Consider the following 72,089-nt stretch of genomic DNA (forward strand, 5'->3'; position numbering starts at 1 on the left):
ATTCATGTAATCTTTTAACTGAAATTAGGTAAACTGTAAAGATGTGCAATTATACTACATTTATTTAGAGCAACTTTTATTAAGAGCAACTCAATAGCAAATGTAATATAGACATGAAGCAAAACATTATGATTTACTATACAGTATGTGATGAATTTGTATTTGAAGCTTGGTGTGTTTTGTCTAAATATATTTTATATCATAAAAATATCGAAATGCAATCCAATCAGCTATATCTCGCATCTTTAAATGTTAGTTCACTGGCAACAGACACAGAATCTATCATATCAGCAAACTTTTAGTTGCCCCAATTAGTAATTTCCTGTGATCCAGAAAATGTAACATCCTGTATTCCTATTTAGTGTTTTTATTCCTATAGCTTGTAATGAGTCAGTATTTAAAACAGTATTTAAAATAAGGTTGAAGAAAATACATAAACATTTTCCAGTTTTTTTCAAAATCAATATTGTTGTTAATCATGAACATACAGGTTTGTAAATAGAATGTAATATTAAAGGGGTTGTCCAGTGTCAAAGATTTACTTTACTATAACTTATCTCCCCAGAGTCCCCACGCTTATTACTTCACTAATTCAATGTCATTGAAACTTCTACCATGTCTTCGTGAAATCAAAGTAAATTATGTGCATTGCCAGCTACTTATCAACTCTGGTCTCCAGTTGCGAATGCGCAATGTCAAATGCCCGCTGTGTGTGCAGCTTCTCATTTTTCCATCTTAAAGTAAGAAAGCATCTACAGATTATAGGAGAAGTAATATTTTGGAGGGACATCTTGGGAGGAGCTGTAAAGAAAAAAGAGAATGCAAATAAAACACAAAGCCAAGAGGGGGTGAGGCAACAGTGTGTAACTACTGTATAATATGTCCAGCAAAACTTAATTGTCCAGATATAAAAATGATAAGGAAGCTGGAAAACCGCCAATACACTCTTCTCTCAGACACTCCAAATTATTTGAGCATGCGTGCACGTTTTTTAGTAAGAAAAGACAGAAGACTCAGGTTCCGTTTAGTCTTAGCTCATGCTCTTAACTCGCCATGCAGAAAAGAGAACTGAACTGAACTTTATTTCCTGATACACAACTTTTTATATTCATACAAAAAGGCATGGTTACATACATTAGAATCATTACAATTGGTGATAGCTAAGCATATATGTCTGGCCCTCGACCCCTGCTGATTGGTCCTCAAACCTATGTTTGGGTTGCTATGCCAGGGGAATTTCCAGTCACCGTTGTCTACAGTAAATCGACCGCTAGTCTGGATGCTGATGCTATTCTTAACAAACATCTGCTTTTTGATCATAAGACTTGAGTTTCGCTGACAGTTGCATGTCTGGTTAAAAGCTAGTTTAAGGGAAAAGCTCTGTATTTCATAACAAACAGAGTACAAAAATATAGGGCAAAGGGCACATGTATACAATCATAAAGTATATAATTATTATGGACATATAATCATTATCTTGACCCTCACAAAAACAATCATAGTTTATTTACCTCTTGTCCATAGCTATTGATTCACAAAATACCTCTTACTGTAATGAGCCTTAAAATTCACCACATTTATCACAGTTTTTGGATTACAATCTTACACACTTCTTGTTCTTTTCGAGACCTCACAGTGGACTACAATCTTGGTAAAGACTTGGCTTATTGACTCTTGTTCTCCTTCTCCCTTACTCTTTACATTATGAGTTGTCTTGCAAAATAATTAAATAATTGTTTGCAAATTATTGATGAAAACATTTTACATGTAAAATGTAAATAATATGTCCTCTTACATGAGTTTTCACCCTCTTTGTAGCTTAGCTGTCATGGTAGGAAATCCTCTTTCTCAGTTCTTTATCAAATGACAGTTTCCTGCCAGTACTCATTGCTCCAGAAACCTATACAGTCATGGCCATAAGTTTTGAGAATGACACAAATATGATTATATCTTCACATGATCTGTTGCCCTCTGGTTTTTATGTGTGTTTGTCAGATGTTTTTTTCACATACGAAAATACAAGTGCAATCATATTACGAGTAACAAAAGCTTGTATTGACAGAATGAGTTAATGCAGCAAGCCAATAGTTGCATAGTTGACTCTTCTTCTTCAGGACCTCTGCAATTCTCCCTGGCATGCTCTCAATCAACTTCGGGACCAAATCCTGACTGATAGCAGTCCATTCTTACACAATCAATGCTTGCATTTTGTCCCAATTTGTTGGTTTTTGTTTGTCCACCCGTCTCTTGATGATTGACCACAAGTTCTCAATGGGATTAAGATCTGGGGAGTTTCCAGGCCATGGACCCAAAATCTCTACGTTTTGTTCCCATTTAGTTATCACCTTTGCTTTATGGCAAGGTGCTCCATCATGCTGGAAAAGGCATTGTTGATCACCAAACTGCTCTTGGACGGTTTGGAGAAGTAGCTCTTGGAGGACATTCTGGTACCATTCTTTATTCATTGATGTGTTTTTAGGCAAGACTGTGAGAGAGCTGATTCCCTTGGCTGAGAAGCAACCCCACACATGAATGGTTGCAGGATGCTTTACAGTTGGCATGAGACAAGACTGGCGGTATCGCTCACCCTGTCTTCTCCAAACAAGCTGTTTTCCAGATGTTCCAAACAATCGAACAGGGGATTCATCAGAGAAAATGACTTTACCCCAGTCCTCAGCAGTCCAGTCCCTGTACCTTTTGAAGAATATCTGTCCCTGATGTTTTTTCTGGAGAGAAGGGGCTTCTTTGCTGCCCTCCTTGACACCAGGCCTTGCTCCTAGAGTCTCCGCCTCACAGTGTGATTCACTCACACCTGCCTGCTGCCATTCCTGAGCAAGCTCTTCACTGCTGGTAGCCCATTCCCAAAGTTGAAACACTTTTAAGAGACGGTCCTGGCACTTGCTAGTCCTTCTTGGGTGCCCTGGAGCTTTTTTGGCAACAATGAAAACTCTCTCCTTGAATTCCTTGATGATGCGATAGATTGTTGAATGAGGTGCAATCTTTCTAGCTGCAATACTCTTCCCTGTTAGGCCAGTTTTGTGCAGAGAAATGATTACTGCACATGTTAATTTAGAGATAACCATGGTTAACAGAAGAGAAACAATGATGCCAAGCACCAGCCTCCTTTTAAAGTGTCCAGTGGTGTGATTCTTACTTAATCTTGACAGATTGATCTCCAGCCCATTCCTCATCAACACCCACACCTGTGTTAATGGAGCAATCACTGAAATGATGTTAGCTGCTCCTTTTAAGGCAGGCCTGCAATGAAGTTGAAATGTGTTTTGGGGAAAAAGTTCATTTTCTAGGCAAATATTGACTGTGCAATTAATTGATGTTAAGTTGATCAATCTTTATAACATTCTGGAGTATATACAAATTTCCATTATAAAATGTGATGCAGTAGACTTTGTAAAAATTAACATTTGTATCATTCTCAAAACTTATGGCCATGACTTTATAATGCCTTGCTGCTGATACCCTTTTTCCTTTTTGCATTTCCATTTTTCCATTTACAAAGGTATTGTCAGGCTCAGGGGTTGTGGATCCTCTGGACCAATGCACACAATGACACAAGCCACTACATGGGACCAGAGTCTAAGTGGTACCCGGTTTTTATCGCAAAGTGGGTTGGACTAGCGTGGTACCACCAGGTCGTTCCACAGGTGGGATTTGTCTGCAGTGGCGGACAAGGTCAAGATAAAGAAACGGCAGACAATCTAGTGGTCAGGCCAGGCGGCAGAGATGCAATGTCGGGGTCAGCAACTGGAGGTCCAAGCAGAAGGGTACAGGAAGCAGGCACACAGGAGACAGCAGCACGGAGGAACACTGGTAATACAGGAACACAGAGGGACTCAGGTAGCACAGGAACACAGGAGATATAGGAACGCAGGAGACCCAGGAACGCAGGAGACACAGGACAGCAGGAGACACAGGAACGCAGGGTAATCGATATGGAGCTTTCTCTGAGGCTGTGAGGCACATATATACGGCAAAGCAGGAAGGAAGGTGCTGGACTTTTAAAGGGAAAGTGTTCAACCAACGCACCAATCAGTGGTTCGCTGGCCCTTTAAATCTCCTGAAGATGCTGCACGCGCCCTAGGAGACGGGGACGCACAGAGCTGGGCCAAGGATTCGGAATGGGGAGAGGTGAATGGCGCTGGCGCCGTGCCTGCAAGGAGAGCCCGTGACAGGTATATTTTGTTTTCTAGAATAAAGTATTCTTTCCATTGTCAGTATTTAATGCCCATGCAATGTCAAGGGAAACTGGAAACAATTCAAAATCCAGTTAAATTGATGAAAAAGCACAATTTTATTTAGTGTTCTGTTTTTATAGCTTTCACTGTATGCTCCAAAGTAGACATCCTCTTTATTGTTTGAGTCATTACAATTGTGGAGATACCACATTTATGTGGGTTTTATGAAAAAAATGCTAATCTTTGGAACAAATTGTTTTTTTAAGGCTTACAATTTTTTTATAATTTAGTGTATGGTCCTGTTTTTTGTGGGACTTTTTGGGGACTGTACAATCTTTTGATAACTTTTATTAATTTTTTTTATGATACCTATGTTTAAGTTTATTTATATTTATCTCCATTCTAGAGAAATGGAGTACTTATAACCTTTTTTAATTTTTTTTTTAACTATTTTGTCATGATTGGATTACTTAAGGGCACCATAATATACTATTCCATCAAATGTCATTAAAATGTTAAACATCTCTATTATATTCAAATAGCTTATTCTAAGTCTTACATCACAATAAGGGAGATTAACCAAGCTATCTGCACCAGAATTCTGGAATAATTTACACCAAACGACTGGCTGAAAGGTCTTGTGCCACACTTATCAAGAGACCATTTTTAGACCATTTTAGGTCATTTTCTGACTGGAAAAATTATGCAACTATGTGAATATTTGGAACAGTTTGCAGGGGTAAACTAGACCAATTAATACTCACATAGCCAACTTATATCAGATTTATTATTCAGCATGTTAAATCTGTACGCATAAGACAAGACCGGTGGTATGCCGCATCAAGACCATCCTGCTTTGCGCCAGGCTCTGGTGAAGACCAGGTGCCACTTAGATTCTGGTCCCAGGTGTCGGCTTGTATCATCGTCCGCGGTGGTCCAGGGGGTTCACTGACCCCGAGCCCTGACAATCCTGAAAGGGAATTTTTCTGCCTGCCATAGTTTATGTAGTGATTTTGCTACTGAATTTTATTTTATTGAGTCTTTTATTTTATATTTATTTGTTCACAGCCATTTTGCCTCCCGTTGACAAAAAAACCCACTATCAAAATGTGAGAAAATTTTCCCTTCTTGGCCCAAATGGCATCGACCTTGCAAGCTTTTTGCCGCCTTATTTTCAGTGTGGTATAATTTATAGGCCGGGCTTGATGGACTGATGTCTTTTTTAACCATATTTACTATGATACTATGAAACTGTGGAGATGCTAGTTCAGCTAGCCCATGTGGTATGTTACAAACAGAGCAAACAAGTAGGCTAAATAAACACTAAATAAACTGTTACAATACACAACAAAGAGAAACTCTAAAAACTATAAAACTATAAAATATTTGAAAAGAGTGTTCTTATGAGTCTAGTTACAATGATCAATTTCAGAGCCTCATGATTTTTCTGCATTAATGAGTTTTACAGTCAGAACAAATTAGTTCCACTAAATACCACAGATCACTCTCTATAGCTACAAGTTGCATACACTGAAAGCTGATAAAGATATACAAGTTGTCTTGCACACAGAATTCATTTTATGTTATTTTCACAAGAAAGTCTGACATTTTTAAATAAAAATAGTAAATTATGTGAATTTTAGTGAATAAGATGTGAGAAAATATTAAATGTTTGTACTTTACCAGTATGGCTCCAATATCTCGCTACCAAGGCTCACCCCAGAGGTTAACAATCAATTAAAGGGGGAAGTCACTTTAGAGGAGCTGGTGAAAACACTGGCGGACCTTGCCAATGACAAGGCACCAGGGTGTGATGGGCTACCGGCAGAACTTTATAAATTATTATAATTTATTAAATGGGTGTGTCTTTTGTATTCACAACCAAGTGCTATGGTTAGGGCAAATGGTTGTCTCTCAGAAGCTTTTGGGTTGGGGAGGGGTACAAGGCAGGGTTGTCCCCAGCCCCTCCAATAGCTATGATATCCCCCAGACCCCAGGGATTATATCAAGGATAATCTAATGCCCAGCAGTTGAAACAGGGAAAACAAGAACAACTAGTGGATTAAGGTGCTTGACTCTGGCTCTATTATCTAAGGCCTGGTCCAAGATTAAAAGTATGTTGGGGTCCAGGGTCACAGTGAATATTTCCCTATTTGGCATAACCCACAGCTCCCTGAGATGTTCAGATTAGAAGGGTTCTCATCGTGGGAGGGTAAAGGACCATGGTTTCTTCATCAATTACTGGATGGAGATGTTTTTAAATCCTTTGAACAGCTACAGGAAACCTTTAACCTATCGCATACACAGTTTTATAAATTTCTCCAATTAAGACATACATATGAACAGACAATCAGAGATGGAGTTATCCAAACCTCAAGTCACTACGTATTAAAACCAGCAGTGAAAGGGGGTCCAAATGAAAGGATCTGAAAGGACATCCCCTCACTAAAAGGGAAATTGAAAGCAGCTCTAGGGGAAATCTTGGACTCCCAATGGAAAGAGGTCCTAGAGGATATACCATTATTGTCTCCATCAGAGGCCCAGCGATTATCCCAGATTAATTTCCTGCATATGGTGTATAAGATACCAAACTTACTCCAGTGGATCTGGAGCTGAACCCGAGGATTTGCCTGCTTGGTTTAATCGACAATTATAGAGAGAGTTACCCTACTATGTATACAAAAACTACTGGCATGCAAATCTATAGCAGCTCGTTGGATTCAGACCTCTGCACCTACAATGCTGGAATTTATAAACAAAGTCAACAACATAATAAGGTTGGAATGGGGAGTATACTTAAAAAGGAAATGCCCCCCAAAAATTTGATAACCTATGGGGAAGGTGGTTAGACACGGCGGGACTTCTGAATAGATCATTAGTGGATCTATTCAGGTAGTTCTTGTTACCAATTGATAATACTGAGAGCATAAAGATAGGCATATCGTCATTCTGGGTTTCCTTAAGGGGAGGTTGCCCTGGTGACCGTGAGTTGGTATGCTTCAAAATTACTTACTCTCTAGATAGGCCCTGGGTGGTCCGGATAATTGGTCCTTAATTAGTGACAAAATCTAGGTTCCTATCTGTCTGCTGCAGGGAAGTAGGTGGGGGAGGGGAAGTGGGATGTTTTACTGTTTTGTTCTTTATGTGTAATAGTGTGTCTGTAAAAATGTTAAAAATGTTTTGATTAAAAAAATATGTTTCCACTTACCATCTTACATTATTTTTTGTGTATATTGTAGGCACTTCAGTCTAGATTTGTGTTAAAAAATGTTTTGCACCTGAAATAGGCTTTTGCATGTACAACGAATAAACTTCAGGTCAAAATAATAAACAAAGTTTAGTGATAATCTGGCAGCTGTAAAGCAGTAACTTTCCTTAGCCATAGTACATCTGTTGGAGTAAAATAAATTACCACAAAGTTTTCAAAGGCATCAAACAGCAACAGAATTTTTCAGTAGGTTCATAATATGTCCTTGAACATTTTATCAAGATATAAATAAGTTTATTATAAATGACCATTTGATATATGTGTATCAGTGGAGTAATTAGAATGGCCAAATAAGCTCACCAAAAAAGATAAAAATACAGAAGATTCAGTTATTAAATTATCAGTAATATTACCTTGGGATTTACATGCAAACATGATATAGCTAATGACTTTTTTTTAATCAAATATCAATCACTATATATTACATGTTAATATCCTTTTACATAGCACACCTAATAGCAGAGTCAAGTTAATGTCAGAACAAGTTAACTGTCCTTCCTATAACTCTGAAAAAAAAGTTTTGGTATTTCTAAGCCAAAAACAGATGGAATGTCTCAGACTCACTTCTGGTTTTGAGTACTCTAGTTTTGCATATTGTTAAAGGTGAAATTAACACATAGGGGCACATTTACTTACCCAGTACAGTCGCGATCCCGCAGTGCGTTGTTTGAGGCTGATTCGGGTTTGCTGGCATTCACTAAGGTCCGTGCACCCGATATCCAGCAGGTGTTGCTGCTGCGCTGAGGTCCGCCGGAGTTCACCTTCTTCGTCCTGGTGCATGTAAGTGCTGATCTTGCCCACAAATTCTTTTTTAAATTCCGCACTTTTTCCGAATCCATCAGGTTTTTATATGGTCACGCCCCACGCGATTTGGCGCAAATCGGAAATATTCGGGAAACCCAAAGAAAGTGTGGCGTTCAGACCCTTGGTAAATGAGCCCCATAGCATTCATGCAGCAACTTTGCAACCTTTGCAACCTGAGGACATGCATTTTTACCTAATGACTTTACCTAATGATTTTTACCTAAGTTTCTAGAGCCTTTTTAATACTTATTCTGAATTTACTTTTAGAGTTAATTGGCACCTACCACCACAATTCTACCTATAAAGGTAGATCGGGTGGTAGATGGATGTAAGGGATGTGAGGAGAGCTCTTTTTAGAGCTAATCCTCATGTCCCCGCTAACTTTTAATAAACTTTATTCCCCTAATATGTAAATTTACTTATGCGGCTAATGGGCTCCAGTAGCCACGTTACTCCTCCTACCCTGTGTGTTCGGCGCGCAGCTACGAGGAGCCCTTGCCCGACATGCTGGCGTTCTGCGCATGCGCAGAACACAGGTCCGAGACTGAGCAGCCACAGCTCCGAAGCCGGAGCTACTACGCATGCGCAGAACTCCGGCTTATTGGATGCTGCGCGCCGCACACACAGGGTAGGAGGAGTAACGTGGCTACTGGGGCGTGGAGTAGCCGCGCTGTGTAGCCTCGTGCCCGGCTACTCCACGCCCCAGTAGCCGGTTTAGTAAATGTACATATTATGCGAATAAAGTTTATTAAAAATTAGCGGGGACGTGAGGATTAGCCCCCAAAAAATGCTCTTCTCAAGTCCCTTACATCCACCTACCACCCGATCTACCTTTATAGGTAGAATTGTGGTGGTAGGTTCCCTTTAATGTATCCGCTCATAGTATATAAACTCTTCCTACCAGAAGACCTGGGGTGTCTGTTACAAGCTGTAATCATTAAGATTATCTGTTGTTTGCTCTTCCTCTCCTCCTCTCCCTTCCGTATATAGCCATATGCTGACCCTGTGCTCTGAGTAAATCTCTGTCAGCTCTGGTCTGCATTAGGGAGGAAGAAGAAAAATCTAGAAGAGCAGATGATGATGATGATGATAAAAAGGGACTCCAACACTCCCATTAATCAATAAAGTTTGCTGGCAAGGAGTCAGGTAAACTTGAACAACTTTTACAAGTGAGTGAGGCCAATAATGAAAAGCTAAAAAGTTGTACTTTTTTGGAACCATCAATGTTATTTTTAAGATTGGGAAAATGTGTCACCTGATGACAGGTACCCTTTTAGCTTAGCAAAATATTGTTGAGCGTGTTTATTTCCAGTGGGTTCCCCACTTTGTTCCCCGCTTCCACAGATTTCTAGTGGTCAAAGCACCCCCTTTCTCCTGTATACCTGCTTCAATCTGTGCTTAATGAATGTCTAAATTGTTTAAGATCTAAATGTTGCATTAATTTTGTGGATTACTATATAATATGTCCTAATAAAAAATCATCATTGAAAAAGCTATCATCTTGGATTGCCAAGTTATCTTATTATGCCAAAATAATGTTGACATTGTTTCCTAATATTATTTTTAAAGTAACATCTTGTAACATCCAGTTGTTTACCTCAGCATATGTTCAGAACTGCAGACTTACTATCAGAAGTGGACTATAATATCCACTTCCATATATCAGCTCTTAATTTATGTATGAGTATTACCCATTACTCCTGTCCTGTGTAAATGGGCAAAGTACTGCTACTCAGACATCAATGGGTACCACACAGAATTACTAATATTAACATGTGTGTGTAACATAGGACTGCTATTCTCACAATATTTATACGGTCAGTACTACTACTAAATTACCACTACTCCTATTCTGCATATGAACCATGTACAGATGTACAGAACTGCTGCACATATTGGGGGTCATTTACTAACGGCTCGATTTGCGGTTTCCCGACCTGTGTTACCCGAATATTTCCGATTTGCGACGATTGTACCTGAATTGCCCCGGGATTTTGGCGCACGCGATCGGATTGTGGCGCATCGGCGCCGGCATGCGCGCGACGGAAACCCGACGGATTCGGAGAAACCCCACATTTTTAAAAAAAGTTGTGTCGCGGAAATTTCACTCACCTTCATCCAGGATAGGCCGGTGTATTTCGAGGCATTCCAGCGGACTTCCAGCGCAGCCACCTGGTGGATGGCGGAGGAACTACCATCATAAATCCGGGTAAGTAAATCTGCCCCATTGTGTATATATGGGAAGTGCACACTTTATTTCTCCTAAGGTGTTTTCAGATCTATTGTTATCATTTCCCAGATGATCATAACAATAAACAACATCAGTTTTTTTTCTATGTGCCAAAAGGTGAAATACCTAAGAATATTAGATTAATGGCAGGCCTATGAATTTCATACAACTCAGGAAGCATGCCACCTTATTGGTTTACTTTTGAGTTAAGCCCAAGGATGTTATCAAATATCCCCATTGCTTTTCATCCTTTAACTTATATAAAAAGATCTCATTTTTATTGCAACACAGGCATATGGTTGCTACCACTCAGAGAAGTCCTGGTGTAGAGCTGGCCCAAGGCTGTCAGATTCCACTGATATAATAGTACCAGGGGTCAAATAGGAAATTTTTATAGATTGCCATAGTTCAAGGCAGATGGCAGTCAGAAAGAAACCAGAATGCAAACAGTGGCAAGCAACAAAGATATAGAACCCAAATGACAGGCAGGTGGCTGGGGCTAAAAGATACAGATCACAGTCAGGTCATCTGGGTCATCAACAAAGTGGAGTCAGAATAGTTGTCTAAAATGGAGCCTGGGTGCACAACACAGAAACACAAATAACCTTTATACTGGGTGCAGGGTCTAGGAGACTATACACTGGGGGGCAGGAGCTGGCAGGCTATATACTACAGGGGCTGGTGTCTATATATTATAGGGGGCTGGCTCCAAGGGCGTAACTAGCAGAGGCTGGGCCCCATAGCAGACCATTGAATGGGGCCCCCTTCCCCTTACAAGAATATTTATACAAACACATTTACGCAATCAATCATTTTAACACTCATACACACGCATTCATACATTTATACACACATAAGTATATACACATCAAACGTATCCAGTATATACACAGATATACAGCATATACACACACATCCAGTATATACAGGATACACACAGATACAGCATATATACACACACGCATCCAGTATATACACAACATTCACACACACATATAAAGCATATATACACACACATCCAGTATATACAACATACACACACATATACAGCATATATACACACACATCCAGTATATACAACATACACACACATATACAGCATATATACACACGCATCCAGTATATACAGCATACACATACATATACAGCATATACAGATGCATCCACTATATACAGCATACACACACATATACAGCATATATACACATTCATCCATTAAAGACAGCATACACACACATATACAGCTTATACACACAGATACAGCATATATACACATGCATCCAGTATATACTGTAAAAACACAGATATACAGCAAATATACACACACATCCAGTATATACACAACATACACACAGATATACAGCATATATACACACACATCCAGTATACATAGGATACACACACATATAAAGCATATATACACACACATCCAGTATATACAGCATATATACACATGCATCCACTATATACAGCATACACACACATATACAGCATATATACACTAACACATCCAGTCTATAAACAACATACACACAGATATACACACATGCATGCATTTACACGTGAAGTAATTTTACTTACCCACCTTCAGCTCAGCTCGGATGTCACTCGGTGGGGAATTCAGGGGTGTACCTAGCCTGTCTCCTGCCTGAGGCGAGCCATAGAGAGACTCCCCCCCCCCCCGCCCATGTTTTATATCATATTGGTTTGGTGTAAAAATAAAGCAATGCAAAATGCATACAGCGTGCCGCCTTATAGTATAAAATGCATACAGCGTACCGCCATGTAATATAAAATGCATATAGCATGCCGCCATGTAGTATAAAATGCATACAGCATACCGTCATGTGGTATAAAATGCATAAAGCATATCGCCATGTACTATAAAATGCCTACAGCGTACCGCCATGTGGTATAAAATGCATGCAGCATACCACCATGTGGTATAAAATGCACACAGTGTACAACCATGTAGTATAAAATACATATAGTTTACCACCATGTGGTATAAAATGCATGCCGCGTACCGTCATATAGTATAAAATGCATACAGAGTACCGTCATGTAGTATAAAATGCATACAGAGTACCGCCATGAGGTACAAAATAGAAGCCCTGATAAATATCACAAATGTTGCATATACATACAGCATATATACACATTTACAAACAGTAGATATAGCATATGCACAGACACACACACATATATATACATACACATATACACACACACACATATACATATATACACAGACACACACATATATACATTAATAATAATTATTCTTTATTTATATAGAGCACTCAGATTCAGCGCTGCACAAAGCATGTCAAAAAATGGTCCAGATACACACATATGTATATATATATATATATATATATATATATATATATATATATATATATATACGAAGATAAAGTAACCTTACTTCTCTGTTGTGTTCTTGTGTCCGGTGCCTTGTCCTGCAGCGGTGGGGGAGCAGGAAGACTTGATAGCCGGTGGGGGGAGGGGGATATGGAGCCTGGATCTTGAGCGGGAACAGGGAGCCGAGAAGGAAGGGGGAGACAGGAGCAGAGCAAGGTTGAAATAGGAGCAGAGCGGGGTTGACACGGGGGCGGAGGGGGAGCCAGGAGCGGAAATATGCGGGGAGTGGTGGGCGGGAGCACATTGACAGACGGGAGCACAGTGCCCGACTGGAAAGTGGTGCTGGCCGGTCGGCATGCGGGAGTTTGATGCAGGCCGGCAGGGGGTCCGAAGCTCAGTGCTGCCAGCGGGGGGGAGGCAGCACGTGAGGCAGGCGCGCGAGCCAGCCGAACTTCTCAATCAGGGGAGGTACAGGGACCAGCAGGAATTATACTTTGCTAATGATATACCTACCTGGGCCCATCACACTACCTCTCCGCCCACCTGGTATGATGCCTGTAGTCAGGAGAGGTAGTGGGATGGACGCGGAGACATGTCATTAGCATAGTATAATACTGCCGCTCATAAAACCAGCGCACTGGCTTCCTCCGGAGGCAGGAAGCAACTTAATAGAGTTTACTTTCCCCGTCCTCCGCGGGCCCCCCTGGGTCCGGGCCCCGTAGCACTCGCTACGGCTGCTGCGGCGGTTGTTTGGCCACTGGTTGGCTCGCTGTATACTACAGTTGGCTGACAGGCTATATACTACAGGGGCTGGTTGCTATATACTACAGGGGGCTGGCTAGCTATACACTACAGGGGACTGGCAGGCTATATGCTACAGGGGCTGGCTGGCTATATACTACAGGGGGCTGACATGCTATGTACTACAGGGGGCTGACCTGCTATATTCTACAGGGGGCTGGCTATATACTACAGGGGCTGGTGGCTATATACTACAGAGGGATAGCTATACACTACAGGGGACTGGCTATACACTACAGGGACTGGTGGCTTTATACTACAGGGGCTAGTGGCTATATATTACAGGGGGCTGGCTATACACTACAGGGGACTGGCAGGCTATATACTACAGGGGATGGCTGGCTATACACTAAAGGGGCTGGCTGGCAATATACTACAGGGGCCTGGCTGGCTATATACTACCGGGGTCTGTCTGGCTATATACTGGGGGGATGTGAGCAATGCATTTTCTACCCTTGGTTTATATTCGAGTCAATAAGCTTTTTGTGGAAAAATGAGGGGCCTCGGCTTATACTTGGGTCGGCTTATACGGTACATATGGGTGTATGATAAGTAATGCATTGTTTTAATAGTAAATTAATTATCCTACAGTACTATATAGAAAACATGTAAACTATAAAATTACCTCTAAAGATGGACACTTTACATACTTGCCATTCTATTCATACATGCCCATTTACCTGCATCGCTTCATATTTATCTGCATCATTGCACAGTAAATGTTGTAATTTTGTTACAGTTTCACCACATTTTTTTCAATTTTAGTCCTATCATTACAATGCACACAAAAATTATTTAAAAAGCACAACATTTTATGAATATAGTAATTTACTTGCACTTGATAAACCATGCAATTAATGCACAAAGCCCTGCAATTTTGCAGATCAGTGTAAGATTGGGTTCACATTAAAATTTTAACTTCCGCCTCTTGATGTATCGGGGCAGGCGGCCGTGCAGCGTTTATCCTACGTAGAAAAAAACGCATATATGAAAAGTTGCCAGCAGCAGAGACTGCGCCTACGCGGGGACAGTAGCACCCCGTGCCGGCTCACTTCCGGCCGGCCCTCCGCTCGGCCAGCCACGCCCCCTCTTCACGCCCCTTCACGCCCCACTGCCGTGAAGGTGGTGGATCAGGGCAAATAATCGCGAGTGCTAGCAATAAGCTAGCATTTGCGATTATTTCAGGGCCTCTGTGCCACTGGCGTTGCACAGAGGTCCTGATAAATATGCCCCAAAGAATGTATCCGTTTTTGTCAATTCTTTAAACGTACAACTTGCAATATACATGGGAGCTGTGTATAGGAAGGATTCTGGCTCCTTGCGATTGCTGCATAGTGCACCTAAAGTACCATATTAAGCTACATTATACTGCCACTCAGTTAGCAGTTGCTGCTTAAGGGGTCTTGTCACTTCTAACACAATGGGGCACATTTACTTACAAAATCACTAGATTTCAGTATAAGTGCATTGTCTATCTATAATGCTGCGTGCAGCGATTCACTGCAAGATTGACTCACCAAGGTTGCTTTTCCGCACTGGTCACCATCTTTTTTGTGGTGCACCTTTAACATAGGGGGTGCAACACAATTTGAAAGTTAAATACAGTGCTTGGACCGAATCAGTTGGACCATCCGACAGCATACCCCATAATTTGTGTTGCATGCAAGCCAGTGCAGCTACACCACAAAAGGGTTGCGTGCAATACAATCGCAGCACAGACAGTTCTTAAATACCTGTGCAAACCGTTTTATCCTAGAAGAACGTGTGCAGTCCAACAAAAGTGAAGTGCGCGGCCCTTAGTAAATGTGCCCCAATATCCTCAGTTAACCCCCTGTCCTATAGGTATAGCAACACTATCAGTCTTGCTAACTTTAGTCACACTGTTTGATTTGTCTTTACCATATGCTGTAACAGTGACTTTCGACGGATGCATTGCTTTGTAATCAATTCTTTCCTACATTCTTACAGTTCTAATCAGGTTAGTGTTTTGACAGGTACCATTTCTTGTAATGACTTATGTATTGAAAATCTTTGTAATTCTCTTTACAGATTAATGTGCTCTGCAAATTTTAAAATACTGCAATTTTCTAACTCTGTCTATGCAAATGATACTAATTTAACATCCAGAAGCTGTCCACTTTGAAGCATGTAAATTGCTTAAGCAAAGCAATTATTCCATCTTATTGTCATCACATCATTAATTTTATACAGGTTAAACACATTTAGCATCATACTTGCAAATTTCACATTGCATCAGCTGTATTCTAGACATATAATTTACTAAAAAGGTTACTATATAATAATCAATTTAATGACTGTGCTGAGATAAGAGATTTCCATAGCATTTTTAAGTCTATTGTTTTAAAAATTGCAATTTGTTGCAACAGTTTCATAGTCAGAAATACAGAAGGTTAAGGAATTAGCATTTATATTATTTGGAAAACAAAAAAGATGCATTCCATTATTACTAGGACAGTTTTTAAATGCAAATGGAATGCCAGATGCGTTATTATGTTGCATGTGCAATGACATTGATACGATCAGGTGTGTTATACATCTAATGTTTATTAAGAATTTAAAAGAATTCATTTTAAAATTGGAGAATTCTTCTTTTATATCACTTGATATCAACTTCAGTGCTTTAATTTTAATTTTTTAATTTTTTAAATTCCACTTTCAGCAATTAATTGATATGGATTGTGTAAGGAAAAGTTATGCAATTTTCCAATATACTTTCTGCAGTTCTTTCTATTTTTCTAGATCTCTACTTGCTGTCCTGCTATACAAAGTTTCCATGTTTACTTCTGCTGGATAGAAATCTGTCCATGGTCATATGATTTCTGTCAGGCTCCAGAGGTAGTGAACCACTGGACCACCGCAGACAATGACATAAGCCAACATCTGGGATGGGAATCTAAGTGGCGCTCGGTTTAAACCAGAGCCCGCCGTAAAGCAGGTTGGACTTGCTGCGGTGTGGTACCACTAGGTCATTCCACAGGTGTGACTTAGTCCGTGGTGGCAGCCAAAGAAAGGTACACAGACATCAGGCAGAATTGTTGCTGGGAACAGGCAGCACAGGATCAGAGTTGGGGACATAGCAACAGGTCAGGGCAGGAGGAACTGGATCAAAGTCAAACACGGAACCAGGGTCACAACGGGAAATTGATAAACAAGCACAAGGCTGGGACACAATTTTATCATATAGACATTATATAAAGCACTCACCCCCAGTAGCAAAAGAACTCTCAGACATTAAAGATGACCTACATCATTTTGGCGGGTGAATAGAGCAGATAGAGCAAATGCAGAGTTAACTCCTGTAATTCGGCAAAGGGGTTAAAAACACCCTAAAGAGGCACACAGACCAGATTAACTCTGCTCACCTGTGGCTGGAGGACCACGAGAATAGAAGCCGCCGAAAGAATAATCGGCTCAAAGGGGTCTCAGAATCGGTGGCCCACGAGGCTTTACCTAAGATGGCGGAGACAGCTTTTGCAAGCATGCTAGGCCATGAGGAAGCAAGCCGCATCCGAAAAGAAAGAATACACAGAGCCTTGCGCCCGAAACCAAAGAATACCGACCCCCCCAGAAATGTAATCTGCGGCCTACTAGCCTACACTGATGCAGCAGCAATTTTGAGAGGAGCAAGAGAGGCTAAAGAAGTGAAATTTGAAGGCACTAAGCTGTAAGTGTATCAAGATATTTCACCCTCCACTCTGATCAAAAGAAAAGATGTAAAGATGTTCACGGATGAACTAAGAGCTAAATATATCCGCTTTCGATGCCTATACCCCTTTGGCATTTTCATCATAGGAGATGAAGGGACAAACACTGTTAAAATGCCAGAAGACATGGAAGCAGCATGTGAGGCGCGCTGCATCTTCCGAGGCTGAAGATCCCTTCTTGGTTGCCGCTGCCATCATCTCCATCTCTGCCGGCGCTGCCTACAGTGGAAGCCTGGAATAAGAAGGGTCCCACTAAAGCAGCAAGAATGAAGCAGAACTGGCAAGAAGCCAGGGGCGCGAGTGAGCCCACCTAAGTAGACACAAGGACTTTATCTGCTTCCCATTACAGGTTTTCAGAATGTGTGAGTAGTCCCTGTAAAGGGGCATTGATATAGATGCTGATTAGAGATGAGCGAACATACTCGTCCGAGCTTGATGCTCGATCGAGCATTAGCGTACTCGTAACTGCTCGTTGCTCGGACGAGTATTTCGCCCGCTCGAGAAAATGGCAGCTCCCGCCGTTTTGCTTTTTGGCGGCCAGAAACAGAGCCAATCACAAGCCAGGAGACTCTGCACTCCACCCAGCATGACGTGGTACCCTTACACGTCGATAGCAGTGGTTGGCTGGCCAGATCAGGTGACCCTGGGATAGACTAGCCGCTGCCCGCGCTGCTCGGATCATTCTCTGTCTGGATGCCGCTAGGGAGAGAGCTGCTGCTGGTCAGGGAAAGCGTTAGGGTGTTCTATTAGCTTACTGTTAGGCAGGAGTGATTCTACAACAGCCCTTCTTAGGGCTACAATAACGTTATCCTTTTTTTTTTTATTTGCTTGTGGCTGGGCTTGCTGGCACTAGTAGTGCAGCTAGTACCATATTGTGAGGAATTAGCAGGGGGACTTGCTACCGTTGTGTTTAGCTCTTAGTGACACACATATCCACCTCAAACACCAAAGTGGGAAAATTTATTAGCGGTTTGATTTCAATTAGGCACAGTCTGCCAGTTTCTTTTTATTTTACGTTTATTTTTTTAATAACTCAGTGTCATCTCATCTTGCATAGTAGTATGCTTTAATACTTGGCTAGAAAATAGCCATAGGAGAATCCAAACGGCTTACTTACGCCTACAGTAGCGTTATATATATTTGATTTCTGGTTGATCTGCTGGTGGCTGTAGTTGTTGCAGTGCATCTACTAGCAAATTGTGAGCAATTTGGAGTGAGACTTGCGACCACTGTGTTTTGCGCTTAGTGACGCACATATCCATCGCAAAGACCGAAGTGGGAAAATTTATTAGGGCCCGGGGTTGGATTTCAATTAGGCACAGTCTGCCATTTCCTTTTTTATTTTACGTTTATTTTTTTCATAACTCAGCGTCATCTCATCTGGCATAGTAGTGTGCTTTAATACTTGGCTAGAAAATAGCCATAGGAGAATCCAAACGGCTTACTTACGCCTACAGTAGCGTTATATATATTTGATTTCTGGTTGATCTGCTGGTGGCTGTAGTTGTTGCAGTGCATCTACTAGCAAATTGTGAGCAATTTGGAGTGAGACTTGCGACCACTGTGTTTTGCGCTTAGTGACGCACATATCCATCGCAAAGACCAAAGTGGGAAAATTTATTAGGGCCCGGGGTTGGATTTCAATTAGGCACAGTCTGCCATTTCCTTTTTTATTTTACGTTTATTTTTTTCATAACTCAGCGTCATCTCATCTGGCATAGTAGTGTGCTTTAATACTTGGCTAGAAAATAGCCATAGGAGAATCCAAACGGCTTACTTACGCCTACAGTAGCGTTATATATATTTGATTTCTGGTTGATCTGCTGGTGGCTGTAGTTGTTGCAGTGCATCTACTAGCAAATTGTGAGCAATTTGGAGTGAGACTTGCGACCACTGTGTTTTGCGCTTAGTGACGCACATATCCATCGCAAAGACTGAAGTGGGAAAATTTATTAGGGCCCGGGGTTGGATTTCAATTAGGCACAGTCTGCCATTTCCTTTTTTATTTTACGTTTATTTTTTTCATAACTCAGCGTCATCTCATCTGGCATAGTAGTGTGCTTTAATACTTGGCTAGAAAATAGCCATAGGAGAATCCAAACGGCTTACTTTCGCCTACAGTAGCATTATATATATTTGATTTCTGGATGATCTGCTGGTGGCTGTAGTTGTTGCAGTGCATCTACTAGCAAATTGTGAGCAATTTGGAGTGAGACTTGCGACCACTGTGTTTTGCGCTTAGTGACGCACATATCCATCGCAAAGACCGAAGTGGGAAAATTTATTAGGGCCCGGGGTTGGATTTCAATTAGGCACAGTCTGCCATTTCCTTTTTTATTTTACGTTTATTTTTTTCATAACTCAGCGTCATCTCATCTGGCATAGTAGTGTGCTTTAATACTTGGCTAGAAAATAGCCATAGGAGAATCCAAACGGCTTACTTACGCCTACAGTAGCGTTATATATATTTGATTTCTGGTTGATCTGCTGGTGGATGTAGTTGTTGCAGTGCATCTACTAGCAAATTGTGAGCAATTTGGAGTGAGACTTGCGACCACTGTGTTTTGCGCTTAGTGACGCACATATCCATCGCAAAGACCGAAGTGGGAAAATTTATTAGGGCCCGGGGTTGGATTTCAATTAGGCACAGTCTGCCATTTCCTTTTTTATTTTACGTTTATTTTTTTCATAACTCAGCGTCATCTCATCTGGCATAGTAGTGTGCTTTAATACTTGGCTAGAAAATAGCCATAGGAGAATCCAAATGGCTTACTTACGCCTACAGTAGCGTTATATATATTTGATTTCTGGTTGATCTGCTGGTGGCTGTAGTTGTTGCAGTGCATCTACTAGCAAATTGTGAGCAATTTGGAGTGAGACTTGCGACCACTGTGTTTTGCGCTTAGTGACGCACATATCCATCGCAAAGACCGAAGTGGGAAAATTTATTAGGGCCCGGGGTTGGATTTCAATTAGGCACAGTCTGCCATTTCCTTTTTTATTTTACGTTTATTTTTTTCATAACTCAGCGTCATCTCATCTGGCATAGTAGTGTGCTTTAATACTTGGCTAGAAAATAGCCATAGGAGAATCCAAACGGCTTACTTACGCCTACAGTAGCGTTATATATATTTGATTTCTGGTTGATCTGCTGGTGGATGTAGTTGTTGCAGTGCATCTACTAGCAAATTGTGAGCAATTTGGAGTGAGACTTGCGACCACTGTGTTTTGCGCTTAGTGACGCACATATCCATCGCAAAGACCGAAGTGGGAAAATTTATTAGGGCCCGGGGTTGGATTTCAATTAGGCACAGTCTGCCCTTTCCTTTTTTATTTTACGTTTATTTTTTTCATAACTCAGCGTCATCTCATCTGGCATAGTAGTGTGCTTTAATACTTGGCTAGAAAATAGCCATAGGAGAATCCAAACGGCTTACTTACGCCTACAGTAGCGTTATATATATTTGATTTCTGGTTGATCTGCTGGTGGCTGTAGTTGTTGCAGTGCATCTACTAGCAAATTGTGAGCAATTTGGAGTGAGACTTGCGACCACTGTGTTTTGCGCTTAGTGACGCACATATCCATCGCAAAGACCGAAGTGGGAAAATTTATTAGGGCCCGGGGTTGGATTTCAATTAGGCACAGTCTGCCATTTCCTTTTTTATTTTACGTTTATTTTTTTCATAACTCAGCGTCATCTCATCTGGCATAGTAGTGTGCTTTAATACTTGGCTAGAAAATAGCCATAGGAGAATCCAAACGGCTTACTTACGCCTACAGTAGCGTTATATATATTTGATTTCTGGTTGATCTGCTGGTGGCTGTAGTTGTTGCAGTGCATCTACTAGCAAATTGTGAGCAATTTGGAGTGAGACTTGCGACCACTGTGTTTTGCGCTTAGTGACGCACATATCCATCGCAAAGACCGAAGTGGGAAAATTTATTAGGGCCCGGGGTTGGATTTCAATTAGGCACAGTCTGCCATTTCCTTTTTTATTTTACGTTTATTTTTTTCATAACTCAGCGTCATCTCATCTGGCATAGTAGTGTGCTTTAATACTTGGCTAGAAAATAGCCATAGGAGAATCCAAACGGCTTACTTACGCCTACAGTAGCGTTATATATATTTGATTTCTGGTTGATCTGCTGGTGGCTGTAGTTGTTGCAGTGCATCTACTAGCAAATTGCGAGCAATTTGGAGTGAGACTTGCGACCACTGTGTTTTGCGCTTAGTGACGCACATATCCATCGCAAAGACCGAAGTGGGAAAATTTATTAGGGCCCGGGGTTGGATTTCAATTAGGCAAAGTCTGCCATTTCCTTTTTTATTTTACGTTTATTTTTTTCATAACTCAGCGTCATCTCATCTGGCATAGTAGTGTGCTTTAATACTTGGCTAGAAAATAGCCATAGGAGAATCCAAACGGCTTACTTACGCCTACAGTAGCGTTATATATATTTGATTTCTGGTTGATCTGCTGGTGGCTGTAGTTGTTGCAGTGCATCTACTAGCAAATTGTGAGCAATTTGGAGTGAGACTTGCGACCACTGTGTTTTGCGCTTAGTGACGCACATATCCATCGCAAAGACCGAAGTGGGAAAATTTATTAGGGCCCGGGGTTGGATTTCAATTAGGCAAAGTCTGCCATTTCCTTTTTTATTTTACGTTTATTTTTTTCATAACTCAGCGTCATCTCATCTGGCATAGTAGTGTGCTTTAATACTTGGCTAGAAAATAGCCATAGGAGAATCCAAACGGCTTACTTACGCCTACAGTAGCGTTATATATATTTGATTTCTGGTTGATCTGCTGGTGGCTGTAGTTGTTGCAGTGCATCTACTAGCAAATTGTGAGCAATTTGGAGTGAGACTTGCGACCACTGTGTTTTGCGCTTAGTGACGCACATATCCATCGCAAAGACCGAAGTGGGAAAATTTATTAGGGCCCGGGGTTGGATTTCAATTAGGCACAGTCTGCCATTTCCTTTTTTATTTTACGTTTATTTTTTTCATAACTCAGCGTCATCTCATCTGGCATAGTAGTGTGCTTTAATACTTGGCTAGAAAATAGCCATAGGAGAATCCAAACGGCTTACTTACGCCTACAGTAGCGTTATATATATTTGATTTCTGGTTGATCTGCTGGTGGCTGTAGTTGTTGCAGTGCATCTACTAGCAAATTGTGAGCAATTTGGAGTGAGACTTGCGACCACTGTGTTTTGCGCTTAGTGACGCACATATCCATCGCAAAGACCAAAGTGGGAAAATTTATTAGGGCCCGGGGTTGGATTTCAATTAGGCACAGTCTGCCATTTCCTTTTTTATTTTACGTTTATTTTTTTCATAACTCAGCGTCATCTCATCTGGCATAGTAGTGTGCTTTAATACTTGGCTAGAAAATAGCCATAGGAGAATCCAAACGGCTTACTTACGCCTACAGTAGCGTTATATATATTTGATTTCTGGTTGATCTGCTGGTGGCTGTAGTTGTTGCAGTGCATCTACTAGCAAATTGTGAGCAATTTGGAGTGAGACTTGCGACCACTGTGTTTTGCGCTTAGTGACGCACATATCCATCGCAAAGACTGAAGTGGGAAAATTTATTAGGGCCCGGGGTTGGATTTCAATTAGGCACAGTCTGCCATTTCCTTTTTTATTTTACGTTTATTTTTTTCATAACTCAGCGTCATCTCATCTGGCATAGTAGTGTGCTTTAATACTTGGCTAGAAAATAGCCATAGGAGAATCCAAACGGCTTACTTTCGCCTACAGTAGCATTATATATATTTGATTTCTGGTTGATCTGCTGGTGGCTGTAGTTGTTGCAGTGCATCTACTAGCAAATTGTGAGCAATTTGGAGTGAGACTTGCGACCACTGTGTTTTGCGCTTAGTGACGCACATAACCATCGCAAAGACCGAAGTGGGAAAATTTATTAGGGCCCGGGGTTGGATTTCAATTAGGCACAGTCTGCCATTTCCTTTTTTATTTTACGTTTATTTTTTTCATAACTCAGCGTCATCTCATCTGGCATAGTAGTGTGCTTTAATACTTGGCTAGAAAATAGCCATAGGAGAATCCAAACGGCTTACTTACGCCTACAGTAGCGTTATTTATATTTGATTTCTGGTTGATCTGGTTATTAGGGCCCGGGGTTGGATTTCAATTAGGCACAGTCTGCCATTTCCTTTTTTATTTTACGTTTATTTTTTTCATAACTCAGCGTCATCTCATCTGGCATAGTAGTGTGCTTTAATACTTGGCTAGAAAATAGCCATAGGAGAATCCAAACGGCTAACTTACGCCTACAGTAGCGTTATATATATTTGATTTCTGGTTGATCTGCTGGTGGATGTAGTTGTTGCAGTGCATCTACTAGCAAATTGTGAGCAATTTGGAGTGAGACTTGCGACCACTGTGTTTTGCGCTTAGTGACGCACATATCCATCGCAAAGACCGAAGTGGGAAAATTTATTAGGGCCCGGGGTTGGATTTCAATTAGGCACAGTCTGCCCTTTCCTTTTTTATTTTACGTTTATTTTTTTCATAACTCAGCGTCATCTCATCTGGCATAGTAGTGTGCTTTAATACTTGGCTAGAAAATAGCCATAGGAGAATCCAAACGGCTTACTTACGCCTACAGTAGCGTTATATATATTTGATTTCTGGTTGATCTGCTGGTGGCTGTAGTTGTTGCAGTGCATCTACTAGCAAATTGTGAGCAATTTGGAGTGAGACTTGCGACCACTGTGTTTTGCGCTTAGTGACGCACATATCCATCGCAAAGACCGAAGTGGGAAAATTTATTAGGGCCCGGGGTTGGATTTCAATTAGGCACAGTCTGCCATTTCCTTTTTTATTTTACGTTTATTTTTTTCATAACTCAGCGTCATCTCATCTGGCATAGTAGTGTGCTTTAATACTTGGCTAGAAAATAGCCATAGGAGAATCCAAACGGCTTACTTACGCCTACAGTAGCGTTATATATATTTGATTTCTGGTTGATCTGCTGGTGGCTGTAGTTGTTGCAGTGCATCTACTAGCAAATTGTGAGCAATTTGGAGTGAGACTTGCGACCACTGTGTTTTGCGCTTAGTGACGCACATATCCATCGCAAAGACCGAAGTGGGAAAATTTATTAGGGCCCGGGGTTGGATTTCAATTAGGCACAGTCTGCCATTTCCTTTTTTATTTTACGTCTATTTTTTTCATAACTCAGCGTCATCTCATCTGGCATAGTAGTGTGCTTTAATACTTGGCTAGAAAATAGCCATAGGAGAATCCAAACGGCTTACTTACGCCTACAGTAGCGTTATATATATTTGATTTCTGGTTGATCTGCTGGTGGCTGTAGTTGTTGCAGTGCATCTACTAGCAAATTGCGAGCAATTTGGAGTGAGACTTGCGACCACTGTGTTTTGCGCTTAGTGACGCACATATCCATCGCAAAGACCGAAGTGGGAAAATTTATTAGGGCCCGGGGTTGGATTTCAATTAGGCAAAGTCTGCCATTTCCTTTTTTATTTTACGTTTATTTTTTTCATAACTCAGCGTCATCTCATCTGGCATAGTAGTGTGCTTTAATACTTGGCTAGAAAATAGCCATAGGAGAATCCAAACGGCTTACTTACGCCTACAGTAGCGTTATATATATTTGATTTCTGGTTGATCTGCTGGTGGCTGTAGTTGTTGCAGTGCATCTACTAGCAAATTGTGAGCAATTTGGAGTGAGACTTGCGACCACTGTGTTTTGCGCTTAGTGACGCACATATCCATCGCAAAGACCGAAGTGGGAAAATTTATTAGGGCCCGGGGTTGGATTTCAATTAGGCAAAGTCTGCCATTTCCTTTTTTATTTTACGTTTATTTTTTTCATAACTCAGCGTCATCTCATCTGGCATAGTAGTGTGCTTTAATACTTGGCTAGAAAATAGCCATAGGAGAATCCAAACGGCTTACTTACGCCTACAGTAGCGTTATATATATTTGATTTCTGGTTGATCTGCTGGTGGCTGTAGTTGTTGCAGTGCATCTACTAGCAAATTGTGAGCAATTTGGAGTGAGACTTGCGACCACTGTGTTTTGCGCTTAGTGACGCACATATCCATCGCAAAGACCGAAGTGGGAAAATTTATTAGGGCCCGGGGTTGGATTTCAATTAGGCACAGTCTGCCATTTCCTTTTTTATTTTACGTTTATTTTTTTCATAACTCAGCGTCATCTCATCTGGCATAGTAGTGTGCTTTAATACTTGGCTAGAAAATAGCCATAGGAGAATCCAAACGGCTTACTTACGCCTACAGTAGCGTTATATATATTTGATTTCTGGTTGATCTGCTGGTGGCTGTAGTTGTTGCAGTGCATCTACTAGCAAATTGTGAGCAATTTGGAGTGAGACTTGCGACCACTGTGTTTTGCGCTTAGTGACGCACATATCCATCGCAAAGACCGAAGTGGGAAAATTTATTAGGGCCCGGGGTTGGATTTCAATTAGGCACAGTCTGCCATTTCCTTTTTTATTTTACGTTTATTTTTTTCATAACTCAGCGTCATCTCATCTGGCATAGTAGTGTGCTTTAATACTTGGCTAGAAAATAGCCATAGGAGAATCCAAACGGCTTACTTACGCCTACAGTAGCGTTATATATATTTGATTTCTGGTTGATCTGCTGGTGGCTGTAGTTGTTGCAGTGCATCTACTAGCAAATTGTGAGCAATTTGGAGTGAGACTTGCGACCACTGTGTTTTGCGCTTAGTGACGCACATATCCATCGCAAAGACTGAAGTGGGAAAATTTATTAGGGCCCGGGGTTGGATTTCAATTAGGCACAGTCTGCCATTTCCTTTTTTATTTTACGTTTATTTTTTTCATAACTCAGCGTCATCTCATCTGGCATAGTAGTGTGCTTTAATACTTGGCTAGAAAATAGCCATAGGAGAATCCAAACGGCTTACTTTCGCCTACAGTAGCATTATATATATTTGATTTCTGGTTGATCTGCTGGTGGCTGTAGTTGTTGCAGTGCATCTACTAGCAAATTGTGAGCAATTTGGAGTGAGACTTGCGACCACTGTGTTTTGCGCTTAGTGACGCACATAACCATCGCAAAGACCGAAGTGGGAAAATTTATTAGGGCCCGGGGTTGGATTTCAATTAGGCACAGTCTGCCATTTCCTTTTTTATTTTACGTTTATTTTTTTCATAACTCAGCGTCATCTCATCTGGCATAGTAGTGTGCTTTAATACTTGGCTAGAAAATAGCCATAGGAGAATCCAAACGGCTTACTTACGCCTACAGTAGCGTTATTTATATTTGATTTCTGGTTGATCTGGTTATTAGGGCCCGGGGTTGGATTTCAATTAGGCACAGTCTGCCATTTCCTTTTTTATTTTACGTTTATTTTTTTCATAACTCAGCGTCATCTCATCTGGCATAGTAGTGTGCTTTAATACTTGGCTAGAAAATAGCCATAGGAGAATCCAAACGGCTAACTTACGCCTACAGTAGCGTTATATATATTTGATTTCTGGTTGATCTGCTGGTGGATGTAGTTGTTGCAGTGCATCTACTAGCAAATTGTGAGCAATTTGGAGTGAGACTTGCGACCACTGTGTTTTGCGCTTAGTGACGCACATATCCATCGCAAAGACCGAAGTGGGAAAATTTATTAGGGCCCGGGGTTGGATTTCAATTAGGCACAGTCTGCCCTTTCCTTTTTTATTTTACGTTTATTTTTTTCATAACTCAGCGTCATCTCATCTGGCATAGTAGTGTGCTTTAATACTTGGCTAGAAAATAGCCATAGGAGAATCCAAACGGCTTACTTACGCCTACAGTAGCGTTATATATATTTGATTTCTGGTTGATCTGCTGGTGGCTGTAGTTGTTGCAGTGCATCTACTAGCAAATTGTGAGCAATTTGGAGTGAGACTTGCGACCACTGTGTTTTGCGCTTAGTGACGCACATATCCATCGCAAAGACCGAAGTGGGAAAATTTATTAGGGCCCGGGGTTGGATTTCAATTAGGCACAGTCTGCCATTTCCTTTTTTATTTTACGTTTATTTTTTTCATAACTCAGCGTCATCTCATCTGGCATAGTAGTGTGCTTTAATACTTGGCTAGAAAATAGCCATAGGAGAATCCAAACGGCTTACTTACGCCTACAGTAGCGTTATATATATTTGATTTCTGGTTGATCTGCTGGTGGCTGTAGTTGTTGCAGTGCATCTACTAGCAAATTGTGAGCAATTTGGAGTGAGACTTGCGACCACTGTGTTTTGCGCTTAGTGACGCACATATCCATCGCAAAGACCGAAGTGGGAAAATTTATTAGGGCCCGGGGTTGGATTTCAATTAGGCACAGTCTGCCATTTCCTTTTTTATTTTACGTTTATTTTTTTCATAACTCAGCGTCATCTCATCTGGCATAGTAGTGTGCTTTAATACTTGGCTAGAAAATAGCCATAGGAGAATCCAAACGGCTTACTTACGCCTACAGTAGCGTTATATATATTTGATTTCTGGTTGATCTGCTGGTGGCTGTAGTTGTTGCAGTGCATCTACTAGCAAATTGCGAGCAATTTGGAGTGAGACTTGCGACCACTGTGTTTTGCGCTTAGTGACGCACATATCCATCGCAAAGACCGAAGTGGGAAAATTTATTAGGGCCCGGGGTTGGATTTCAATTAGGCAAAGTCTGCCATTTCCTTTTTTATTTTACGTTTATTTTTTTCATAACTCAGCGTCATCTCATCTGGCATAGTAGTGTGCTTTAATACTTGGCTAGAAAATAGCCATAGGAGAATCCAAACGGCTTACTTACGCCTACAGTAGCGTTATATATATTTGATTTCTGGTTGATCTGCTGGTGGCTGTAGTTGTTGCAGTGCATCTACTAGCAAATTGTGAGCAATTTGGAGTGAGACTTGCGACCACTGTGTTTTGCGCTTAGTGACGCACATATCCATCGCAAAGACCGAAGTGGGAAAATTTATTAGGGCCCGGGGTTGGATTTCAATTAGGCAAAGTCTGCCATTTCCTTTTTTATTTTACGTTTATTTTTTTCATAACTCAGCGTCATCTCATCTGGCATAGTAGTGTGCTTTAATACTTGGCTAGAAAATAGCCATAGGAGAATCCAAACGGCTTACTTACGCCTACAGTAGCGTTATATATATTTGATTTCTGGTTGATCTGCTGGTGGCTGTAGTTGTTGCAGTGCATCTACTAGCAAATTGTGAGCAATTTGGAGTGAGACTTGCGACCACTGTGTTTTGCGCTTAGTGACGCACATATCCATCGCAAAGACCGAAGTGGGAAAATTTATTAGGGCCCGGGGTTGGATTTCAATTAGGCACAGTCTGCCATTTCCTTTTTTATTTTACGTTTATTTTTTTCATAACTCAGCGTCATCTCATCTGGCATAGTAGTGTGCTTTAATACTTGGCTAGAAAATAGCCATAGGAGAATCCAAACGGCTTACTTACGCCTACAGTAGCGTTATATATATTTGATTTCTGGTTGATCTGCTGGTGGCTGTAGTTGTTGCAGTGCATCTACTAGCAAATTGTGAGCAATTTGGAGTGAGACTTGCGACCACTGTGTTTTGCGCTTAGTGACGCACATATCCATCGCAAAGACCGAAGTGGGAAAATTTATTAGGGCCCGGGGTTGGATTTCAATTAGGCACAGTCTGCCATTTCCTTTTTTATTTTACGTTTATTTTTTTCATAACTCAGCGTCATCTCATCTGGCATAGTCGTGTGCTTTAATACTTGGCTAGAAAATAGCCATAGGAGAATCCAAACGGCTTACTTACGCCTACAGTAGCGTTATATATATTTGATTTCTGGTTGATCTGCTGGTGGCTGTAGTTGTTGCAGTGCATCTACTAGCAAATTGTGAGCAATTTGGAGTGAGACTTGCGACCACTGTGTTTTGCGCTTAGTGACGCACATATCCATCGCAAAGACCGAAGTGGGAAAATTTATTAGGGCCCAGGGTTGGATTTCAATTAGGCACAGTCTGCCATTTCCTTTTTTATTTTACGTTTATTTTTTTCATAACTCAGCGTCATCTCATCTGGCATAGTAGTGTGCTTTAATACTTGGCTAGAAAATAGCCATAGGAGAATCCAAACGGCTTACTTACGCCTACAGTAGCGTTATATATATTTGATTTCTGGTTGATCTGCTGGTGGCTGTAGTTGTTGCAGTGCATCTACTAGCAAATTGCGAGCAATTTGGAGTGAGACTTGCGACCACTGTGTTTTGCGCTTAGTGACGCACATATCCATCGCAAAAACCGAAGTGGGAAAATTTATTAGGGCCCGGGGTTGGATTTCAATTAGGCACAGTCTGCCATTTCCTTTTTTATTTTACGTTTATTTTTTTCATAACTCAGCGTCATCTCATCTGGCATAGTAGTGTGCTTTAATACTTGGCTAGAAAATAGCCATAGGAGAATCCAAACGGCTTACTTACGCCTACAGTAGCGTTATATATATTTGATTTCTGGTTGATCTGCTGGTGGCTGTAGTTGTTGCAGTGCATCTACTAGCAAATTGTGAGCAATTTGGAGTGAGACTTGCGACCACTGTGTTTTGCGCTTAGTGACGCACATATCCATCGCAAAGACCGAAGTGGGAAAATTTATTAGGGCCCGGGGTTGGATTTCAATTAGGCACAGTCTGCCATTTCCTTTTTTATTTTACGTTTATTTTTTTCATAACTCAGCGTCATCTCATCTGGCATAGTAGTGTGCTTTAATACTTGGCTAGAAAATAGCCATAGGAGAATCCAAACGGCTTACTTACGCCTACAGTAGCGTTATATATATTTGATTTCTGGTTCATCTGCTGGTGGCTGTAGTTGTTGCAGTGCATCTACTAGCAAATTGTGAGCAATTTGGAGTGAGACTTGCGACCACTGTGTTTTGCGCTTAGTGACGCACATATCCATCGCAAAGACCGAAGTGGGAAAATTTATTAGGGCCCGGGGTTGGATTTCAATTAGGCACAGTCTGCCATTTCCTTTTTTATTTTACGTTTATTTTTTTCATAACTCAGCGTCATCTCATCTGGCATAGTAGTGTGCTTTAATACTTGGCTAGAAAATAGCCATAGGAGAATCCAAACGGCTTACTTACGCCTACAGTAGCGTTATATATATTTGATTTCTGGTTGATCTGCTGGTGGCTGTAGTTGTTGCAGTGCATCTACTAGCAAATTGTGAGCAATTTGGAGTGAGACTTGCGACCACTGTGTTTTGCGCTTAGTGACGCACATATCCATCGCAAAGACCGAAGTGGGAAAATTTATTAGGGCCCGGGGTTGGATTTCAATTAGGCACAGTCTGCCATTTCCTTTTTTATTTTACGTTTATTTTTTTCATAACTCAGCGTCATCTCATCTGGCATAGTAGTGTGCTTTAATACTTGGCTAGAAAATAGCCATAGGAGAATCCAAACGGCTTACTTACGCCTACAGTAGCGTTATATATATTTGATTTCTGGTTGATCTGCTGGTGGCTGTAGTTGTTGCAGTGCATCTACTAGCAATTTGTGAGCAATTTGGAGTGAGACTTGCGACCACTGTGTTTTGCGCTTAGTGACGCACATATCCATCGCAAAGACCGAAGTGGGAAAATTTATTAGGGCCCGGGGTTGGATTTCAATTAGGCACAGTCTGCCATTTCCTTTTTTATTTTACGTTTATTTTTTTCATAACTCAGCGTCATCTCATCTGGCATAGTAGTGTGCTTTAATACTTGGCTAGAAAATAGCCATAGGAGAATCCAAACGGCTTACTTACGCCTACAGTAGCGTTATATATATTTGATTTCTGGTTGATCTGCTGGTGGCTGTAGTTGTTGCAGTGCATCTACTAGCAAATTGTGAGCAATTTGGAGTGAGACTTGCGACCACTGTGTTTTGCGCTTAGTGACGCACATATCCATCGCAAAGATCGAAGTGGGAAAATTTATTAGGGCCCGGGGTTGGATTTCAATTAGGCACAGTCTGCCATTTCCTTTTTTATTTTACGTTTATTTTTTTCATAACTCAGCGTCATCTCATCTGGCATAGTAGTGTGCTTTAATACTTGGCTAGAAAATAGCCATAGGAGAATCCAAACGGCTTACTTACGCCTACAGTAGCGTTATATATATTTGATTTCTGGTTGATCTGCTGGTGGCTGTAGTTGTTGCAGTGCATCTACTAGCAAATTGTGAGCAATTTGGAGTGAGACTTGCGACCACTGTGTTTTGCGCTTAGTGACGCACATATCCATCGCAAAGACCGAAGTGGGAAAATTTATTAGGGCCCGGGGTTGGATTTCAATTAGGCACAGTCTGCCATTTCCTTTTTTATTTTACGTTTATTTTTTTCATAACTCAGCGTCATCTCATCTGGCATAGTAGTGTGCTTTAATACTTGGCTAGAAAATAGCCATAGGAGAATCCAAACGGCTTACTTACGCCTACAGTAGCGTTATATATATTTGATTTCTGGTTGATCTGCTGGTGGCTGTAGTTGTTGCAGTGCATCTACTAGCAAATTGCGAGCAATTTGGAGTGAGACTTGCGACCACTGTGTTTTGCGCTTAGTGACGCACATATCCATCGCAAAAACCGAAGTGGGAAAATTTATTAGGGCCCGGGGTTGGATTTCAATTAGGCACAGTCTGCCATTTCCTTTTTTATTTTACGTTTATTTTTTTCATAACTCAGCGTCATCTCATCTGGCATAGTAGTGTGCTTTAATACTTGGCTAGAAAATAGCCATAGGAGAATCCAAACGGCTTACTTACGCCTACAGTAGCGTTATATATATTTGATTTCTGGTTGATCTGCTGGTGGCTGTAGTTGTTGCAGTGCATCTACTAGCAAATTGTGAGCAATTTGGAGTGAGACTTGCGACCACTGTGTTTTGCGCTTAGTGACGCACATATCCATCGCAAAGACCGAAGTGGGAAAATTTATTAGGGCCCGGGGTTGGATTTCAATTAGGCACAGTCTGCCATTTCCTTTTTTATTTTACGTTTATTTTTTTCATAACTCAGCGTCATCTCATCTGGCATAGTAGTGTGCTTTAATACTTGGCTAGAAAATAGCCATAGGAGAATCCAAACGGCTTACTTACGCCTACAGTAGCGTTATATATATTTGATTTCTGGTTGATCTGCTGGTGGCTGTAGTTGTTGCAGTGCATCTACTAGCAAATTGTGAGCAATTTGGAGTGAGACTTGCGACCACTGTGTTTTGCGCTTAGTGACGCACATATCCATCGCAAAGACCGAAGTGGGAAAATTTATTAGGGCCCGGGGTTGGATTTCAATTAGGCACAGTCTGCCATTTCCTTTTTTATTTTACGTTTATTTTTTTCATAACTCAGCGTCATCTCATCTGGCATAGTAGTGTGCTTTAATACTTGGCTAGAAAATAGCCATAGGAGAATCCAAACGGCTTACTTACGCCTACAGTAGCGTTATATATATTTGATTTCTGGTTGATCTGCTGGTGGCTGTAGTTGTTGCAGTGCATCTACTAGCAATTTGTGAGCAATTTGGAGTGAGACTTGCGACCACCGTGTTTTGCGCTTAGTGACGCACATATCCATCGCAAAGACCGAAGTGGGAAAATTTATTAGGGCCCGGGGTTGGATTTCAATTAGGCACAGTCTGCCATTTCCTTTTTTATTTTACGTTTATTTTTTTCATAACTCAGCGTCATCTCATCTGGCATAGTAGTGTGCTTTAATACTTGGCTAGAAAATAGCCATAGGAGAATCCAAACGGCTTACTTACGCCTACAGTAGCGTTATATATATTTGATTTCTGGTTGATCTGCTGGTGGCTGTAGTTGTTGCAGTGCATCTACTAGCAATTTGTGAGCAATTTGGAGTGAGACTTGCGACCACTGTGTTTTGCGCTTAGTGACGCACATATCCATCGCAAAGACCGAAGTGGGAAAATTTATTAGGGCCCGGGGTTGGATTTCAATTAGGCACAGTCTGCCATTTCCTTTTTTATTTTACGTTTATTTTTTTCATAACTCAGCGTCATCTCATCTGGCATAGTAGTGTGCTTTAATACTTGGCTAGCAAATAGCCATAGGAGAATCCAAACGGCTTACTTACGCCTACAGTAGCGTTATATATATTTGATTTCTGGTTGATCTGCTGGTGGCTGTAGTTGTTGCAGTGCATCTACTAGCAATTTGTGAGCAATTTGGAGTGAGACTTGCGACCACCGTGTTTTGCGCTTAGTGACGCACATATCCATCGCAAAGACCGAAGTGGGAAAATTTATTAGGGCCCGGGGTTGGATTTCAATTAGGCACAGTCTGCCATTTCCTTTTTTATTTTACGTTTATTTTTTTCATAACTCAGCGTCATCTCATCTGGCATAGTAGTGTGCTTTAATACTTGGCTAGAAAATAGCCATAGGAGAATCCAAACGGCTTACTTACGCCTACAGTAGCGTTATATATATTTGATTTCTGGTTGATCTGCTGGTGCCTGTAGTTGTTGCAGTGCATCTACTAGCAATTTGTGAGCAATTTGGAGTGAGACTTGCGACCACTGTGTTTTGCGCTTAGTGACGCACATATCCATCGCAAAGACCGAAGTGGGAAAATTTATTAGGGCCCGGGGTTGGATTTCAATTAGGCACAGTCTGCCATTTCCTTTTTTATTTTACGTTTATTTTTTTCATAACTCAGCGTCATCTCATCTGGCATAGTAGTGTGCTTTAATACTTGGCTAGAAAATAGCCATAGGAGAATCCAAACGGCTTACTTACGCCTACAGTAGCGTTATATATATTTGATTTCTGGTTGATCTGCTGGTGGCTGTAGTTGTTGCAGTGCATCTACTAGCAAATTGTGAGCAATTTGGAGTGAGACTTGCGACCACTGTGTTTTGCGCTTAGTGACGCACATATCCATCGCAAAGACCGAAGTGGGAAAATTTATTAGGGCCCGGGGTTGGATTTCAATTAGGCACAGTCTGCCATTTCCTTTTTTATTTTACGTTTATTTTTTTCATAACTCAGCGTCATCTCATCTGGCATAGTAGTGTGCTTTAATACTTGGCTAGAAAATAGCCATAGGAGAATCCAAACGGCTTACTTACGCCTACAGTAGCGTTATATATATTTGATTTCTGGTTGATCTGCTGGTGGCTGTAGTTGTTGCAGTGCATCTACTAGCAAATTGCGAGCAATTTGGAGTGAGACTTGCGACCACTGTGTTTTGCGCTTAGTGACGCACATATCCATCGCAAAAACCGAAGTGGGAAAATTTATTAGGGCCCGGGGTTGGATTTCAATTAGGCACAGTCTGCCATTTCCTTTTTTATTTTACGTTTATTTTTTTCATAACTCAGCGTCATCTCATCTGGCATAGTAGTGTGCTTTAATACTTGGCTAGAAAATAGCCATTGGAGAATCCAAACGGCTTACTTACGCCTACAGTAGCGTTATATATATTTGATTTCTGGTTGATCTGCTGGTGGCTGTAGTTGTTGCAGTGCATCTACTAGCAAATTGTGAGCAATTTGGAGTGAGACTTGCGACCACTGTGTTTTGCGCTTAGTGACGCACATATCCATCGCAAAGACCGAAGTGGGAAAATTTATTAGGGCCCGGGGTTGGATTTCAATTAGGCACAGTCTGCCATTTCCTTTTTTATTTTACGTTTATTTTTTTCATAACTCAGCGTCATCTCATCTGGCATAGTAGTGTGCTTTAATACTTGGCTAGAAAATAGCCATAGGAGAATCCAAACGGCTTACTTACGCCTACAGTAGCGTTATATATATTTGATTTCTGGTTGATCTGCTGGTGGCTGTAGTTGTTGCAGTGCATCTACTAGCAAATTGTGAGCAATTTGGAGTGAGACTTGCGACCACTGTGTTTTGCGCTTAGTGACGCACATATCCATCGCAAAGACCGAAGTGGGAAAATTTATTAGGGCCCGGGGTTGGATTTCAATTAGGCACAGTCTGCCATTTCCTTTTTTATTTTACGTTTATTTTTTTCATAACTCAGCGTCATCTCATCTGGCATAGTAGTGTGCTTTAATACTTGGCTAGAAAATAGCCATAGGAGAATCCAAACGGCTTACTTACGCCTACAGTAGCGTTATATATATTTGATTTCTGGTTGATCTGCTGGTGGCTGTAGTTGTTGCAGTGCATCTACTAGCAATTTGTGAGCAATTTGGAGTGAGACTTGCGACCACCGTGTTTTGCGCTTAGTGACGCACATATCCATCGCAAAGACCGAAGTGGGAAAATTTATTAGGGCCCGGGGTTGGATTTCAATTAGGCACAGTCTGCCATTTCCTTTTTTATTTTACGTTTATTTTTTTCATAACTCAGCGTCATCTCATCTGGCATAGTAGTGTGCTTTAATACTTGGCTAGAAAATAGCCATAGGAGAATCCAAACGGCTTACTTACGCCTACAGTAGCGTTATATATATTTGATTTCTGGTTGATCTGCTGGTGGCTGTAGTTGTTGCAGTGCATCTACTAGCAATTTGTGAGCAATTTGGAGTGAGACTTGCGACCACTGTGTTTTGCGCTTAGTGACGCACATATCCATCGCAAAGACCGAAGTGGGAAAATTTATTAGGGCCCGGGGTTGGATTTCAATTAGGCACAGTCTGCCATTTCCTTTTTTATTTTACGTTTATTTTTTTCATAACTCAGCGTCATCTCATCTGGCATAGTAGTGTGCTTTAATACTTGGCTAGAAAATAGCCATAGGAGAATCCAAACGGCTTACTTACGCCTACAGTAGCGTTATATATATTTGATTTCTGGTTGATCTGCTGGTGGCTGTAGTTGTTGCAGTGCATCTACTAGCAAATTGTGAGCAATTTGGAGTGAGACTTGCGACCACTGTGTTTTGCGCTTAGTGACGCACATATCCATCGCAAAGACCGAAGTGGGAAAATTTATTAGGGCCCAGGGTTGGATTTCAATTAGGCACAGTCTGCCATTTCCTTTTTTATTTTACGTTTATTTTTTTCATAACTCAGCGTCATCTCATCTGGCATAGTAGTGTGCTTTAATACTTGGCTAGAAAATAGCCATAGGAGAATCCAAACGGCTTACTTACGCCTACAGTAGCGTTATATATATTTGATTTCTGGTTGATCTGCTGGTGGCTGTAGTTGTTGCAGTGCATCTACTAGCAATTTGTGAGCAATTTGGAGTGAGACTTGCGACCACCGTGTTTTGCGCTTAGTGACGCACATATCCATCGCAAAGACCGAAGTGGGAAAATTTATTAGGGCCCGGGGTTGGATTTCAATTAGGCACAGTCTGCCATTTCCTTTTTTATTTTACGTTTATTTTTTTCATAACTCAGCGTCATCTCATCTGGCATAGTAGTGTGCTTTAATACTTGGCTAGAAAATAGCCATAGGAGAATCCAAACGGCATACTTACGCCTACAGTAGCGTTATATATATTTGATTTCTGGTTGATCTGCTGGTGGCTGTAGTTGTTGCAGTGCATCTACTAGCAATTTGTGAGCAATTTGGAGTGAGACTTGCGACCACTGTGTTTTGCGCTTAGTGACGCACATATCCATCGCAAAGACCGAAGTGGGAAAATTTATTAGGGCCCGGGGTTGGATTTCAATTAGGCACAGTCTGCCATTTCCTTTTTTATTTTACGTTTATTTTTTTCATAACTCAGCGTCATCTCATCTGGCATAGTAGTGTGCTTTAATACTTGGCTAGAAAATAGCCATAGGAGAATCCAAACGGCTTACTTACGCCTACAGTAGCGTTATATATATTTGATTTCTGGTTGATCTGCTGGTGGCTGTAGTTGTTGCAGTGCATCTACTAGCAAATTGTGAGCAATTTGGAGTGAGACTTGCGACCACTGTGTTTTGCGCTTAGTGACGCACATATCCATCGCAAAGACCGAAGTGGGAAAATTTATTAGGGCCCAGGGTTGGATTTCAATTAGGCACAGTCTGCCATTTCCTTTTTTATTTTACGTTTATTTTTTTCATAACTCAGCGTCATCTCATCTGGCATAGTAGTGTGCTTTAATACTTGGCTAGAAAATAGCCATAGGAGAATCCAAACGGCTTACTTACGCCTACAGTAGCGTTATATATATTTGATTTCTGGTTGATCTGCTGGTGGCTGTAGTTGTTGCAGTGCATCTACTAGCAAATTGTGAGCAATTTGGAGTGAGACTTGCGACCACTGTGTTTTGCGCTTAGTGACGCACATATCCATCGCAAAGACCGAAGTGGGAAAATTTATTAGGGCCCGGGGTTGGATTTCAATTAGGCACAGTCTGCCATTTCCTTTTTTATTTTACGTTTATTTTTTTCATAACTCAGCGTCATCTCATCTGGCATAGTAGTGTGCTTTAATACTTGGCTAGAAAATAGCCATAGGAGAATCCAAACGGCTTACTTACGCCTACAGTAGCGTTATATATATTTGATTTCTGGTTGATCTGCTGGTGGCTGTAGTTGTTGCAGTGCATCTACTAGCAAATTGTGAGCAATTTGGAGTGAGACTTGCGACCACTGTGTTTTGCGCTTAGTGACGCACATATCCATCGCAAAGACCGAAGTGGGAAAATTTATTAGGGCCCGGGGTTGGATTTCAATTAGGCACAGTCTGCCATTTCCTTTTTTATTTTACGTTTATTTTTTTCATAACTCAGCGTCATCTCATCTGGCATAGTAGTGTGCTTTAATACTTGGCTAGAAAATAGCCATAGGAGAATCCAAACGGCTTACTTACGCCTACAGTAGCGTTATATATATTTGATTTCTGGTTGATCTGCTGGTGGCTGTAGTTGTTGCAGTGCATCTACTAGCAAATTGCGAGCAATTTGGAGTGAGACTTGCGACCACTGTGTTTTGCGCTTAGTGACGCACATATCCATCGCAAAAACCGAAGTGGGAAAATTTATTAGGGCCCGGGGTTGGATTTCAATTAGGCACAGTCTGCCATTTCCTTTTTTATTTTACGTTTATTTTTTTCATAACTCAGCGTCATCTCATCTGGCATAGTAGTGTGCTTTAATACTTGGCTAGAAAATAGCCATAGGAGAATCCAAACGGCTTACTTACGCCTACAGTAGCGTTATATATATTTGATTTCTGGTTGATCTGCTGGTGGCTGTAGTTGTTGCAGTGCATCTACTAGCAAATTGTGAGCAATTTGGAGTGAGACTTGCGACCACTGTGTTTTGCGCTTAGTGACGCACATATCCATCGCAAAGACCGAAGTGGGAAAATTTATTAGGGCCCGGGGTTGGATTTCAATTAGGCACAGTCTGCCATTTCCTTTTTTATTTTACGTTTATTTTTTTCATAACTCAGCGTCATCTCATCTGGCATAGTAGTGTGCTTTAATACTTGGCTAGAAAATAGCCATAGGAGAATCCAAACGGCTTACTTACGCCTACAGTAGCGTTATATATATTTGATTTCTGGTTGATCTGCTGGTGGCTGTAGTTGTTGCAGTGCATCTACTAGCAAATTGTGAGCAATTTGGAGTGAGACTTGCGACCACTGTGTTTTGCGCTTAGTGACGCACATATCCATCGCAAAGACCGAAGTGGGAAAATTTATTAGGGCCCGGGGTTGGATTTCAATTAGGCACAGTCTGCCATTTCCTTTTTTATTTTACGTTTATTTTTTTCATAACTCAGCGTCATCTCATCTGGCATAGTAGTGTGCTTTAATACTTGGCTAGAAAATAGCCATAGGAGAATCCAAACGGCTTACTTACGCCTACAGTAGCGTTATATATATTTGATTTCTGGTTGATCTGCTGGTGGCTGTAGTTGTTGCAGTGCATCTACTAGCAATTTGTGAGCAATTTGGAGTGAGACTTGCGACCACCGTGTTTTGCGCTTAGTGACGCACATATCCATCGCAAAGACCGAAGTGGGAAAATTTATTAGGGCCCGGGGTTGGATTTCAATTAGGCACAGTCTGCCATTTCCTTTTTTATTTTACGTTTATTTTTTTCATAACTCAGCGTCATCTCATCTGGCATAGTAGTGTGCTTTAATACTTGGCTAGAAAATAGCCATAGGAGAATCCAAACGGCTTACTTACGCCTACAGTAGCGTTATATATATTTGATTTCTGGTTGATCTGCTGGTGGCTGTAGTTGTTGCAGTGCATCTACTAGCAAATTGTGAGCAATTTGGAGTGAGACTTGCGACCACTGTGTTTTGCGCTTAGTGACGCACATATCCATCGCAAAGACCGAAGTGGGAAAATTTATTAGGGCCCGGGGTTGGATTTCAATTAGGCACAGTCTGCCATTTCCTTTTTTATTTTACGTTTATTTTTTTCATAACTCAGCGTCATCTCATCTGGCATAGTAGTGTGCTTTAATACTTGGCTAGAAAATAGCCATAGGAGAATCCAAACGGCTTACTTACGCCTACAGTAGCGTTATATATATTTGATTTCTGGTTGATCTGCTGGTGGCTGTAGTTGTTGCAGTGCATCTACTAGCAATTTGTGAGCAATTTGGAGTGAGACTTGCGACCACTGTGTTTTGCGCTTAGTGACGCACATATCCATCGCAAAGACCGAAGTGGGAAAATTTATTAGGGCCCGGGGTTGGATTTCAATTAGGCACAGTCTGCCATTTCCTTTTTTATTTTACGTTTATTTTTTTCATAACTCAGCGTCATCTCATCTGGCATAGTAGTGTGCTTTAATACTTGGCTAGAAAATAGCCATAGGAGAATCCAAACGGCTTACTTACGCCTACAGTAGCGTTATATATATTTGATTTCTGGTTGATCTGCTGGTGGCTGTAGTTGTTGCAGTGCATCTACTAGCAAATTATGAGCAATTTGGAGTGAGACTTGCGACCACTGTGTTTTGCGCTTAGTGACGCACATATCCATCGCAAAGACCGAAGTGGGAAAATTTATTAGGGCCCGGGGTTGGATTTCAATTAGGCACAGTCTGCCATTTCCTTTTTTATTTTACGTTTATTTTTTTCATAACTCAGCGTCATCTCATCTGGCATAGTAGTGTGCTTTAATACTTGGCTAGAAAATAGCCATAGGAGAATCCAAACGGCTTACTTACGCCTACAGTAGCGTTATATATATTTGATTTCTGGTTGATCTGCTGGTGGCTGTAGTTGTTGCAGTGCATCTACTAGCAAATTGTGAGCAATTTGGAGTGAGACTTGCGACCACTGTGTTTTGCGCTTAGTGACGCACATATCCATCGCAAAGACCGAAGTGGGAAAATTCATTAGGGCCCGGGGTTGGATTTCAATTAGGCACAGTCTGCCATTTCCTTTTTTATTTTACGTTTATTTTTTTCATAACTCAGCGTCATCTCATCTGGCATAGTAGTGTGCTTTAATACTTGGCTAGAAAATAGCCATAGGAGAATCCAAACGGCTTACTTACGCCTACAGTAGCGTTATATATATTTGATTTCTGGTTGATCTGCTGGTGGCTGTAGTTGTTGCAGTGCATCTACTAGCAAATTGTGAGCAATTTGGAGTGAGACTTGCGACCACTGTGTTTTGCGCTTAGTGACGCACATATCCATCGCAAAGACCGAAGTGGGAAAATTTATTAGGGCCCGGGGTTGGATTTCAATTAGGCACAGTCTGCCATTTCCTTTTTTATTTTACGTTTATTTTTTTCATAACTCAGCGTCATCTCATCTGGCATAGTAGTGTGCTTTAATACTTGGCTAGAAAATAGCCATAGGAGAATCCAAACGGCTTACTTACGCCTACAGTAGCGTTATATATATTTGATTTCTGGTTGATCTGCTGGTGGCTGTAGTTGTTGCAGTGCATCTACTAGCAAATTGCGAGCAATTTGGAGTGAGACTTGCGACCACTGTGTTTTGCGCTTAGTGACGCACATATCCATCGCAAAGACCGAAGTGGGAAAATTTATTAGGGCCCGGGGTTGGATTTCAATTAGGCACAGTCTGCCATTTCCTTTTTTATTTTACGTTTATTTTTTTCATAACTCAGCGTCATCTCATCTGGCATAGTAGTGTGCTTTAATACTTGGCTAGAAAATAGCCATAGGAGAATCCAAACGGCTTACTTACGCCTACAGTAGCGTTATATATATTTGATTTCTGGTTGATCTGCTGGTGGCTGTAGTTGTTGCAGTGCATCTACTAGCAATTTGTGAGCAATTTGGAGTGAGACTTGCGACCACTGTGTTTTGCGCTTAGTGACGCACATATCCATCGCAAAGACCGAAGTGGGAAAATTTATTAGGGCCCGGGGTTGGATTTCAATTAGGCACAGTCTGCCATTTCCTTTTTTATTTTACGTTTATTTTTTTCATAACTCAGCGTCATCTCATCTGGCATAGTAGTGTGCTTTAATACTTGGCTAGAAAATAGCCATAGGAGAATCCAAACGGCTTACTTACGCCTACAGTAGCGTTATATATATTTGATTTCTGGTTGATCTGCTGGTGGCTGTAGTTGTTGCAGTGCATCTACTAGCAAATTGTGAGCAATTTGGAGTGAGACTTGCGACCACTGTGTTTTGCGCTTAGTGATGCACATATCCATCGCAAAGACCGAAGTGGGAAAATTTATTAGGGCCCGGGGTTGGATTTCAATTAGGCACAGTCTGCCATTTCCTTTTTTATTTTACGTTTATTTTTTTCATAACTCAGCGTCATCTCATCTGGCATAGTAGTGTGCTTTAATACTTGGCTAGAAAATAGCCATAGGAGAATCCAAACGGCTTACTTACGCCTACAGTAGCGTTATATATATTTGATTTCTGGTTGATCTGCTGGTGGCTGTAGTTGTTGCAGTGCATCTACTAGCAAATTGTGAGCAATTTGGAGTGAGACTTGCGACCACTGTGTTTTGCGCTTAGTGACGCACATATCCATCGCAAAGACCGAAGTGGGAAAATTTATTAGGGCCCGGGGTTGGATTTCAATTAGGCACAGTCTGCCATTTCCTTTTTTATTTTACGTTTATTTTTTTCATAACTCAGCGTCATCTCATCTGGCATAGTAGTGTGCTTTAATACTTGGCTAGAAAATAGCCATAGGAGAATCCAAACGGCTTACTTACGCCTACAGTAGCGTTATATATATTTGATTTCTGGTTGATCTGCTGGTGGCTGTAGTTGTTGCAGTGCATCTACTAGCAAATTGTGAGCAATTTGGAGTGAGACTTGCGACCACTGTGTTTTGCGCTTAGTGACGCACATATCCATCGCAAAGACCGAAGTGGGAAAATTTATTAGGGCCCAGGGTTGGATTTCAATTAGGCACAGTCTGCCATTTCCTTTTTTATTTTACGTTTATTTTTTTCATAACTCAGCGTCATCTCATCTGGCATAGTAGTGTGCTTTAATACTTGGCTAGAAAATAGCCATAGGAGAATCCAAACAGCTTACTTACGCCTACAGTAGCGTTATATATATTTGATTTCTGGTTGATCTGCTGGTGGCTGTAGTTGTTGCAGTGCATCTACTAGCAAATTGCGAGCAATTTGGAGTGAGACTTGCGACCACTGTGTTTTGCGCTTAGTGACGCACATATCCATCGCAAAGACCGAAGTGGGAAAATTTATTAGGGCCCGGGGTTGGATTTCAATTAGGCACAGTCTGCCATTTCCTTTTTTATTTTACGTTTATTTTTTTCATAACTCAGCGTCATCTCATCTGGCATAGTAGTGTGCTTTAATACTTGGCTAGAAAATAACCATAGGAGAATCCAAACGGCTTACTTACGCCTACAGTAGCGTTATATATATTTGATTTCTGGTTGATCTGCTGGTGGCTGTAGTTGTTGCAGTGCATCTACTAGCAAATTGTGAGCAATTTGGAGTGAGACTTGCGACCACTGTGTTTTGCGCTTAGTGACGCACATATCCATCGCAAAGACCGAAGTGGGAAAATTTATTAGGGCCCGGGGTTGGATTTCAATTAGGCACAGTCTGCCATTTCCTTTTTTATTTTACGTTTATTTTTTTCATAACTCAGCGTCATCTCATCTGGCATAGTAGTGTGCTTTAATACTTGGCTAGAAAATAGCCATAGGAGAATCCAAACGGCTTACTTACGCCTACAGTAGCGTTATATATATTTGATTTCTGGTTGATCTGCTGGTGGCTGTAGTTGTTGCAGTGCATCTACTAGCAAATTGCGAGCAATTTGGAGTGAGACTTGCGACCACTGTGTTTTGCGCTTAGTGACGCACATATCCATCGCAAAGACCGAAGTGGGAAAATTTATTAGGGCCCGGGGTTGGATTTCAATTAGGCACAGTCTGCCATTTCCTTTTTTATTTTACGTTTATTTTTTTCATAACTCAGCGTCATCTCATCTGGCATAGTAGTGTGCTTTAATACTTGGCTAGAAAATAGCCATAGGAGAATCCAAACGGCTTACTTACGCCTACAGTAGCGTTATATATATTTGATTTCTGGTTGATCTGCTGGTGGCTGTAGTTGTTGCAGTGCATCTACTAGCAATTTGTGAGCAATTTGGAGTGAGACTTGCGACCACTGTGTTTTGCGCTTAGTGACGCACATATCCATCGCAAAGACCGAAGTGGGAAAATTTATTAGGGCCCGGGGTTGGATTTCAATTAGGCACAGTCTGCCATTTCCTTTTTTATTTTACGTTTATTTTTTTCATAACTCAGCGTCATCTCATCTGGCATAGTAGTGTGCTTTAATACTTGGCTAGAAAATAGCCATAGGAGAATCCAAACGGCTTACTTACGCCTACAGTAGCGTTATATATATTTGATTTCTGGTTGATCTGCTGGTGGCTGTAGTTGTTGCAGTGCATCTACTAGCAAATTGTGAGCAATTTGGAGTGAGACTTGCGACCACTGTGTTTTGCGCTTAGTGACGCACATATCCATCGCAAAGACCGAAGTGGGAAAATTTATTAGGGCCCGGGGTTGGATTTCAATTAGGCACAGTCTGCCATTTCCTTTTTTATTTTACGTTTATTTTTTTCATAACTCAGCGTCATCTCATCTGGCATAGTAGTGTGCTTTAATACTTGGCTAGAAAATAGCCATAGGAGAATCCAAACGGCTTACTTACGCCTACAGTAGCGTTATATATATTTGATTTCTGGTTGATCTGCTGGTGGCTGTAGTTGTTGCAGTGCATCTACTAGCAATTTGTGAGCAATTTGGAGTGAGACTTGCGACCACTGTGTTTTGCGCTTAGTGACGCACATATCCATCGCAAAGACCGAAGTGGGAAAATTTATTAGGGCCCGGGGTTGGATTTCAATTAGGCACAGTCTGCCATTTCCTTTTTTATTTTACGTTTATTTTTTTCATAACTCAGCGTCATCTCATCTGGCATAGTAGTGTGCTTTAATACTTGGCTAGAAAATAGCCATAGGAGAATCCAAACGGCTTACTTACGCCTACAGTAGCGTTATATATATTTGATTTCTGGTTGATCTGCTGGTGGCTGTAGTTGTTGCAGTGCATCTACTAGCAAATTGTGAGCAATTTGGAGTGAGACTTGCGACCACTGTGTTTTGCGCTTAGTGACGCACATATCCATCGCAAAGACCGAAGTGGGAAAATTCATTAGGGCCCGGGGTTGGATTTCAATTAGGCACAGTCTGCCATTTCCTTTTTTATTTTACGTTTATTTTTTTCATAACTCAGCGTCATCTCATCTGGCATAGTAGTGTGCTTTAATACTTGGCTAGAAAATAGCCATAGGAGAATCCAAACGGCTTACTTACGCCTACAGTAGCGTTATATATATTTGATTTCTGGTTGATCTGCTGGTGGCTGTAGTTGTTGCAGTGCATCTACTAGCAAATTGCGAGCAATTTGGAGTGAGACTTGCGACCACTGTGTTTTGCGCTTAGTGACGCACATATCCATCGCAAAGACCGAAGTGGGAAAATTTATTAGGGCCCGGGGTTGGATTTCAATTAGGCACAGTCTGCCATTTCCTTTTTTATTTTACGTTTATTTTTTTCATAACTCAGCGTCATCTCATCTGGCATAGTAGTGTGCTTTAATACTTGGCTAGAAAATAGCCATAGGAGAATCCAAACGGCTTACTTACGCCTACAGTAGCGTTATATATATTTGATTTCTGGTTGATCTGCTGGTGGCTGTAGTTGTTGCAGTGCATCTACTAGCAAATTATGAGCAATTTGGAGTGAGACTTGCGACCACTGTGTTTTGCGCTTAGTGACGCACATATCCATCGCAAAGACCGAAGTGGGAAAATTTATTAGGGCCCGGGGTTGGATTTCAATTAGGCACAGTCTGCCATTTCCTTTTTTATTTTACGTTTATTTTTTTCATAACTCAGCGTCATCTCATCTGGCATAGTAGTGTGCTTTAATACTTGGCTAGAAAATAGCCATAGGAGAATCCAAACGGCTTACTTACGCCTACAGTAGCGTTATATATATTTGATTTCTGGTTGATCTGCTGGTGGCTGTAGTTGTTGCAGTGCATCTACTAGCAAATTGTGAGCAATTTGGAGTGAGACTTGCGACCACTGTGTTTTGCGCTTAGTGACGCACATATCCATCGCAAAGACCGAAGTGGGAAAATTCATTAGGGCCCGGGGTTGGATTTCAATTAGGCACAGTCTGCCATTTCCTTTTTTATTTTACGTTTATTTTTTTCATAACTCAGCGTCATCTCATCTGGCATAGTAGTGTGCTTTAATACTTGGCTAGAAAATAGCCATAGGAGAATCCAAACGGCTTACTTACGCCTACAGTAGCGTTATATATATTTGATTTCTGGTTGATCTGCTGGTGGCTGTAGTTGTTGCAGTGCATCTACTAGCAAATTGTGAGCAATTTGGAGTGAGACTTGCGACCACTGTGTTTTGCGCTTAGTGACGCACATATCCATCGCAAAGACCGAAGTGGGAAAATTTATTAGGGCCCGGGGTTGGATTTCAATTAGGCACAGTCTGCCATTTCCTTTTTTATTTTACGTTTATTTTTTTCATAACTCAGCGTCATCTCATCTGGCATAGTAGTGTGCTTTAATACTTGGCTAGAAAATAGCCATAGGAGAATCCAAACGGCTTACTTACGCCTACAGTAGCGTTATATATATTTGATTTCTGGTTGATCTGCTGGTGGCTGTAGTTGTTGCAGTGCATCTACTAGCAAATTGCGAGCAATTTGGAGTGAGACTTGCGACCACTGTGTTTTGCGCTTAGTGACGCACATATCCATCGCAAAGACCGAAGTGGGAAAATTTATTAGGGCCCGGGGTTGGATTTCAATTAGGCACAGTCTGCCATTTCCTTTTTTATTTTACGTTTATTTTTTTCATAACTCAGCGTCATCTCATCTGGCATAGTAGTGTGCTTTAATACTTGGCTAGAAAATAGCCATAGGAGAATCCAAACGGCTTACTTACGCCTACAGTAGCGTTATATATATTTGATTTCTGGTTGATCTGCTGGTGGCTGTAGTTGTTGCAGTGCATCTACTAGCAATTTGTGAGCAATTTGGAGTGAGACTTGCGACCACTGTGTTTTGCGCTTAGTGACGCACATATCCATCGCAAAGACCGAAGTGGGAAAATTTATTAGGGCCCGGGGTTGGATTTCAATTAGGCACAGTCTGCCATTTCCTTTTTTATTTTACGTTTATTTTTTTCATAACTCAGCGTCATCTCATCTGGCATAGTAGTGTGCTTTAATACTTGGCTAGAAAATAGCCATAGGAGAATCCAAACGGCTTACTTACGCCTACAGTAGCGTTATATATATTTGATTTCTGGTTGATCTGCTGGTGGCTGTAGTTGTTGCAGTGCATCTACTAGCAAATTGTGAGCAATTTGGAGTGAGACTTGCGACCACTGTGTTTTGCGCTTAGTGACGCACATATCCATCGCAAAGACCGAAGTGGGAAAATTTATTAGGGCCCGGGGTTGGATTTCAATTAGGCACAGTCTGCCATTTCCTTTTTTATTTTACGTTTATTTTTTTCATAACTCAGCGTCATCTCATCTGGCATAGTAGTGTGCTTTAATACTTGGCTAGAAAATAGCCATAGGAGAATCCAAACGGCTTACTTACGCCTACAGTAGCGTTATATATATTTGATTTCTGGTTGATCTGCTGGTGGCTGTAGTTGTTGCAGTGCATCTACTAGCAATTTGTGAGCAATTTGGAGTGAGACTTGCGACCACTGTGTTTTGCGCTTAGTGACGCACATATCCATCGCAAAGACCGAAGTGGGAAAATTTATTAGGGCCCGGGGTTGGATTTCAATTAGGCACAGTCTGCCATTTCCTTTTTTATTTTACGTTTATTTTTTTCATAACTCAGCGTCATCTCATCTGGCATAGTAGTGTGCTTTAATACTTGGCTAGAAAATAGCCATAGGAGAATCCAAACGGCTTACTTACGCCTACAGTAGCGTTATATATATTTGATTTCTGGTTGATCTGCTGGTGGCTGTAGTTGTTGCAGTGCATCTACTAGCAAATTATGAGCAATTTGGAGTGAGACTTGCGACCACTGTGTTTTGCGCTTAGTGACGCACATATCCATCGCAAAGACCGAAGTGGGAAAATTTATTAGGGCCCGGGGTTGGATTTCAATTAGGCACAGTCTGCCATTTCCTTTTTTATTTTACGTTTATTTTTTTCATAACTCAGCGTCATCTCATCTGGCATAGTAGTGTGCTTTAATACTTGGCTAGAAAATAGCCATAGGAGAATCCAAACGGCTTACTTACGCCTACAGTAGCGTTATATATATTTGATTTCTGGTTGATCTGCTGGTGGCTGTAGTTGTTGCAGTGCATCTACTAGCAAATTGTGAGCAATTTGGAGTGAGACTTGCGACCACTGTGTTTTGCGCTTAGTGACGCACATATCCATCGCAAAGACCGAAGTGGGAAAATTCATTAGGGCCCGGGGTTGGATTTCAATTAGGCACAGTCTGCCATTTCCTTTTTTATTTTACGTTTATTTTTTTCATAACTCAGCGTCATCTCATCTGGCATAGTAGTGTGCTTTAATACTTGGCTAGAAAATAGCCATAGGAGAATCCAAACGGCTTACTTACGCCTACAGTAGCGTTATATATATTTGATTTCTGGTTGATCTGCTGGTGGCTGTAGTTGTTGCAGTGCATCTACTAGCAAATTGTGAGCAATTTGGAGTGAGACTTGCGACCACTGTGTTTTGCGCTTAGTGACGCACATATCCATCGCAAAGACCGAAGTGGGAAAATTTATTAGGGCCCGGGGTTGGATTTCAATTAGGCACAGTCTGCCATTTCCTTTTTTATTTTACGTTTATTTTTTTCATAACTCAGCGTCATCTCATCTGGCATAGTAGTGTGCTTTAATACTTGGCTAGAAAATAGCCATAGGAGAATCCAAACGGCTTACTTACGCCTACAGTAGCGTTATATATATTTGATTTCTGGTTGATCTGCTGGTGGCTGTAGTTGTTGCAGTGCATCTACTAGCAAATTGCGAGCAATTTGGAGTGAGACTTGCGACCACTGTGTTTTGCGCTTAGTGACGCACATATCCATCGCAAAGACCGAAGTGGGAAAATTTATTAGGGCCCGGGGTTGGATTTCAATTAGGCACAGTCTGCCATTTCCTTTTTTATTTTACGTTTATTTTTTTCATAACTCAGCGTCATCTCATCTGGCATAGTAGTGTGCTTTAATACTTGGCTAGAAAATAGCCATAGGAGAATCCAAACGGCTTACTTACGCCTACAGTAGCGTTATATATATTTGATTTCTGGTTGATCTGCTGGTGGCTGTAGTTGTTGCAGTGCATCTACTAGCAATTTGTGAGCAATTTGGAGTGAGACTTGCGACCACTGTGTTTTGCGCTTAGTGACGCACATATCCATCGCAAAGACCGAAGTGGGAAAATTTATTAGGGCCCGGGGTTGGATTTCAATTAGGCACAGTCTGCCATTTCCTTTTTTATTTTACGTTTATTTTTTTCATAACTCAGCGTCATCTCATCTGGCATAGTAGTGTGCTTTAATACTTGGCTAGAAAATAGCCATAGGAGAATCCAAACGGCTTACTTACGCCTACAGTAGCGTTATATATATTTGATTTCTGGTTGATCTGCTGGTGGCTGTAGTTGTTGCAGTGCATCTACTAGCAAATTGTGAGCAATTTGGAGTGAGACTTGCGACCACTGTGTTTTGCGCTTAGTGATGCACATATCCATCGCAAAGACCGAAGTGGGAAAATTTATTAGGGCCCGGGGTTGGATTTCAATTAGGCACAGTCTGCCATTTCCTTTTTTATTTTACGTTTATTTTTTTCATAACTCAGCGTCATCTCATCTGGCATAGTAGTGTGCTTTAATACTTGGCTAGAAAATAGCCATAGGAGAATCCAAACGGCTTACTTACGCCTACAGTAGCGTTATATATATTTGATTTCTGGTTGATCTGCTGGTGGCTGTAGTTGTTGCAGTGCATCTACTAGCAAATTGTGAGCAATTTGGAGTGAGACTTGCGACCACTGTGTTTTGCGCTTAGTGACGCACATATCCATCGCAAAGACCGAAGTGGGAAAATTTATTAGGGCCCGGGGTTGGATTTCAATTAGGCACAGTCTGCCATTTCCTTTTTTATTTTACGTTTATTTTTTTCATAACTCAGCGTCATCTCATCTGGCATAGTAGTGTGCTTTAATACTTGGCTAGAAAATAGCCATAGGAGAATCCAAACGGCTTACTTACGCCTACAGTAGCGTTATATATATTTGATTTCTGGTTTATCTGCTGGTGGCTGTAGTTGTTGCAGTGCATCTACTAGCAAATTGTGAGCAATTTGGAGTGAGACTTGCGACCACTGTGTTTTGCGCTTAGTGACGCACATATCCATCGCAAAGACCGAAGTGGGAAAATTTATTAGGGCCCAGGGTTGGATTTCAATTAGGCACAGTCTGCCATTTCCTTTTTTATTTTACGTTTATTTTTTTCATAACTCAGCATCATCTCATCTGGCATAGTAGTGTGCTTTAATACTTGGCTAGAAAATAGCCATAGGAGAATCCAAACAGCTTACTTACGCCTACAGTAGCGTTATATATATTTGATTTCTGGTTGATCTGCTGGTGGCTGTAGTTGTTGCAGTGCATCTACTAGCAAATTGCGAGCAATTTGGAGTGAGACTTGCGACCACTGTGTTTTGCGCTTAGTGACGCACATATCCATCGCAAAGACCGAAGTGGGAAAATTTATTAGGGCCCGGGGTTGGATTTCAATTAGGCACAGTCTGCCATTTCCTTTTTTATTTTACGTTTATTTTTTTCATAACTCAGCGTCATCTCATCTGGCATAGTAGTGTGCTTTAATACTTGGCTAGAAAATAGCCATAGGAGAATCCAAACGGCTTACTTACGCCTACAGTAGCGTTATATATATTTGATTTCTGGTTGATCTGCTGGTGGCTGTAGTTGTTGCAGTGCATCTACTAGCAAATTGTGAGCAATTTGGAGTGAGACTTGCGACCACTGTGTTTTGCGCTTAGTGACGCACATATCCATCGCAAAGACCGAAGTGGGAAAATTTATTAGGGCCCGGGGTTGGATTTCAATTAGGCACAGTCTGCCATTTCCTTTTTTATTTTACGTTTATTTTTTTCATAACTCAGCGTCATCTCATCTGGCATAGTAGTGTGCTTTAATACTTGGCTAGAAAATAGCCATAGGAGAATCCAAACGGCTTACTTACGCCTACAGTAGCGTTATATATATTTGATTTCTGGTTGATCTGCTGGTGGCTGTAGTTGTTGCAGTGCATCTACTAGCAAATTGCGAGCAATTTGGAGTGAGACTTGCGACCACTGTGTTTTGCGCTTAGTGACGCACATATCCATCGCAAAGACCGAAGTGGGAAAATTTATTAGGGCCCGGGGTTGGATTTCAATTAGGCACAGTCTGCCATTTCCTTTTTTATTTTACGTTTATTTTTTTCATAACTCAGCGTCATCTCATCTGGCATAGTAGTGTGCTTTAATACTTGGCTAGAAAATAGCCATAGGAGAATCCAAACGGCTTACTTACGCCTACAGTAGCGTTATATATATTTGATTTCTGGTTGATCTGCTGGTGGCTGTAGTTGTTGCAGTGCATCTACTAGCAATTTGTGAGCAATTTGGAGTGAGACTTGCGACCACTGTGTTTTGCGCTTAGTGACGCACATATCCATCGCAAAGACCGAAGTGGGAAAATTTATTAGGGCCCGGGGTTGGATTTCAATTAGGCACAGTCTGCCATTTCCTTTTTTATTTTACGTTTATTTTTTTCATAACTCAGCGTCATCTCATCTGGCATAGTAGTGTGCTTTAATACTTGGCTAGAAAATAGCCATAGGAGAATCCAAACGGCTTACTTACGCCTACAGTAGCGTTATATATATTTGATTTCTGGTTGATCTGCTGGTGGCTGTAGTTGTTGCAGTGCATCTACTAGCAAATTGTGAGCAATTTGGAGTGAGACTTGCGACCACTGTGTTTTGCGCTTAGTGACGCACATATCCATCGCAAAGACCGAAGTGGGAAAATTTATTAGGGCCCGGGGTTGGATTTCAATTAGGCACAGTCTGCCATTTCCTTTTTTATTTTACGTTTATTTTTTTCATAACTCAGCGTCATCTCATCTGGCATAGTAGTGTGCTTTAATACTTGGCTAGAAAATAGCCATAGGAGAATCCAAACGGCTTACTTACGCCTACAGTAGCGTTATATATATTTGATTTCTGGTTGATCTGCTGGTGGCTGTAGTTGTTGCAGTGCATCTACTAGCAAATTGCGAGCAATTTGGAGTGAGACTTGCGACCACTGTGTTTTGCGCTTAGTGACGCACATATCCATCGCAAAGACCGAAGTGGGAAAATTTATTAGGGCCCGGGGTTGGATTTCAATTAGGCACAGTCTGCCATTTCCTTTTTTATTTTACGTTTATTTTTTTCATAACTCAGCGTCATCTCATCTGGCATAGTAGTGTGCTTTAATACTTGGCTAGAAAATAGCCATAGGAGAATCCAAACGGCTTACTTACGCCTACAGTAGCGTTATATATATTTGATTTCTGGTTGATCTGCTGGTGGCTGTAGTTGTTGCAGTGCATCTACTAGCAATTTGCGAGCAATTTGGAGTGAGACTTGCGACCACTGTGTTTTGCGCTTAGTGACGCACATATCCATCGCAAAGACCGAAGTGGGAAAATTTATTAGGGCCCGGGGTTGGATTTCAATTAGGCACAGTCTGCCATTTCCTTTTTTATTTTACGTTTATTTTTTTCATAACTCAGCGTCATCTCATCTGGCATAGTAGTGTGCTTTAATACTTGGCTAGAAAATAGCCATAGGAGAATCCAAACGGCTTACTTACGCCTACAGTAGCGTTATATATATTTGATTTCTGGTTGATCTGCTGGTGGCTGTAGTTGTTGCAGTGCATCTACTAGCAAATTGTGAGCAATTTGGAGTGAGACTTGCGACCACTGTGTTTTGCGCTTAGTGACGCACATATCCATCGCAAAGACCGAAGTGGGAAAATTTATTAGGGCCCGGGGTTGGATTTCAATTAGGCACAGTCTGCCATTTCCTTTTTTATTTTACGTTTATTTTTTTCATAACTCAGCGTCATCTCATCTGGCATAGTAGTGTGCTTTAATACTTGGCTAGAAAATAGCCATAGGAGAATCCAAACGGCTTACTTACGCCTACAGTAGCGTTATATATATTTGATTTCTGGTTGATCTGCTGGTGGCTGTAGTTGTTGCAGTGCATCTACTAGCAAATTGTGAGCAATTTGGAGTGAGACTTGCGACCACTGTGTTTTGCGCTTAGTGACGCACATATCCATCGCAAAGACCGAAGTGGGAAAATTTATTAGGGCCCGGGGTTGGATTTCAATTAGGCACAGTCTGCCATTTCCTTTTTTATTTTACGTTTATTTTTTTCATAACTCAGCGTCATCTCATCTGGCATAGTAGTGTGCTTTAATACTTGGCTAGAAAATAGCCATAGGAGAATCCAAACGGCTTACTTACGCCTACAGTAGCGTTATATATATTTGATTTCTGGTTGATCTGCTGGTGGCTGTAGTTGTTGCAGTGCATCTACTAGCAAATTGTGAGCAATTTGGAGTGAGACTTGCGACCACTGTGTTTTGCGCTTAGTGACGCACATATCCATCGCAAAGACCGAAGTGGGAAAATTTATTAGGGCCCGGGGTTGGATTTCAATTAGGCACAGTCTGCCATTTCCTTTTTTATTTTACGTTTATTTTTTTCATAACTCAGCGTCATCTCATCTGGCATAGTAGTGTGCTTTAATACTTGGCTAGAAAATAGCCATAGGAGAATCCAAACGGCTTACTTACGCCTACAGTAGCGTTATATATATTTGATTTCTGGTTGATCTGCTGGTGGCTGTAGTTGTTGCAGTGCATCTACTAGCAAATTGCGAGCAATTTGGAGTGAGACTTGCGACCACTGTGTTTTGCGCTTAGTGACGCACATATCCATCGCAAAGACCGAAGTGGGAAAATTTATTAGGGCCCGGGGTTGGATTTCAATTAGGCACAGTCTGCCATTTCCTTTTTTATTTTACGTTTATTTTTTTCATAACTCAGCGTCATCTCATCTGGCATAGTAGTGTGCTTTAATACTTGGCTAGAAAATAGCCATAGGAGAATCCAAACGGCTTACTTACGCCTACAGTAGCGTTATATATATTTGATTTCTGGTTGATCTGCTGGTGGCTGTAGTTGTTGCAGTGCATCTACTAGCAATTTGTGAGCAATTTGGAGTGAGACTTGCGACCACTGTGTTTTGCGCTTAGTGACGCACATATCCATCGCAAAGACCGAAGTGGGAAAATTTATTAGGGCCCGGGGTTGGATTTCAATTAGGCACAGTCTGCCATTTCCTTTTTTATTTTACGTTTATTTTTTTCATAACTCAGCGTCATCTCATCTGGCATAGTAGTGTGCTTTAATACTTGGCTAGAAAATAGCCATAGGAGAATCCAAACGGCTTACTTACGCCTACAGTAGCGTTATATATATTTGATTTCTGGTTGATCTGCTGGTGGCTGTAGTTGTTGCAGTGCATCTACTAGCAAATTGTGAGCAATTTGGAGTGAGACTTGCGACCACTGTGTTTTGCGCTTAGTGACGCACATATCCATCGCAAAGACCGAAGTGGGAAAATTTATTAGGGCCCGGGGTTGGATTTCAATTAGGCACAGTCTGCCATTTCCTTTTTTATTTTACGTTTATTTTTTTCATAACTCAGCGTCATCTCATCTGGCATAGTAGTGTGCTTTAATACTTGGCTAGAAAATAGCCATAGGAGAATCCAAACGGCTTACTTACGCCTACAGTAGCGTTATATATATTTGATTTCTGGTTGATCTGCTGGTGGCTGTAGTTGTTGCAGTGCATCTACTAGCAAATTGTGAGCAATTTGGAGTGAGACTTGCGACCACTGTGTTTTGCGCTTAGTGACGCACATATCCATCGCAAAGACCGAAGTGGGAAAATTTATTAGGGCCCGGGGTTGGATTTCAATTAGGCACAGTCTGCCATTTCCTTTTTTATTTTACGTTTATTTTTTTCATAACTCAGCGTCATCTCATCTGGCATAGCAGTGTGCTTTCATACTTGGCTAGAAAATAGCCATAGCAATAGGATAGCATCGTTTGGTTTTAAAAACTAAAAAACACACAAAAAAAAAAAATCACAAAAAAAAGGTAAAAAAAAAATTAAAGTTATAACTCTCATTTTCAAAATGTTTAACCCGAGGGCTAGGGGTAGAGGACGAGGGCGGGGACGTGGGCGTCCAACTACTGCAGGGGTCAGAGGCCGTGGTCCTGGGCGGGGTGAGACACCACCTGCTGATGAGGGAGCAGGGGAACGCCGCAGAGCTACACTCCCTAGGTTCATGTCTGAAGTTACTGGGACTCGTGGTAGAGCACTGTTGAGGCCAGAACAGTGCGAACAGGTGATGTCGTGGATTGCCGACAATGCTTCGAGCAATTTGTCCACCAGTCAGTCTTCCACGCAGTCCACCCATGTCACCGAAATCGGCACTCCTCCAGCTCCTGCACCTCAGCCTCCTCCCCCCCAGTCTGCCCCCTCCCAGCAAAATTTGGCATTTGAACCGGCATACTCTGAGGAACTGTTTTCTGGACCCTTCCCACAGTCACAAACCACTTGTCCTGTTGCTGATGAGCAATTTTCCGATGCCCAGGTTTTCCACCAGTCGCAGTCTGTGGGTGATGATGACCTTGTTGACGTAGTGGAAGAAGTGTGTAAAGAGGTGTCCGACGATGAGGAGACACGGTTGTCAGACAGTGGGGAAGTTGTTGTCAGGGCAGGAAGTCCGAGGGGGGGAGCAGACTGAGGGATCGGAGGATGATGAGGTGACAGACCCAAGCTGGGTTGAGAGGCCGGGTGAACACAGTGCTTCTGAGACGGAGGAGAGTCCTCGGCCAAAACAGGTTGGAAGAGGCAGTGGTGGGGCCAGACGGAGAGGCAGGGCCAGAGCTGGTGCATCAGCGCCAAATGTGTCAACTAGTGAAGCTCCCGTGGCGAGGGCTCCTGCGGCGAGGGCTAGATTTTCAGAAGTCTGGAGGTTCTTTAAGGAAACACCGGATGACCGACGGACTGTGGTGTGCCACATTTGCCAAACCAGGATCAGCAGGGGTTCCACCACTACTAGCTTAACTACCACCAGTATGCGCAGGCATATGAATGCTAAACACCCCACTCAGTGGCAACAAGCGCGTTCACCTCCGGCCGTGCACACCACTGCTCCTTCCCCTGTGTCAGCTGATAGTCAGCCCCCTGCCCAGGACCCTGCCACAAAAACCCCATCGTCGCCTCCACAATCCTCCACAGCATCCACCAGCGTTCAGCTCTCCATACCCCAGACGCTGGAGCGGAAACGCAAATATAGTGCAACCCACCCGCACGCCCAAGCCCTTAATGTGCACATCTCCAGATTGCTAAGCCTGGAGATGCTGCCCTATAGGCTAGTAGAGACCGAGGCCTTTCGCAGCCTCATGGCGGCGGCCGCCCCTCGGTATTCGGTCCCCAGCCGCCACTACTTTTCCCGATGTGCCGTCCCAGCCCTGCACCAGCACGTGTCAGACAACATAATCCGTGCCCTGACCAACGCCGTTTCTGACAAGGTCCACCTGACCACGGACACGTGGACGAGTGCTGCCGGGCAGGGCCACTATATATCGCTGACAGCACATTGGGTTAACTTGGTGGAGGCTGGGACCGAGTCTGACCCTGCGGCTGGTCATATACTGCCGACGCCGAGGATTGCGGGGCCTACCTCGGTCCAGGTGTTTCAGGCCTACTATGCCTCCTCCTCCTCCCACCCCTCCTCCACCTCCTCCTCCGAACGACCATCCGTGGGCATGGCGCCATCAGTCGGTAGCTCTAGGCACAGCAGCAGTGCCGTCGCTAAGCCTGAAGCCAGGCATGGTTGTGTGTGACAACGGCCGTAACCTGGTGGCGGCTCTGCAACTCGGCAGACTGACACATGTGTTAAATCTCATAGTTCAGCGTTTCCTCAAGACATACTCCAATCTGTCTGATTTGCTCACGAAGGTGCGCCGCATCTGTGCGCATTTCAGGAAGTCCAGCACAGATGCTGCCACTCTCAGGGCAGTGCAGCGCCGCCTCCAACTGCCCGCTCACCGACTGTTGTGCGACGTGCCCACGAGGTGGAATTCAACACTGACCATGTTATCCAGAGTTTACCAGCAGCGCCGAGTGATTGTAGACTGCCAGATGTCAACTTCCACCAGAACTGGTAGTCAGGTCAGTCAGCTTCCTCAAGTCTACAATGAGGAGTGGACGTGGATGTCTGATATCTGTCAGGTGCTGAGTAACTTTGAGGAGTCAACACAGATGGTCAGTGGCGATGCCGCCATCATCAGCCTCACCATCCCGCTGCTTGGCCTGTTGAAAAACTCTCTGGTCAGCATGAAGTCGGAAGCTTTGCGCTCCTCACAAGAGATGGGGGAAGAAGATTCCCTTGTTGATAGCCAAAGCACCCTTAGGTCTGTTTCTCAGCGCATATCGGAGGAGGTGGAGGAGGATGAGGAGGAAGAGGAGGAGAATGTTGGCGAGACACAAGAGGGGACCATTGTTGAGTCCTTCACTGTTGAGCGTGTATGGGCAGAAGAAGAGGAGTTGGAGGAGTTGGAGGAGGAGGAAATGGACAGTCAGGCCAGTGAGGGGAGTGAATTCTTACGCGTTGGTACTCTGGCGCATATGGCAGATTTCATGCTAGGCTGCCTATCCCGTGACCCTCGTGTTCAAAGAATTTATTCCAGCACCGATTACTGGGTGTTCACTCTCCTGGACCCACGGTACAAGCAAAATCTTTCCACTCTCATCCCTGGAGAGGAAAGGAGTGTGAGAATGCATGAATACCAGCAGGCCCTGGTGCACAAGCTGAAACAGTATTTCCCTTCTGACAGCGCTAGCGGCAGAGTGCGTAGTTCTGCGGGACAAGTAGCGAGGGAGAGTAGGCGAGCAGGCAGCTTGTCCAGCACTGGCAAGGGTACGCTTTACAAGGCTTTTGCCAGCTTTGTGTCACCCCAGCAAGACACTGTCACCTGTCCCCAGTCTCGGCAGAGTAGGGCTGATCTTTACAGAAAGATGGTGAGGGAGTACGTAGCTGACCATACCATCGTCCTAAATGATCACACAGCTCCCTACAACTACTGGGTTTCAAAGCTGGACATGTGGCACGAACTGGCGCTGTACGCCTTGGAGGTTCTTGCCTGCCCTGCCGCTAGCGTCTTGTCAGAGCGGGTTTTCAGTGCAGCTGGTGGCATCATCACCGATAAGCGTACACGCCTGTCGACTGTCAGCGCTGACAGGCTGACGCTTATCAAGATGAATAAAGCCTGGATTTCTCCTAATTTCCAATCTCCACCAGGTGAAGGAAGCTCAACCTGAATAATTTATCCACTCCTCCTCCTCCTCATTTTCCTCCTTCTCCTCCTCTTTGTACAGTAAAGCAGAGGAAACTGGCTATTTTTTTACAGGGCCCACTGGCTCTAGCTATAGTACTTTATGCATTTAATTTTTATGAAGGGCCACCGACCCGGTCCTCTGTTTTAAACAATTTTTGGGAGTGCCACATACAGGCACTCAATCTATTCAATTTTTCTGGAGGGCCACCTACCTGCTCCTCTGGTTTGAAAACTTTTTTGGACTGCCACATACAGGCACTCAATCTATTCCATTTTTCTGGAGGGCCACCTACCTGCTCCTCTGGTTTGAAAACTTTTTTGGACTGCCACATACAGACACTCAATTTATTCCATTTTTATGGAGGGCCACCTACCTGCTCCTCTGGTTTGAAAACTTTTTTGGACTGCCACATACAGGCACTCAATCTATTCCATTTTTATGGAGGGCCACCTACCTGCTCCTCTGGTTTGAAAACTTTTTTGGACTGCCACATACAGGCACTCAATCTATTCCATTTTTATGGAGGGCCACCTACCTGCTCCTCTGGTTTGAAAACTTTTTTGGACTGCCACATACAGGCACTCAATCTATTCCATTTTTATGAAGGGCCACCTACCTGCTCCTCTAGTTTGAAAACTTTTTTGGACTGCCACATACAGGCACTATCCACTAGCCTCCACACGTTGTCTCCATTGCTACCTCCAAAAGTCGTCCATATAGCTGCCTCCATACATCGTCTCTTTATCAAACGAGGTGTGTCAGGCCGAAATTTGGGTTGTTTTCATGGATTCCACATCAAAGTTGTTAACTTTGTCGCCACCCTGCTGTGTTATCCACAAAATACACTGGCAAACTTTTACCATTTACGGATATTATTTCAGCGCTTCTTGCGCATCTGTTTACATTCCCCTCACCCGCCATATCCTAAACTTATAAGAACGCTACTACACTTGATCTTATACAAAAGGTTCTTAGAAGTGCTGTTTGGGGAGTAGCCTAGAGACAGGGGCTTGGATTGGCGAAAGCTCGCCTGGCAGCGGAGCGCCAGCTCCATGCCAAGAACCAACTAACATAGTTTTAACTGCAGCACCTTTAATCTACTACTAGTTCACTGCCTCCATACATGGCCGCCTTATCAAACGTGCTGTGTCAGGCAGAATTTTGGGTTGTTTTCATGGCTTCCACAACAAACTTGTTAACTTTGTCGCCACCCTGCTGTGTAATCCTCAAAATATACTGGCAAACTTTTACCATTTACGGATATTATTTCAGCGCTTCTTGCGCATCTGTTTACATTCCCCTCACCCGCCATATTCCAAACTTATAAGAACGCTACTACACTTAACTTGGTGCAGGCTGGGCCCGAGTCTGACCCTGGGGCTGGTCATATACTGCCGACGCAGAGGATTGCGGGGCCTACCTCGGTCCAGGTGTTTCAGGCCTCCTATGCCTCCTCCTCCTCCCACCCCTCCTCCACCTCCTCCTCCTCCTCCGAATTACCATCCGTGGGCATGGCGCCATCAGTCGGTAGCTCTAGGCACAGCAGCAGTGCCGTCGCTAAGCGACAGCAGGCGGTGCTCAAACTGCTTAGCCTAGGTGATAAAAGGCACACCGCCCAAGAGCTATTACAGGGCATTCCGCATCAAACTTGTTAACTTTGTCGCCACCGTGCTGTGTAAGCCACAAAATATACTGGAAAACTTTTTTCATTTACGGATATTATTTCAGCGCTTCTTGCGCAGATGTTTACATTCCCCTCACCCGCCATATCCCAAACTTATAAGAACGCTACTACACTTGATCTTATACAAAAGGTTCTTAGAAGTGCTGTTTGGGGAGTAGCCTAGAGACAGGGGCTTGGATTGGCAAAAGCTCGCCTGGCAGCGGAGCGCCAGCTCCATGCCAAGATCCAACTAACATAGTTTTAACTGCAGCACCTTTAATCTACTACTAGTTCACTGCCTCCATACATGGTCCCCTTATCAAACGAGCTGTGTCAGGCAGAATTTTGGATTGTTTTCATGGCTTCCATGTTAACTTTGTCGCCACCCTGCTGTGTAATCCACAAAATATACTGGCAAACTTTTATCATGTACCGATATTATTTGAGCGCTTCTTGCTCACCTCCTTTGGTTCCTCTCTGCCACCCATTGGTTTGAAGCCTGAGTCCATTTAGGGTATGTTGCCATGCCACTCTCTAGCCTGCCGCTGCTGCCGCTGCCTCTGCATGCCGTCCCCTATAGTGTCAGGGTCAATTATTGGATGTTTAAGATGCTATCTAGCCTCATTCGGTCACTCTGTCATGGCCATGCTGTTGCCCATAATTTTGGCATAATGGTGCGATTAAGCAGCCTCAGAGGCATCCATGCATGCTGCCCCTGCTGTTTCCTGTCCATTTCCGTGGTGTTTCCATCCTTTTCTGAGGTTCCCAGGTGTTTGGCCAAGCTTCCCTGTGCAGAGCCTTGGTCCCCTTGAAAAATGCTCGAGTCTCCCATTGACTTCAATGGGGCTCGTTACTCGAAATGAGCACTCGAGCATCGGGAAAAATTCGTCTCGAATAACGAGTACCCGAGCATTTTAGTGCTCGCTCATCTCTAATGCTGATATGTTATACAAGTGAAATATACCATGGTTCTAATCAAATGTTCACTTATGCCTAGGGTAAACAAGGTTCATATTTTCTTTCCTTTTTGACTGAAATAAGGAAAATATATACACTAACCCTTCTCCTCCCCCCCCGCACCTGCCCCCCCCTTTTTGTCTCTACCACTATCCTTACCTCCCCTCAATAACCTCCCCCCCTCCACCTCCCTTCCACCTCCCTTCCACCTCCCCTCTTTTCCTTTTACTATCTCCCCCCCCCCTTCCCTACATATTTTGAGATAAGAACACCATCTCATCCAGTAATAACCTTACTACCCTCCCATCAGTGTGTTATGGCACTTCTCTTTCAAACAATAGCATTAAAAATGATTGTTATGATATTTAAGGGCATATAGCCAGAGGTCAAATAGGGCCTTCCAAACTCACACCAAGTTATTTTACCTACTTCCCCTCCCTCTACCCCCCCCCCCCTCAATCTTTGCAAATACCTGTAAGGCACACTTCCTTCCTTGCTAGGGCAAGAGAGGAAACTCAAACAGCGGACTGGCGTGAGATGGGAGCACCCTCTCCTTTGGTTAACATTGTCAATAAGTTAATGTTCTTTGTAATAACTGTCACAATCTCCTGGGCAGGAAGATCAGATCCCCCCCCCCCCCAGAGTCTCCTTCAATCATTCTTTATATGGCTCCACCTCATACCCATCTTATGGCCCGTGACAGATTTTACATTTGCCACATACAATGTTAGAGGAGACAAATTTTGGGTTATCTTAAAAAATATAAGGCAAACTTTATACTCCTGCAGGAGACCCATCTGAAAGAGGCCACAGTTCCGCTTCTCCCCTGGGCTTTATATAATAAGTGGTTTCATAGCACATACTCATCTGCGTCCAGAGGGGTCAGTATAGCTGTTAACAAAAACACACCCTTTATCCTGACTGCAGAGCTTGGCGATTCCTATGGACGTTTTCTTTTTGTAAAACGGAAAATTGGTAATCAGATGATCTCCATAGTGAATCTGTATGGTCCTAACACAGAACAAATTCAATGGTCGATTGAGGCCTTAAACTGGTTTGAATTATTTAGAGAAGGGTTAAGTGTGGTGGAAGGAGACCTAAACGTAAGCATTAACCCGGTGTTGGATACTACAGGCTCACACCACATAGCTAATAAAAAATTATAAGTCCTGACAGAGACATTAACTAGAATGCAACTTCTAGACACATGGAGGTTGCTCAATATAGAACTAAAAGAATATACATATTTCTCCAGTACCCACCAAACATACAGCAGAATAGACTACATATTCATATCACAGCATCATGCCTCGCTGCTGACTGAGGCCTCAGTGGGAAATATTTTATTATCAGATCATGCTCCAGTGTTATGCTCCATTAATATACCAGAACTGACAAAGGGTGACTGGAGGTGGTCCTTCAACCACACCATTTTTGAAGACCCACAACACTTCACGCAAATGAAAAACAGGATAGAAGAGTACTTTCAGAGACATAAAGAAGAGAATATGACCCCGGCAATACTCTGGGAGGCACACAAGACTGCATTGCGGGGAGAATTTATCTCTATAGGGGCTTACGTAAATAAAAAGAGGACTAGTTTGACGAATGATATGTTAACAAAAATCTCCTCCCTAGAAAGGCAACACAAAAAATCAAAAAGCCATGAGATGCTAGCAGAACTCACAAAACTAAGACAGGAAGTCAAGGATATACTTAATGTTAAAACAGCCAAACTAATGTTAGCAACGAAAAGTACATTTTATGCTCATGGAGATAGAGGGGGAAGACTGATGTCTCAGTGGGTCAAGAAGCAAAATGAAAAGACATATGTGGTAGAGATTAAGACAGCGGAGGGAACTAAGATGCAAAATACAAGCAGGATAGCGAGCACTTTTAGGGAATTCTATGAGAACCTATATAATCTTTCCTCGTCTTTAGAAGCACCTGAGGTAAGAGAGATAAATAAGTTCCTAGAGAAAACCAAAGTCCCGATCCTGTCCACTGAGGATCAAGAAAAGCTGCGAGCCCCTTTCATGGCAGAGGAATTGAGAAGAGTGCTCCTCTCGATCCTAGGGGGGAAAGCCCCAGATCCCGACGAGATTCCAATTATTTACTACAAGAAACTCCAGTCCCTATTGGTCCCCCACTTTGCGTCCTTATGCAACAGTTTAATGGAAGGAGAGGCTCTTCGAAGGCAATCCTTGGAGGCGCACATCTCTGTAATACATAAAGAAGGGAAGGACCCAGGAATGTGTGGCAACACGGACGTAAAGTGGTGGGCCAAAGCCATAGCTGCCAGGTTAAGAGAGTTTCTCCCCAAGTTAATATTACCTGAGCAGACAGGCTTTGTACAAGGCAGGCAGGGACATGAGAACACATGAAGGACCATCCGTTTAGTGGAATATGCAAAACAACATAATATCCCTTTGGTGCTGATAGGAACTGACGCTGAAAAAGCGTTCGATAGAGTTAAATTGACATTTATGCGTAGAGTACTGGAGGCCTTCCATTTTCCAACAGAATTCATTAGAGGGGTCTTCTCCTTATACACCACTCCGAGTGTATCTGTTAAAGTCAACGGTACATTGTCTAAACCCTTTGAGATAACGAATGGGACAAGGCAGGGGTGCCCCCTGTCCCCTTACCTGTTCATATTAGTGATGGAAACCCTGCTTAGAAATATACAAAATACACAAGAAATTGCTGGAGTGGAGGTAGGAGGTTACCAGCAAAAGTCTGCAGCTTTTGCGGACGACTTGCTGATATTCACTACGAACCCGGAGGTGTCTCTGCCAGTGCTGACAGGCATATTTGAGAAGTTTGGAAAGCTCTCCTTCTTTAAGATAAACTTAGAAAAATCTGAAATTCTAAATATTACACTCCCCCAACACAAGGTAGAACTCCTCAAAAAAGTGTCCCCACTGGAGTGGCCTAGGGAGTACATAAAATATTTGGGTATGAAACTACCGGCAAATCTAGCTAATATGTTTTATCTAAACTATCAGCCTCTTTTAGTCACAATCGAAAATCAACTAGCTAACCTGCAGATCCCCTTTCTATCATGGTTCGGTAGAAAGAATCTGTTACAAACCTACACTCACCGGCCACTTTATTAGGTACACCTGTCCAACTGCTCGTTAACACTTAATTTCTAATCAGCCAATCACATGGCGGCAACTCAGTGCATTTAGGCATGTAGACATGGTCAAGACAATCTCCTGCAGTTCAAACCGAGCATCAGTATGGGGAAGAAAGGTGATTTGAATACATTTGAACGTGGCATGGTTGTTGGTGCTGGAAGGGCTGGTCTGAGTATTTCAGAAACTGCTGATCTACTGGGATTTTCACGCACAACCATCTCTAGGGTTTACAGAGAATGGTCCGAAAAAGAAAAAACATCCAGTGAGCGGCAGTTCTGTGGGTGGAAATGCCTTGTTGATGCCAGAGGTCAGAGGAGAATGGGCAGACTGGTTCAAACTGATAGAAAGGCAACAGTGACTCAAATCGCCACCCGTTACAACCAAGGTAGGCAGAAGAGCATCTCTGAACGCACAGTACGTCGAACCTTGAGGCAGATGGGCTACAGCAGCAGAAGACCACTCCTTTCAGCTAAGAACAGGAAACTGAGGCTACAATTTGCACAAGCTTTTCGAAATTGGACAGAAAAAGATTGGAAAAATGTTGCCTAGTCTGATGAGTCTCGATTTCTGCTGCGACATTCGGATGGTAGGGTCAGAATTTGGCGTCAACAACATGAAAACATGGATCCACCCTGCCTTGTATCAACAGTTCAGGCTGGTGGTGGTGTCATGGTGTGGGGAATATTTTCTTGGCACTCTTTGGGCCCCTTGGTACCAATTGAGCATCGTTGCAATGCCACAGCCTACCTGAATATTGTTGCTGACCATGTCCATCCCTTTATGACCACAATGTACCCAACATCTGATGGCTACTTTCAGCAGGATAATGCGCCATGTCATAAAGCTGGAATCATCTCAGACTGGTTTCTTGAACATGACAATGAGTTCACTGTACTCAAATGGCCTCCACAGTCACCAGATCTCAATCCAATAGAGCATCTTTGGGATGTGGTGGAACGGGAGATTCGCATCATGGATGTGCAGCCGACAAATCTGCGGCAACTGTGTGATGCCATCATGTCAATATGGACCAAAATCTCTGAGGAATGCTTCCATCACCTTGTTGAATCTATGCCACAAAGAATTGAGGCAGTTCTGAAGGCAAAAGGGGGTCCAACCCCTTACTAGCATGGTGTACCTAATAAAGTGGCCGGTGAGTGTATATCATGCCTAAAATCACATATATCTTCTCCATGTAGCCCCGATTAAGATCAAGACGGCCTACTTCACTAAGATACAAAGGCTTTTTACTAGATTCCTCTGGGACAGAGGCAAACCACGCATCAGCTACCAGCCACTCTCACAAAGAAAACCAGAAGGGGGAATTAATATGCCCAACATAATACACTATTACAGAACAGTGCAGTTGAACAGATGGGCCGAGCTGCTTTCGCCCCTATATAAGAGTCTATGGGGCACATTTACTTACCCGGTCCAGTCGCGATCCAGCGGCGCGTTCTCTGCACTGGATTCGGGTCCGGACGGGATTTAATAAGGTAGTTCCTCCGCCGTCCACCAGGTGGCGCTGCTGCGCTGAAAAGCATTTTAACGCGCCGGAATTCACCGAGGCCGTCTGAGTGAAGGTAAGCGGGTCCCGAGCGACACATTTTCGGTTCTTAAATGCGGCGGTTTTTCCGAATACGTCGGGTTTTCGTTCGGTCATGCCCCCCGATTTCCGTCGCGGCCATGCCGGCGCCGATGCGCCACAATCCGATCGCGTGCGCCAAAATCCCGGGGCAATTCAGGTACAATCGGCGCAAATCGGAAATATTCGGGTAACACGTCGGGAAAACGCGAATCGGGCCCTTAGTAAATGACCCCCTATATCTAGACCTAGAAAGATCACAGCTAAGGGGTAATAATCAGCTACTCCTCTGGGGTGTAGACAATCTGAGGGCTAAGGAGGGTAGGCAAGGAATCCTGATTCAGGGTCCTATTGAGGTAACACAAAATATGCAGAAAACTAGACTGCTGCCACATAGTCTCTCTTCCCTTGCCCCAGCATCTCTTATTCCTTACCTTTCAGACAATAAGCGACAACCGACACCCTCATTCTGGGATAAGTTGAGAGGACGCACACTCAGAGACATCTTCGCAATAGATAAAGACATTGAGGAAATAGTAACTCAAATAAGTTTAGAGTGTAATATAATGGACTTTCTCCAGAAGCACTCGATAAAGCGGATAGTGGCTGCTCTTAAGGAAATTTTCCAACCATTCCAGCCGATGACACAACTAGAAGCTTATATTTCCAGGACCATGCCCTTAAAAGGGAGAGTAGCCTGGATCCATTGCACGCTGACCACTGAGTCAAAAGGTAGGAAACTAAAATTTATCCACCAGTGGGAACAGGAGCTAGGTGAAGAGTTCTCTGAGTTGGACACAAGTCGCATTCTAGGCAACTCTCTGGGATTCTCTAGGTGCATTAGAATCCAAGAGAATTCTTTTAAACTACTATATAGGTGGTACAAAACTCCAAGCTTTCTGCATAAGATCAACCCTGAGATATCGCTGCTATGCTGGAGTTGTAAGAGAGAAGAGGGCTCATACATGCATATATGGTGGGAGTGCTCCCTCATAGGGAAATTCTAGGAAACAATACTAAAAGAAATAGAGGACATATGTAGCCTATGTATACCTAGAGACCCATGTCTAACCCTCCTGTGGCGGCCGACGGAGCCCTTCCAGCCAAGAAGAGACAATCTACCGACCCATCGGCTGATGTCAGCCAGACTATTAATTCCAGCATTTTAGAAACAAGATAAAGCCCCCTCCCTAGAAACTTGGAAAAACAAAGTAGGTGAAATCTTCAGCATGAAGGAACTAGTGGCTTGGGCCAGAGGTAATAGAGAAAATTTTTTTGAAGATCTGGAGCCCATGGAGAGCTTATGTACAAAATTAATGACTGAAGTAAAGAGAGACCAAATACCCACTGCCCCCCTCGTCTGCCCAATCTCCCCCCCCTCCTGCCCAGGAGGAACTTTCACAATAGCACTGTAACTTTATCGAGACATATCAAGTATTTGTGTGTTAATGGGTTTGTTTTGTTGTTATTTTATTTGATGGTATGATTTTCAGTTCTCTGTTTTCCATAGGCTAAGATACCTGTAAGTGGAGCTTTTCGGGTGTCCACAAGTGTGGTCACTTAGAGCAGGCGATAACCCAGCCACAACTCAGCCGACTAGTACAGATCTCACTCTACCTAATATCAGAGGTCACTTTATAATAAAGACAGATGCATGATGCATTAAATTTGACCACTGAGAGGCTGAACAATTAGTGTTTTTGGATTGTAAATGTTTTCCTCTAATGATGTATCACTAGAAAGTACAATCTGTCCAAGACTGTAATACATGTTTTAAATGTACTCAGGGCTGCGTCCCGGAATGCCAGTGGCTGTAAACTGAAGAGTTAATTAATTAATTAACAAATAATTCTGCCTGATGGAATGTATTATGCTATCTGTATGTCAAAAATATTTTTCAATAAAGAAAGTTTTAAAACAAACCATATCACTTATTTGATGAAAGTTGGACAACCACTTTAGGCAAATTTCCACTGCACAATACTGGAGTATAATGCCATTGGTTAGGCTAAAAATATTGACTACATTAAATCAGATAATAGTCTTATCTAAAGACCTCAATATTTAATATAAAGGTTTACTGTCTTCAAGTTTTGATTAAAATGTAACAATTGCTTGTTCAGCATTATAAATCCCAATACTATTTGATTGGACTGGTAGATCCTGCTATTGGAATGTACAAGAATAGAAATTATCAATGTCCCCTCACAAAAAAGTACTGCCAGAGGCAGAAGGCTGTTGGGTAATTGTGGGGGTAGAACATTGAAATTGTACCTTGTAACAGTAACCTTGACTGTATCATTTAACAAGTTAATGTCCGAAATCAGAGCAGTCTACAACTGCAGAATATCAACTGTTAGTTACAGATGTTTTTCATGCTGATTGTGACAAAGTGAACGAGCAGAAGCTCAGATATATCACCAGGGTCGGACTGGGGTACCAGGGGCCCACAGGTGAAAATGATTCTGGAGGCCCACCCTACTACTACATAGTGGAAAATAGCGCCCAAATATCAGAAACACTATTTTACATGACATAAAAATTGTAAGAACAAGTGATCAAAAGGTTGCACAATCCTCAAAATGGTAGCAATGAAAATTAAATGAGCTGATCATCTCTCAAAAAATGACGCCTAAATCAGCTATGTACACCAAAGTAAGAAAAAGTTAATAGCATCAGAAGATGGCAAAACAAATGTATTTCTTTTGTATACGTTGTTTGAATTTTTCAAAATGTATTTACACAAAATAAATCCTATCTTTACTTGGTATCACCGTGATCGTACCAAACCAAAGAATAAAGCTGAGGTGTTATTTGGAGTGCACAGTTAAAGTCTTAAAAACTGAGCCCACAAGAAAGTGACGCAAATGCGTTTTTTTTTGCCACTTGCAGCACATTTAGAATTTTTTACTATCTTCTCAGTACATGGCATTGAATAATAAATAACATCTCTGATAAGTAAAATTTGTTATACAGAAAATAAGCCCTCGCACACAGCTCTGTATAGCTTTTTGAGGGTGGGGAGCAAAAAATGTAATGTAAAACCGCTGCAACGCTAAGGGGTTAATTATTTAATTAACATATACTGCCTCTTACATTTTATTCATTGTACCCACCCCTTTGCAATTTATATTCTGTGCCCCCTTCCTCACAGTATTTTTAATCCTGGGCACCCTCTACCTTCAGTGTTTTCTATAGTGCCTCCTCTGTGTGTTCCTTACTGCCCCTCAACATCACCGGTCCCCAGCGGGCCAGTCCGACTCGGTATATCACAGAACCTTAATTACCTTGCCTTAGAGCTACAAGGAGTTAAAAATGTATCCTCATGGAAAAACTGCTCCTGAATGACTCACTGGCTCTATCCATCTGTACACTAAGACGTGTCTTCCATAGTTTGTCCTGTAAGGCTAACAAACAGCATGCCCTTAAAAAAGGGATCACTTTCTCCCACGTGCAGACTATAGATCAGTTCCGTGCTGACTTAGTTGCCATCCAGGAAATACACTACAAGCAAGGCAATTGCCCTAAGATTTCTCATAAAAATTCCCACATATTTTCACAGCAGATGGGCCAGAGAAAAGCCCTGGAAATCTACCCATTACGGTAGAGCTGAAGGTTAGTGGCTAGTAATATGCTAAACCCTAATCTAGTTTTACCTAATTTTAAAATGTTTTCGAAATGAAATGACACTTTATCGAGCTAATATGCTAATTATTTCAGAGGTTACTGGGGTATGAACTAACCTTTGTTACCACAGTCTGGAGCAGCTAGTCCACGTTCCAGTAGCCTCTGCCGATAATTAGAATATTAGTTAAATAAAGTGTTGTTTATTTTAGAAAGCATTTAGGATTGGGTAAAACTAGATTAAAGTTTAGCCTGTTACTAGCCACCAACCACACCTTAATATGTAGATTTCTGATGGTAGGTCTTCTTTGAAAACACATTGGCGTTGAAGCTAATTGAGAGCATTGCAGACCCTAAGGGTAGATTTCCTATTTTAATTTGTGTGCTAAATAATGTACTCACTAAACAAGTTTCAGTCAATGCTCCTAACAAATCTCATGTGGCATTCATTAATAAACTGATGAAAAAAGTGCACAATATTTGAAGAGGCAACCTGCTTTTAACTTTAACATAGTACCAGATTCTGTCCTTGATGTCAGGTGGATACAGATCTCTTTCTAGCGAATGTGGAATTGCGCTATAAGGTTAAACCATCTTCCATGTGAACAGCGATGTTGTGTGATCATGCGCCAATCACACTAGAATGGAAACTGTTACACCCAGGTAGGACGTTTCGCAAAAACTCTTTCCTAATGTGTCTCCCACCAACACGGTATTACAAGAGCTTTACGGGAGTACTCTAAATTTAACAACCATCCTTCACATTATGGCCTATTAACAAAACTGTGACTAGAGGGATTATGATAATTCTTAATTCCAGCCATCGAAGGAAGAGGGAAGAAAAGGGGGGGCGTGGCTTGGCTGCCGAAGGAGATGGCCGTGTGAGTGAGGTGCTCCATCTCAACTACCACTGAATAACGGCAATTACCAGCAGTAGATGACCCAAAATGGCCGGAAAACATCAAGGGCCACCCCTAAGTCATAGTGCACGGAAGAGAGGTGGTAAAGATAAGGTGCACAAACATATGGGACAGTATTTCCCGAGAGAGCCGCTGACCAACAAAGATAGTGCCGGGAAGAGCAGACACGTGGCGGCTGCTGCTCTGAGCGCGCTGAAAGAAGAAGCCACATTCCACCACCGATATCCTGTCTACCGAGACCAAGTAAGTCTCCCTCATGCTTTGAGGTATAACAAAGATGGATCACAGGCTCCAAAACACCGGGGAGCACACTATCATTATGCCCAGTGCAAACGGAGGAAGACACTAGCATGCCTCCATTAACCCCGCAGGATACGGAGAGATCACAGGCCTCAGGTAAGTCAGCCCAGATTTACCAAGAAGGCCTAAGGTCCCCTACAAGTAGCCCTGCTAAACAAAAGGCCAAAACTGGGGAAATAGAAGCTGAGGAACACTCACAGCAGATGCAGCTTAATACACCAGGAACACCCAACGTATTTGGCAAATTTTAGACTACAAACAACACAGTTTCTGAAGCGACACTAAATGTAATGTTGGAAGCATTTAAATATTCACTGCAAAAAGACCTTGCCTCACTTATCAAACAATTGCAAACTACAGTGAATGATTTAGGTGACAGGGTATCACACTTTGAAAATAAAATGGCAGAATTCACCTCTGCACATAATGAGCTGGTGGACTCACATAACACATTGGATGACAAAATGGATGCACTACAAGCAAAAATGGTGGACTCAGAAGACCGAGAATTTGAAAATAAGAGGCATTCCAGAGATTGTACTGGGTACTCATCTGCGTAAATATGTCCAACAAAAGGCCGAAACCCTGATCCCAGAGCTCTCAGAATATGAACTGTCGATAGACAGGGTACTTAAAGTACCCAAACCATCATCATTATCTGAAACCATACCCAGAGATGTACAGGCAAGGTTTACCTTTTTTCAAACCAAAGAAAACCTGCTGAACCATGCTAGGAAGATACAGATGCTGAGAGAACCATATGCAGATATTAAACTATTTGTGGATTTGTCAGCAGCTACCCTACAGGCAAGAAGGAGATTAATGTCAGTTACTTCCATCCCCAGAAAAAATGAGATCCAATATAGATGGGGATTCCCTACAAAGATACTGATTAAAAGACAGAACAACATGGGGGATGTCTACGGATCAAGACCCATGCACTTCTCCAAATAAAAACCCATCGAAGATGGATCCTGAATGGCGCACAAAGAGGAAAAGTTGAACTGTGCAGTCAGCATCAGAAGAATAAGTAGGTGGTAGTGTTTGAGATTGGACTAACTCTCCGAACCCATATTTCCACTTGTGGTTACCCTGTTTTAAATCCTATGTGTGGAACTCCATGGGTATCATATCAGTACCGGTGAACAACCATACAGACCCTTTTCTATATGTTATTGTTGTGTTATTTGGTTAAGTTAAATATGGCATTAATTGATAGATAAAGCCGGCCGTGTAAAATTCCAGATAGGTATCAGAAAGTACATAAATATCTCATAAATTATAGGCACTTCTTGAGTTTTAAAAATGTGGAATAAAATTCTCTCTATGAATGTGAAAGGCTTGAATAGCCCGTATAAAAGATCTCTCTTATGGAGAGAAGGTAATAGATGCAAAGCTGATATTGTCTGTGCTCAAGAGACACATATCAGAGCACAAACCCACCTAAGATTAATCACCCAGCCTTCCCTACGGTATTATTGACCACTTATAACAG

The sequence above is a fragment of the Engystomops pustulosus genome, chromosome 5 (assembly GCF_040894005.1).
Source record: "Engystomops pustulosus chromosome 5, aEngPut4.maternal, whole genome shotgun sequence".
NCBI lineage: Eukaryota > Metazoa > Chordata > Amphibia > Anura > Leptodactylidae > Engystomops > Engystomops pustulosus.